We start from the raw sequence: 60,350 nt of genomic DNA, 5'->3' as shown, positions 1-60,350 counted from the left end.
TGTATCATGAGGAAAAGGAAGGTATATGAATAAAATTTTAATTGACCTTCGCTGAGCGTGTGGCCTCTCATTTCTCTTCTCCGTTTGATGTGCTAAGTTGCCATTGTTTGATTTTTATAAGAAGATTTACTCTAGGAATTGCGCCGGGGGGGATATGAAAGATGAAAATAGCTGTTAATAACAGACCAAAACATTATTATTTATGTACAACATCAAAGGCTGGTGTTGCCATTTAAATCTGGTCTGACCAACATGAGTCCCTCTTACTGTCAATGACGTTTCAGCATCTCCCAAGCCTCTGGCTTTACCATTTAAGGTCCAGACAGTCCCATGGAGTCTGTTTTCATCATAGTTGCATGCATACAAGCATATTACTATTTACCCAGCTTGGCCAATTTTCATACTTGTCTGGACATTTGCCTTTAAATGAAATGACTTGATCCCAATTAGACACGTTGGTAGATCCTTCCAGCCAAAGGCAAATGTAAGTAATGATTGTCCACCATACAAAGTATGTAGGAGGCAGTGATTGGGCCTCAGTGGATCTTGAGGAAGGCCAACACTTACCTAATTAATTATCAGTGTTCAAGTATTCATTGTCAGGGTCAATGTATCCTTAGGTCTACTATAATCAACAGCCACCAGGGTAGAAGAACAGCAGGTCCCATATGATTGGATGAAGGAATGACAATCCTGGTCAAGAATCCCATTATTTAGGGCTGTGAATGTCAGTCCAATCACCACCTGAATGTCCAAACTTTGAGAAGCCCCACACCATTCTTAAAGGTTGTGCTTTTGGTCAGAGCCTTCTTAGTTCATAAAATTAGTTTTAATATAGGAGAATAATATTGTATCATAGTTCCATAGTTCCAGCAAATACATCATCACCCCAAATATCACCCTAACTCGGTTTTTATGTGTATCTTGGAAAAACAATGGTCCTTCTACCCAGGTCTAATTTATTTAAGAGCTACCAGGGTAGAAGAACAGCAGCTTTCACCTGATTTGGTGAAGGAACAGGAATCCTGGCCAAGAACAACTTAGGGAAGGTGGATGTCAAACCACTTCTGGTGAAAGCCTCGTTAGCTCAGGAAATTAATTAAGATATAGTAAATAATAGCATATCAGCCATTCAGTCATAGTTCCAAGATTATGTAGTAGGGATTCGTTCAGGATTTGGCCTTTTTCAGCAGGTTTCGGATCCGGCTGAATCCTTGTGCCTGGCCGAACCAAATCTGAATCCTAATTTGCATATGTAAATTAGGGACGGGGAGGGAAATCACGTGACTTTTTGTCACAAAACAAGGAAGTTTAAAGAAATTTTCTGCGGTTTTCTTTCCCGCCCCTAATTTGCATATGCAAATTAGGATTCGGTTCAGTATTTGGTCGAATCTTTCACAAAGGATTTGGGGATTCGGCCAAATCCCAAAAAGTGGATTTGGTAAATTATGTAGGACAACAAACACATAACTATAGAGTTATATACAGTAGTAGCACTGCTTTCCTCTCATTTAAGGAGCTTATGGTAGATCTTGGGCCTTGTAGACTTTCTGTACAATTTAGATCATAACCAGAGAAAATTCTGACTGATCGAAGATGACACTTTCTGTCCTTTTTTCCGGGAAACTCTTGATAGAATCATGGGAATCCTAGTCTTTTTTTTGCCCACGCCAGCGCTGAAAGACTTTAATCATTGAGAACATCTGTAATGATCTAATGGCAATACAATGAGTTGACCTCGTTAGCGGAGTTGGGATTAAACAGCAGCAACACTTACGTAAGGTGGACGGCTTTAAATGCGTATTTGGTTTATGGCTTCCCAAATAGTAACGTGTGGATTATAAAATATATATATGCCCCATATGCAAAAGTATAAGATTAGTAGATTAATAGGAGGCATCTTTTAATTATGTGTCTGGTACAAAGTTACTCAGCCTGTGACTTCTGATAACTTTCTTGTTTAGAATAGACATCACCAAGAACAGTTCATAAATTATATTTTTTACAGAATATTCATGGCTCTTGTGTATTCTATTTATTTATATACAGGTGTGGGATCCATTATCCGGAAACCCATTATCCAGAAAGCTCCAAATTACTCTTCCATTTTATCCAAATAATGCACATTTTTAAAGATGATTTTCTTTTTTCTGTGTTATAATAAAACAGTACCTTGAACTTGATCCCAACAAAGATAGACTTAATCCTTCTTGGAATCAAAACCAGCCTATTGGGTTTATTTACAGGATTTTCAAGTGCACTTAAGGCATGAAGTCCATATATATATAGTGTCTAATTAATTGAGACTGTAATACAGAGACAGGGGAAGAAAGGAGAGCAGCAGTCTGTCTGCCTCATCTCCTCCCTCGCTGCACTGATCTTCCTTGTGTTGTCATCACCACGCTCCCAAGGTGTGTCATTACCCACAACAAAGCGATGTCTGTCCTCGTCCACAATCCTGTGAGTTTCAGGTAATTGTTGTGCCTGTGATTCCCCCTGGAGAGACTGTGCCGAATGCTCATCCACTCTTACAGCTGCCCTAAACACAGTCTTTAATCCTGCGGTGGCGCTGACTTCAAACGGGAACGCAGTCATATCCGAGTATAATGACGGTTCGTGTCCTCTCTGAAGGTCCTACATGTGTCGGTGTCCTACTCTTTTAATGTGAATTCTTATTTTTAATCCTACACATGTAGCAGAACAGACATTTCCGTGTAGCAGCATGTTCTAGAGCGGTGATCCCCAACCAGTAGCTCGTGAGCAACGTGTTCCGCTCCAACCCCTTGGATGTTGCTCTCAGGGTCCTCAAAGCAGGTGGTTATTTTTGAGTTCCAGGTTTGAAAGCAAGTTTTAATTGAATAAAACCCAAGTATAGTGCCAAGTAGAGCCTCCTCCTCCTGCCAGTCCACATAGGGGCTATCAAATAGCCAATCACAGCACTCCAAGGGACTTGTTCATGTTTGTGTTGCTCCCCAACTCTTTTTACAATTGAATGTGGCTCACAGGTAAAAAAAAGTTGGGTACCCCTGTGCTAGAGCATTCACTACAGCAATCCCCACGACTTGGTCAGATATTCGTATACCAGAATCAAAGCTCCCAGTGGAGAGTAAATTGTATCAAAGTTTTATACAGGTATGGGATCCGTTATCCAGAAGTGTCCCAGCGAAACGAAGCGCATTAGGCATGAGATGTTTACATAAATAAAACTTTCATAATTGTATCTACTATCAGTTATATCTATGTGTGACCTATCAGAGTGCCTTGCTCCAACATCTTGTGTCTCCATATACGGATTGTCGGCTCTTTTGGGCTGAGGGCCTGGGGCAGGAGCACCTGGGCCACCTGTTCAACTTGGTGAGTTATTTCAATGGTGAAGATTTTTATGCTTAAGAATATTTGGTCTGCAATCTGTTATCCAGAAGCTCATTATCCAGAAAGCTCTGAATTAAGGAAAGGCCATCTCCCATAGACTCCATTTTATCCAAATAATTCAGTTTTTACTAAAACGATTTCCTTTTTCTGTGTAGTAATCAAAAAGTCGTTTGTACTTGATCCCAACTAAGATATAATTAATCCTTATTGGAAGCAAAACCAGCCTATTGCGTGTATTGTAATGTTTACATGGATTTTCTAGTTGACTTCAGATATGAAGATCCAAATTATCCATATCAAATATCCATTATCCAGAAACCCCCAGGTCCTGAGCATTCTGGATAACAGGCACCATACTTGTACTGAACATATATAGTGATTGCAAGATCTGGTCCCAAGCAGGATACAGTTTCCCCTTAAGAAAGTGCATATAGTAAGTAGGTGCTTTCTGCTGTTTTTCTTCCGATTGGTGCAATATAAATGCTTCCAGAAACCATTCCGACCCAGTTCTCCCACCAACTCCCACAGTTCATGATTGTGCCTCACCTTTCAGCCCTGCCTGCCAATCATTATAGTTGTAAAGAAGACACGTCTCATTGAGATGGGGAAAAACAACCCAAGGCTCTGAGCAGACATCAAATTTGGGGCACCTCCATTTGTAATGAATAAATGCTCATGGGTACAGGTATTGGACCTGTTATACAGAATGCTTGGGACCTGGGGTTTTTCAGGTAAGGGATCTCTGTACCTTACCAGAAAATCATTTAAACCTTAAATAAACCCAATAGGATTGTTTGTCTTAGTTGGGATCAAGTACCAGCTACTGTTTTATTATCACAGAGGGAAAGGAAATCCGTTTTTATGTGAATTATTTGATAAAAATTGAGTCTACGGGAGGCGGCATTCCTGTAATATGGAGCTTTCTGGATAACGGAAATTGTCATTAAAAAAACCCCAGAATAGAATAGTAGGATTGATTGCATCTTGTAGGGTGGAGTTTTGCTGTATTCCGCTTTTTTTCTTGGGGACCATTTTTTTGGATCCTGACCTATGGGTTAAGGATCCTATGTATACAAGCTAATTTATGCAAAAGCCCCTAAAAATATTCCTCTCAAATTCTACAGTTCTAACCTGCTTGTTGTGCAGCCTAGAACCCTCCATGGAATCAGGGCCTGATTATTGACAATTGTAACCCCTACTGCCAACCTGCGACTTGTGATTGGCAGTTGCTTAGAGTTGGTTTGAGGGCCATCTGGAGGGTCACCTGGATGCTTAGAAATGCTTAATTGCTATAGGCTCATTAGGCTTGGTAGTTCTGGATGCTGGCAGTTGCCGCCAGGGTTCTGAATGGACAGATTAGCAGATGGTGTGGCATTTAGGAACCATTTCAGACCTTTCTTTTATAAAATTGGGTTAGCTACCAGTTTTAGGTGTTTTTGATAGACCAGTGGGTTTATACTACATGTCTATTACGGCCAATCACCGAGAAGGAGGACGTTATCATCCATCTGTAGACAGAGTCAGGCCGTATGAAAAGCACCTACGCAAGAGGCCCTAGCCCTTCAGTCAACTTGTTTTCATCCATAAAACCATTAAAACAAGTTGCCTATTATTATTATTATTATTATTATTATTATTAATCCTCGCTAAATTATACATTTCTTTATTAATATTAAGCTAGATTGTCTGGTGTGAAGATAATGTGCAGGGTAATGCTGTGTTTTCATGGTTATGGGCATTACTTCTCTTGTGCATTGATGTTCTTAGACATAGATGGACACTCTGTCCTGTCCTTTTGGATCCAGATTTGATAAGAACTAATATATACCCAAAAAATATCTTCTGCCCCACTTCCACCACCCACCCAACTCATTCATGAAGAGCGCCCACCATAATGGGTAGGGTTCATCTGCTAAACTCCTGCCCATTTGAATCACAGTTCAGTTCTCTTCTGAAGTAAAAGAAACTCTCCAAATCATAGGGTCTAAGGACATAGGTAGTCATTTGACTATGGCAGCCATATTGGCACGTCCAGTATAAACATATTGTATGTTAATGTTTAATGTGGGAACTGAGTATTCTGGGCTGTTCCCATAAACCGCGTTGGTAGAAGTATATGGGCATTGTATGAGAAGGCCAAGATTATATAATTCACTGTGGTCATGATATAATTACTAACTGTAGAGCGGGACATTATTCAGTTTGGGAGGAGATGAAGACTATACCTATCAGCACTGCCACACCACAACGCTCTCTTGTTTGAGTTACATCACATTCACATGGAGATTCATTTTCTTTAAAGGAGAAGGAACGTCTTTTTTGCACTTGGGGGTGCCAAATGTTAGGCACCCCCAAGTGATTGTATTTAATCACCTGAAATCCCTCCTATCAGCAGCAAACTGCACTGGCCCGATTCTCGGGGCAGACGCATGCGCAGTAGAAAAAAATAGCGACTTTTTAGTTAAAGTTTGGCTTTTCGTTCTACCACGCGAAGAAAGAGGATGACGGAAGAGGATCGATCCGTGGTGCTCACTGGAATAATTCCCGGGCCTTTCTGCTAATAGGAGCACCACCCCGGGGTTTCAGGCAAGTCAATACAATCACTTGGGGCTGCCTAACATTTGACACCCACAAGTGCAAGAACACTTTCCTTCTCCTTTAAGCTGTTTGGGTTATTATGAGTTTTAAATACAGGTAAATACATGATCCTGACCCTAACCCTCCCCATTTTTCTGGTGTGCGGTGTTATGGACCCAAAAATTGATCAGTTGTTAACAGTTCAGATCCAGCAGGAGCTAATTGTCTCAGACTAGACATCTTATAAACCTATAGTAAATATGTTCCATTAGATCAACCAATTCTAAATTTGCCAAGGAATTGCATATCAATGTTTTGTGCCTGTAATTAACTGGCAATAATTTTAGTTATTATTTTTCAATGGCTGTAAAATTTTGACCATATTTCTATGTCTGGTTCTTCCCAATAGGCTTTCACTCTGGCGTCATTCATTTGAAGCAATAACAGCAATTATCCACCTGTCCCGGGAGAGTCATATCATCAGAATGTACTTTCACTTGGGTATGGAACAAGCTGTGTCCCACATTTCTGGTTGTTTTCAGTGACATAACCTGATGATGGTAGAAGTTGTCACATCAAAATGACTCTATTCAATAAATATTTAGTATAAATGATTTGTTTTGAGGTGGATTTTTATATTTTTATATACATTCCCCTCTCTTTCCTTGTATATATTGTTCTAGGGAAACCCACCACATTCCTATAATTCTGTGTTATTTAGTTCCATTGGCTCAGATTTTGTAAAGATTAATTTACCTTGCCTTTTATCAGTAGACACACAACGTGGTTCTAGTGAGCAATTTTTTCAATCTATCTTGAGAGAATTGGTCAACGAAGCCATGTCTTGGGGCCCTAAGTTGAATTTGCTGTGGGGCCCAGTAAAATCTAGTTACGCCACGGTGAATAAGGCTCTAATAGTGTTTCATGGTGGAGTTTTCTAGATTGATGACCTAATGGGCCTGCCTAACCACCCACACACAGACACTAATGATTGTATTGGTAGTACAAACTCTTAGACCGTAGCCAACACAAGAAGGAGAAAAAATGAAGTATCACATCCACAGTCTGCACAATAAGAATCAAAGAATCAACACCACACCTTTAGCAAGTTCAATGAAGCTGACAGATGCTCCATCAAAACTATAGTTTGTACAAAAAGATGAACCATGCATTATCCCATCCAGAGCCAGCACAAGAACATACCATAGAAAGCCCAAGATGTTAAAGTGATGCGCCATCACATCCACAGCAAACCCAAAACTACGTGTAAAACCAGACAGCTAACCACCTAAACTGCCAACCTTCAGTAATGGTCAGGTCAGTGCTTAGTGACTGACCAGACTAGGGGAATAAACAATATCTCCTAATCTGCCCATGTTATAAGTGGCAGTAGAGGGTTCAATAGGGCTCCCAAGTGCCTGTAAGGCAAGATACTTTATATCAGTGTTGTCCAATGATCCTACAACCCCTTAGCTCTTGTTGAAGATCATCCACCAACCCAAAGCAGAAAGCTATCGGGTAGAGGGAGTTCAGCAGCGGGTGAAAGTCAAACAGCTCAAATTTTTAGAAACCGTGAAACCCCAATTTTAAACCCCAAAACAGCAGTGATCGATAGAGTATTTTAGGAAATACTCCCTGAGACTCTTGCATCATAACATTTCTCTTTAAGTTGTGAAACAAACATTAAGAAATCATACATTCAGAATAAAGTAGTACAGGATGAACGGGTTTATTGAATGCTAAGGGCCTCCTTGTGTTGGAGTTGTCCTTGTATCCGGTGCATGGAGAATGTATTGCTGCATGTCTTTTCAGGTGTGGGATACTGGCCATATCTGGGGTGAGGTCCCTGAATTCCCTCTAGTGTGCCTGAGAGTAAGCCCATGTTTTGGAATTTCGCTGTGCAAGGTCTATTGCTTCCCCTCTGGGTGTGGGCCCAGTGTAATGTTGTGCAGGATTTGGGCGTTGCTGGCTGGTTCATCCGGTTCTGGATGAAATCCTCCCTTCCTTACACATAAGATCCCACTGGATACAGGGTAGTGCCTGCAGGGACCTGCTTATAATTACCCTGGACTGTCATCTGTACACAATGTGGAGAGCAAGGTCTTTAATCTATTATTGGCACTAATTGGTAAATAATAACTCTGCCACCACAACTGCGTTATTACAATAACTTCTTTCTTACTACATGGGACCATCCCATTGACAGCCCTCGCCGCAGTGATGTTTCAGGCGTGATTTGTAAAATCATTTCCATTCCATGTATCATCTAGAGCAGTGATCCCCAACGAGTAGCTCGTGAGTAACATGTTGCTCCCCAACCCCTTGGATGTTGCTCCCAGTGGCCTCAAAGCAGGTGCTTATTTTTGAATTCCAGGCTTGGAGGCAAGTTTTGGTTGTATAAAAACCAGGTGCATGGTCAAACAGAGCCTCAATGTAGATTGACAATCCACATAGGGGCTACCAAATGGCCAATTACAGCCCTTATTTGGCACCCCAAGAACATTTTTCATGCTTGTGTTGCTCCCCAACTCCTTTTACTTCTGAATGTTGCTCATCGGTTCGAAAGGTTGGGAATCCATGATCTGGACCTAAATATCAGCTATCAATGATATTTATTACTGCTTACTTATCCGTCCCTATGTTTGGAGACATTCACACTAGTTATTTAAGCAGATTTGTTTGTACTTTATTTGTTAGTGGAACTTGACTTCTTCCCTGATCCTACACATTTCCTGAGTGAGTAGAAGGCACTGAATCCCATGGGTGATCCCCCACATTACCCAAACGAGAAGGTCTTTTCTTCGCCTATGGACCTCAACTCCAAATTTTAACTTCATTGCTGATTTTAGGCAGTCCCTCAATGAATGAATGGCTCTGAGCCCCATCTGAATGTTCCTTCAGCTCATGAACAATCCTACATCTTCTGTAGGTGCTGAGCTGGGGAGGTGGTGGGTTGCTTGTGACCAGTAGTGGTGGCAGTCATGGTGGCAGTGGGATAAGATTCTTGCGAGTGAGCACCGGTTAGACAGTTGAGCCTTGGGCTCCATTAGAACTTGGCCTAGCCCTGCACGCTGGTCTATATTTTGGTAACATGTTAAAGCACTGGTTAATTGTCCTTAACACAATAAGATGCAAAGTATAGTCTACATGGATGCAAAGGAGCCCTGGATGTGACATGCCCTAAAACCAGCTGTTAATTCCAGGGCCCTTTGCATATTGCACCAAAATACACAACGAAGGTACAGCTAATAATAAAACACTAACACCATTTTCATGAGCATTGGCAAACCACTTCTTATGCAATTTACTCACATGATGACTTGGGCATGGTTTTCCAATGCAAAAGCTTGTTTGCTTCTCTATTGCTAGATCAGAGGTTTTAGAGAACGATATACTGCATTTTGGGTAAAAAAAAAACATGTTGTTTTGTGAGCGTTTTTGTGCACTGTAAAGATATATACTTATTTTTGGGTTAAATACAGAATGCCCCTTCAATGAATGTATCTATATACAGTATTTGATTGTATTCTTGGGCGTGTATTGTTTGTGACTCATTTAATGTGTGTGCCTTTTCTCCCAATAAATTGCATTTTATAGTTTATCTGCCCGCCCAGTGGTAATGGGCTTAGCCTGAGTCATTGTTATTGGGTAAATAACTCAGTGGACAGAAAGCATCAACTTTTCAAGATGTCACCTCTGAAACTTACCAGGGATATTCTTCTATACTGTATATTCTTCTATAGAGAGGCTAATCTATGAATAAATGGATAGAAGATTAATTGCCCAAGGACCAACTGACTTCACATTCACAACTTCTATGTTTTCACCAACCTGAATTTGGGGGGAACGCTAACATCATGGAGAGGATGGGCCTTGAGCAATGTTTGAACCACCAACTGAATACGAGCCACTAAAGATGTCTTTTACTATATGAAAACCACTCAAGCCATGAATTTTGGCCCAGTCTACACATCACTACCCCTTAGTGCAACTCCTCTTACCAATCTAGTTGCACGTCTCTGCACTCTTTCCAGTTCATTAATATCCTTCTTAAGGACAGAGCCTGCATCTACACTGCATACTCAAGAGGGCAAATTCACTAAGTTTCGTAGTTGCGCCAGGCGCAACTTCGCCGCAGTTCGCCAGGCGTAGTTTCGCCAGCGCTCCGCAAATTCACTAAAATCCGAAGTTGCGCACAGGGGTAGCGTAAGGTTGCGAAGTTGCGCTAGCATTGATTCGTGAAGCGAAGTTACGCTAGCGATGGTTAATTTGCATACGGCGCCAAATTCAAATTTCAATGGAGGAATATGTAGAATCACTACACAAGCCTGGGAAACCTTCAAAACATCAAATAATTTTTTTTTTTTGCCCTACACATGTGCCCACTGTATAGTTAAGTTGCCCTGAGTTAGGAAATGTAGGGGGGAAGGAGGGGAGCCCCAAACATTTTTTCGATCTTTTTCAGCCTATCACCCATAATATAGAAAAACGACAGCGTTTTTTGGGACTTTTTTTGAAGCAATTCCTATCTACTCTATTGCGCTTCGCCTGGTCTGAGGTGGCAAAGGAAGTCTAGCGTAAAAGGTAGCGTTCAGTACACTGCGCGCGTTAGTGAATTTGCGTAGTTACGTCCGTAGCGAAAATTCGCCAGGCGTAAGGGTGCGAAATAACACTAGCGAATTTGCGCCAGCGTTCGTTAGTGAATTTGCGAAGTAACGAAAATGCCCAACGCTAGCGAATTGACGCTAGCGTTAGGCGCTTCGGCGCTTAGTGAATTTGCCCCAAGGAGAGGCCATACCAGAGACCTATACAAAGATGTCATGGGCAATGCGGGTTTAAAGGTTTGAACTGTTTTTTAGTGCTCCATGAATAAAATGTAGCGCACCGGAGCCCAAAAGTTACACTGTGACCTACTAATTGAGCTGTTAACCTGTAGCTGAAGACAAAGACAAGAGGTCCTCTGCTCTCACCCATTATTAATATACAATATATTAAGACCTTTTTATGCATTAAGCTACAAAAAATACCTCCCCCTTAAAACAAAACAGGGATTACTTGTCCTTAAATTGCAGTATATTCAACGTCTTGAAAATTGAAGGATATGGTTTCCCTTTACTAATCCCCATGTTAATAAGCTAGTTATATTATTTAAAAGGTACTTCTAATAACCTAGGGACAGAACATTTTCATTGACTTCTCACTTAGTGATCTGAATGAAGGTTGCAGTCATTTACAGAGGAATGTAACTGCAATTTACTATGAGTTGACAGATCAGGAAGTAAACGCAATAAAAATAGTTTTGCTAGTCTCGTAATGCCCACAAACCCTGATATCTTCAATAGAAAACGGTATTATTTGCACACCTATCATCTACTTTAAGATGAATGAATGAACTTTATCAAAACAGGGTCTATTTTAAAAGTGAACCAAGGTCTTTCCGTGGTGAAGCTTTTCTGGTTCATGAGTTAGGAAAGACTCCCCTTAGAAACTGACCATCCAGGCATTTGCTGTTGCTCGGCATGTTGATGCTGTTGCCGTGTATTTAGGGGTTGCTTTTACGGGGAGCAGGAAGAGCGCACAGATTATACTGGGAGAGAGGACAGGTTGTGGGAAATAATATAAGCAAGGAGGAAGAGTAACGTTGCCTTACGTAAATCTGAGGGAGAATGTAAACCTTGTAAGGAAGAGCCGGCTGGGTTATTAGAACCACATACAGTTATTATTCAGCAGCCACAAATTATCTGCAACTCCATTGGAAGTTTGACCTTAGTATTGCTAGTTAGCAAAAACCTGGATTGCCCATGATAAGCTAACCAGTTAGTAAGGATCATCATGTAACCTTAGAGCTTCACAATTAGGAGTTATGAGACAAGTAGACATTTCTCTGTTATCAGCCCCTTCTCCTCCATATTGCGTCTTCACCTATACAGGACACAGAGAAGATAATGAAATAGATATCACAAGCTTTACGGCAGCATTTACTGGTGAACTGTTTGAAAAGATTCTGGTTGGGAACTAGGGTTTACTAGATCTGGTTAGAACTTTGCAACTTGCTCAGAATTTACTTGCTGGAGACATACAAGAGTTTTAGTGCCGTGTGTGTGTAGTCTTAGAAGCTTCAGGGCCATCTGTTTTGGGAATTGGAACAAAACATGTTAGATGGACACCATTGTATTTATAAAGTACGACCAACCTAAGGCTCCTTAGCCGATATGGTTTCCAGTACCCACCAACACAATTTAGGACAGATGGTTATACCAAGGATATTAGGAGCACAACTACAGGGGGTTCCACTGTACCAGGCCCCGGGAATCCAGGCTGGACCCCATTGAAGCAAGAATTCATCATGTTTGACAGTGAATAAAGAACACAGGGCCAATCCTATGTTTCTGCAATGAGAAGAATATTTTTATATTTATATTGTAAGCGATTGTCCTTGTAATGGACCTGTTGTTGGTTCCCAGGGGTGTATTTACTCATCTGCTATTCTAAGCATATATTAAACATGCCAACCCAACCTTATAGTATGTCTAATCCAAATATATTTGCCCCACCGCTTCTATCTCCCAAAATCACACCCATTTTGCAACCACCCACAGTCTTCCTTTCTGGTTGCGCCCTGCATCCAGACCCTCCCAAGATAAATAAAACAGCCTAAAATAAATGTATTGCTTAGTTGCTGATTAATTACCTATTTCTCTCTTTAAACAACAAGCTGAAAGTCAGCCAGATTCAGGCCCTTCTACAGCCTGTAAGGTCTCTCTGGAACTCTGGAGGGTATTATTGTATATGAGTGCAATAATAAGAAAATGGCCTTTTATAACATGAAGTCCACCTTTTAACTTTAGCTTTGCATCTTCAACGGGTATCTACTGCCCTATTGGAGGTGCTCACCCCTTAGATATTTTTAAGTAAAATCATGTATTTGCTGTCATTATTGTAACATTAAACTCTCACTGCTAATCAGTTGCTATAAGGACTGAGGAGTCCTAAAGGTGGCCATAGACACAAAGATCCGCTCGTTTGCCGATCTTTCCACTAACCACTAACGGGCATGGCTATATCAGGGGTAATCTGAACGTTCGGCCCTATGGGCGAAGGATCGGATTACGATGAGAGCACAATGGGCTCGGGCGGGATCGGTCGAAACAAAATCAAACCTGTCCGTTCGACCAAACGACCAATCTCCGCTGGACGAAAAATGTCGGGACTCTCCACACACAGTCCAAAATCGTACTAATCCTCGATTCCTACCATAGGATCTTTACTTCTATGGCCACCTTTACATGGAGTCTCTGCAAGAGATCTGTAGCAATTCAAAAACTTGCAGGTGCAAGTCTGAAGAAAAATGGCGGTTTGAACACATTTTTTTTCTTTTTGCACTCCAATAAAATGCAAAGCACTCCTCTCCGGTCTACCATTTGAATCCATACGTCATCCTTATGTTCCTTTGTCTACTTTTTAATATATGAACCCCCAGAAAAGAGCTACTGACACCCAATATTCTGATCACATGATGGTGCCATATAACACAAGGGTTTCCTGCTGGTTCAGCACACAATCTTCTACTACTGACAGGTAGACAAAAACATGATTTGTAAACAGTTCCTTAAAAATATTATTATATTAATGATATGTTGGTAAATACATCTCCAGACAGTTAATGATCCATGTTAATGTCTGTTTCATTGCCAGTTGATTTGTGAGGCAGAAATAGCACAGTTTGTACCTTGCTCTTCTTCTCTCAAATTAACTGCATCAGGGTTAGCAAAGGGGTATCAGCTTGACAATGTAAGGATCCCGGGAGTTGCAGCTCGTAGCAGCCAGTCCATATAAAATATTTACGGCAGAAATCAATGTATAGTATTGGGCTAAGCCAAGCAGTCTTGGGGAAATATGTTTAATATATTCTGAATTAGGTTTGCTTCTAAGGGAATTGAATTGGTTACGTCTTCTTCCAGTCTCACAACGTAGCAGTTCTATCACACTTTATGGCTGCCACCTTACACCTGGGGAACATTTTTTCATTTTTTAAAGCGGGATTGTCTTCAAAAGTTCTAACTATTTGAAGATTTTTGTGTTAACATTTCTTTCTCAACCATTTGAGGCTCATGTCACATTTATTTTAGGGTGGGCTCATGTCTAGGGCATTATATGATCTCCTTTATCTTTATTTTGCTTCCTTGGACATGTGTAATAATAAGTGGCCACTTCCAACATTTGCACCAACATCTCAAATAAAGACGTATATATGACCTATATGTACCCGCCTTATTCAAATTGACCCAAAGTTTTGCTAAGCAGAAATGAACGCTAGCGAAACTTCTCTATGAAATTCTCACACTGCCGAAATAGCACTAGCGAAAATTCGTCAGCGTTCGGCTGCTGAGACGCAACTTCGCATTTTAGTGAATTGGCACAGTGGTAAGGAATTTGCGTCTGATGAAGTGTGGCGAATTTGCCACAATGTATCATTATGTATGAGGCCACATAGGTCCATATAACCCTAACCCTAAAACCCATTGTTCACAACTCTGCAGGAGCCTTTAACGAAAAAAAGTTAGTGATTGAGATAATTTACATACATACGGTAAGAAATGCATACATATGGAATAGAAATCTCTCTATAACACATAGTGGGGACACTGACCATCTGTTTGCTATAATTTTAATGCAATATCTGTGTATTCGGGCCATGACCCATATGGCCACCTCTATGGGGCAAATTTACTAAAGGGGGCGAAGTGAATGTCGGAACTTCACCGAGTTACTAACATTCTCTGGAGTAACTTCGCTAGCGAAAGGAGATAGACTAGCGGTACTTCGCTCCCTAACGCCAACCAAATTTTCGCTCTGGCGTATGGACGTAACTACACAAATTCACTAAGATGCGGATTTTACTGAACGTTACCTCTTGCGCCAGACTTGCTTTCACCACCTCAGACCAGGCGAAGTGCAATAAAGTAGATAAGAGTTCCTCAAAAAATAGTTGAAAATTTTTCTAAGTCCCAAAAAACCTCTGGCGTCTTTTCGTTTTTTCAGGGTGATAGGCTGCAAAAGAGCATAAATTTTTTTTTGGGTAACAGGCTTCCCCCCTAGATTTCCTAACATATGGCACATAAACTATACACTGGGCTCATGTGTAGGGCAATATAACAACTTTATTATTTTATAAAGGTTTCCCTGGGCTTGTGTAATGTAATGTATTTGCTGCAACATATACGTCCATTCCACTTTAACTTCCCGCCGTCTGCAAATTAGGCAACGCTAGAGCAACTTCGCTTTGCTTACCGCAGTAACGCTAGTGTAACTTTGCCAGCGTTCAGGCGCCCTGGACGCAACTTCGGATTTTAGTGAATTATCGTTGTCCTGGCGAATCTACGCCTGGAGAAGTGTTGCGCTGTGAGCAAAGCCGTCACTGGCGAATTTTCGGAGGTTAGTAAATTTGCCCCATGGTGGGGACACTGAGCATCTGTTTGCTATAATTTTAATGCAGTATCTGTCTATTTGGGCCATGCCCCCTATGGCCACCTCTATGTCTGTGTCTCCATTAACTCTATCAATAAACACCCTAATAAATAGATTTTTTTTAAAAAAGGAAATGAGGAAATTGTATCATAAACACTTCAAATAGAGGCAAAACAAGCAATTAGAACTTCTTTCAACACACCTCGGCATACACAGAGCAATTACTGCATTATGTTTCAAGACAGGTTTTCAAATGGATACACTGTCTTTCCGGTGGCTTCTAGCTCATATGAGTTCCTGACAAAATACGAGTTTATTAGCGTTCAAGGGATAAATATCTACTTTTTTTTGTTCTTGTATTTTTATAACCCCATATACCTTTTAACACTCTCTTAAATGTTGTTGCGTGCGCTTCTGATTAAAACTTTGCCTACAATTAGGCAGTGATCTTATTAATAATATCTTTATTGTTAAAAAAAAGGAAGTTGCTGTATGTGGGATGCGTGTAGGAGAACAAAGGGATCATTTATCATTTAACAAATCGAGAAACGTTGGCTTTATGGACAACTTGTAGATTGTAAATTGGAGGATAAAGTGCTAAAATTCATTCGCTTAAATGGGAAATTGCCTGAAATCATCCATTTCCCCAGGTATGGGACCTATTAGTCCTCAGGACCTGGGGTTTTCCATATAAGGGTCTGTAATTTGGATCTTCATCCCTTAAGTCTACTTAAAAATCATTTATATATTAAATAAACCCACTAGGATAGTTTTGCCTCCAACCAGGATTATTTATTTCTTAGTTGGGATCAAGTCCAATGTACTTTTTGTTATTACAGAGAAAAAATAAATAATTTTTAAAAATTTGGGAGATGGCCTTCTCATAATTTGGAGCTTTCTAGATAACAGGTTCCCCATCGCTGTACATAGACTTGTTCAATTTCTTTGACTTGTGAGGTTCATTCATTGTTTTTTAGGTTTTATGACATTGGACATGAACACTGAACGCAGGACTAAAATTACAGATAAAAGAAGGAGTGTCGGAAACCCCAGACGGTTTTATATACAGTATGTGCAGCAGCTGGACAAGGAGAGGTTGGAGATCTCGGAGAATAAAACGAGGCCCCTCCCTAGAAGGAAACCATGTGTCATTCTTGAAGCATGACCACCGGATAATTCTAGGCCTGAGGCAGTTCATGCAAGTGCCGGCACATCTCATTCTCTTTTCCAGTTCTTTGGAAGCTCTTCATTTGTAGACATCCAGGAGTCTGGCTAGAAGGTTGCTTATTTGAATACGTTCTGATATAACCCTGACCTCTTGGCTTTTGTCAGGAACTGGCAGAATACTTCAGAAATCAACATTTCCCAGGGTTTCTGTGAGGTTTTGCAACAAGCTGTTCTTGTGTGTGAGTTAAAGTTCATATAGAAGGGAATTGCCCTTGTATGATAGTTTGTTATGTTATTCACCAACAAAAGTGCAAAAGTTGACAAAGTTTAATAGTACTAATGCACCTGTTAGCACCTATAGGGGTTGTACTTCTGAATATGGGGTGTCCAAGGAGATTTCCATGCACAGGCAGCAAAGTATTCATGGAGAAGATCCATTCTAGAGCCCAAATACCTGCACCTAGGGCTGAAATAAAGGGCAGAATGCAAAGTACAAAAAAATAACTTTGAGACCTTGTCATTTAGATTAAACCTAGTGCCTGAAGAAGGATATCATGGACCTGTATCATTTCTGGGAATTCGTGTAGAGAAAGTATGACATTTCTAGGTTTAAGGGCGTTCCTCAAAAAAAGAAAATCCATACTGCAGGTCTTGGTTTTGAGCAAAATGATCCCATATCCCACCTCGTGAAAACTCATTAGAAGTCTATAGGGAAATTTGGAATTTAATCAGGAGATGGACTCTTTCTCATTAGATTAAATCAAGCCTACTATGACTGGTCTTGTCTTGTGCTGGTCTTTGTCTAAAGGTGGCCATACACAGGCAGATTAAAGCTGCCAATATCAGTCCTTTAGACCAATTCGGCATCTTATCTGCCCGCGTGTGGGGGCTCCCAACGTGTCCTCCTGATCGATATCAGGTCAAAAATCAGGCAGATATCGATCAGGCAAGATTTTTTTCTGTGATGCAGGACAGCATCGTCTGGTTGATGTGGTCCTGCGACCCATTGGCGCCCATTCGCCCCAGGGCCGAACGTTCAGATTCACCCGATATCGCCCAGCCGTTAGTGGGCATAGCGACCTCGCCAAACGAGCGGATCTAATAGTGTATGGCCACCTTTACAGGTTCTTTTGCCTCCGATCTGAAGGGAGGCAGAATTTTAGCTTTGTACACTGCATTGCTACCTACAGAAGAATACTATGCCGCCATCTTTGCTTTATACAATATATGGTCCATTGTAACCATTTTTCATAGTCTGGATGTTGGCTTTGGGAATGGCTGTGGTATAGGAATGTCCACCTACCCATCATTTTTTTACCAGTGTCTGATTATCAATCCTTGTAAATAGGTTAACTACAAAGCAGACCCCAGCTCCGTATGAACCTCCTTGGGGGCACAAGCTGAGAAAACAAGGGGAAGCCTTTTAAATATGCCTGCACCCCCATGTATTGTACCGTATCTTCCTCTTTTTAATCTCTGCACATCTAATCTTTGCTATACGGTGCTTTATAAATGAAAGGATTGCGTCCATTGGACACAGAATTTGGTATAAAGTATGTTGGGGGGTATTCAGTGCTCTGGTGGTTACTTTGCAGGACGACTTTGTATCCGGTCAGCTTATAGAAGGCACATTGTAGGGCTGGATGAATCCTGCAACCTAGTAGTTTGTGCAAACAGACCATGTAATTAGCTGAGTGATCCTGATTTCTGCTCAGTGTGTGGTCTGATGTATCTTGCGCACATGGGCTCGCAGGGTGGGGTAACGCTCTATCTACGGCCCATCTCTCTCACACTAACGATTGTGTTTTAACCTCTTCAGCTGAAGGCACATTTATATGTTGTAGTACAGAGAGTGGATCTATTCTCCAAAATGCTTGAGACCCAGGATTTTCCAGACAAGGGATTTTAGGTTATGGATCATTGTACCTTAAGACTAAGGTACTAGAACGTTGCACCTTTGATAATATACAGTAAACCCCATCAGTATTAATACTCACATCAGGCTCTGCTTATATAGAATCCAGGCTTATAACTTTAATTACCCCTTCATTAGGCAGCAGAAGAGAATCAGAGGGTTTGGGGAAGGGATTTCTCATATTTAATGGCAGAGACACACGCTCAGATTCGGGAAGATTAATCGTCTAGCGACAAATCTTCTCTTCTTCGGAGTGAATAATCTCCACGAACTGCCTCCCGCCGGCTAGAATGTAAAGGTGGCCATACACGGGCAGATAAAGCTGCCGATATCAGTCGTTTGGACCAATTTGACAGCTTATCTGCCCGTGGGGCTTCCGACGGGTCTTCCCGATCGATATCTGGCCACAATATCGATCGGGAAGGTTTGATTTTTAACCGACCGACCCGTCGGAGCCCCATGGCGTATACGTTCGAATTACCCCCGATATAGCCATGCTGTTAGTGGCATATCGGGGAAAGATCCGCTCGTTTGCTGATGTCGCCAAACGAGCGAATCTTTGAGTCTATGGCCAACTTAAATCGATGGCGGGATAGCAATCAGTGCGCTTCGCTTTCCAAAGTCGCCTGAAGTTGCCTCATGAGGAAAGGCTTGGGCCGTATTTATCAGTTATTATCATAGAGCGCCCACCGTGTATTCATTTGTAGGGCAGAGACACCCGTGGAGATTTGGGGAGATTTAGTCGCCCGGCGACAAATCGCCTCTTCTTCAGGCGACTTATGTCCCAAACAGCCTTCCTGCCGGCTAGAATCGAAATCACTGGCGGGATGACACTCGGAGTATTACGTTTTCCGAAGTTGCCAAACGAGGAAACTTCTGGCGACTGGAAAATGAAGCGTTCTGAGTACCATCCTGCGGGGGATTTAGATTCTAGCGGGCGGGAAGGCAGTTTGGGGAGATTAGTCACCCGAAGAAGGGGCGATTTGTCACAGTATGACTAATCTCCCCAAAACTCCACGTGTCACTGCCCTTAAGGTTAGGGACAAATTATGGGCCCTGATCCGGCGACTTATTTTTTTAGAGGTCAGAGATAACAGGCACATGCAGGTTTGTCTATCCATTCGTCCCATATACAAAATAATAATTCAAATAATGATAAACTGCAGCATAAGTCAGACATCACATGTACTGTGTTAGTGGTGGGGGTTAAAAATATATTACAGCTTCACTGCCATGATTTGGGTGCTCTCTGGCTTCCTGCACCCGGTACCCTGCTGTCTGCAACGTACTTTATAATCTAGGCACTTCCTTCGGAAATCTGCATCTCACAGGTAATCCCGAAAATCTCCCTTTCCTTTCTTGTGTGTTTCAGATGTCTGCTGTCCGACACACCCTTTCCTTTCATGAGTTTAACATCACAGGATGAGGTTCTGCCAACTGCTGCTGATATCTCCGCATCAAAGGGTTAATAGCACTAGTAAGGTGAGGTGGTGGGGAGGAGCTGAACTGGGAAAAAGGCAGATGTGCAACCAGGAAAAGTTAGGTGTGATCTGCCTGTGAGTGAGGAGAGAAAAGTTTAAGGAGTTGTACGCACAGCAGGGCTCCAAATATCTGATCTGAAGGGATATCTGCCTGGGCTTTAGGATGGTGACCACTTCATGTTCTTAGATGGTTGATCTAAAATGGTCCTCAGGCTGCAGATGTAAAGGTCTCTCTGCTGTCCCTTGGTGAACCACCTCTTAAGGTCTACAAGATATCGGAATCATAAACTCAAGTATCTCATCTCTGAAGAAAACCAGTGAAGTGGCTCATAGACTCAGGAAACTGTTCTACAAGATACTGAACTAAGTCAACCATGCTGAATCACCATCATCCGGGTTGATCCTTGGATATCCAGAGGCTGTTGATCTCTAGATCACCGAATCCCTCAAGCCTTCTGATCATCATATAAACACTACGTGCAATAGATGCCCTCAGTCTGGTCAACTATATAAGTAAAGTGCAGAATCTAATTCTAATTGGTCTTGTGGGAAAATATTTGTGGGGGACATTAGACTTTTGATTTAAAAGAATTAAATGCACCAACGGTAAAATCAAGGCTTCTCTGAACAGGTTCTGCTTTATAACAGACGACCAGGGGAAGGTGATGGGTCACAAAGGTGGAACCCAATAAGCAGAACCAAGGTCTACAAATAAATCAAGAATCAAGTGATGTCCCCATATTGTCTGTCACAGGAATTACAGGAAAGCAGATAATCTCACTGCATCTCGGGCAGCTTTGTACGTCTTAAGTGGACAATAAAAAGGTAGGTTAATCTTATGCTTTTAATAATGGTAAATAGGTTGTATCGCTTTGTATATGTAAATATATCTATCATTCATATCTTATATCTTAAATTGTCTATCAATCTCTTTCTCTTCTTTATCCACCTACCAACATTCTGTCTACCGATCTATCAACAAATAAGCAATGTCACTCGCAAGTCCACCTCCCGGGAAAACCTGTAAATTGGAATCTGTCATCTGCACAAATGTGCAAAGTCATTTGCATTTATGTTGAGTAGATATTGATTGTAGACATTGATTTTGAAGAAGAGCCACGTTGAACATTCTCCTGTAGAGTGAGCTTTATTACAGTGCCTCAAATTGCTTGGCTATCATGAGTTGGAGCAGTTGTAGGTTCCACCACCTTAGACTGTCCTATTAATTCATCTGCTGTGTTCCCTTCTCAACGTTCATTGGAAACACATGGGTCTAAATATAGTAAATGTCCTACAATCCTTCACCCTGCCTGTCCTTTCTAACCCTCAGATACACAATTAGATATAAGAAGCCACAGGCATCTTACTAAAGGGGGTAAATGTACACCTCTTCCACTACCTGCTCTTATTTTAACGGGTAGATCGTGAAGAGTGGTCTTTTTCACCATTCATGGTTTTGCTGCAAATTTCTGAGTTTTGCTGCTTGCGAAAAGTTTTGTGGGACGGCGGCCAAAATTCATCACACGGTCAGTTTTAAGCGCGACAAAAAATGCGGTAGACAAAAATGTCTATAGAATCGAATAATATTTTGCTACAAAAAAAAATTGCCACAACAAAAATGACACCCATAGACTTTGATATGTTTCTCACATTTTTCTTGATTTTCTTGTAACCGGACAGATTCGCTTATCACTACTGGGAGTTAGGGGCCCATTCACTAAGTTCGAGTGAAGGAATAGAGGAAAAATAGTTCGAATTTCGAATGTTTTTTTTGGCTACTTCGACCATCGAATTGGCTACTTCGACCATCGAATTGGCTACTTCGACCTTCGAATCGAACGATTTGAACTAAAAATTGTTCGAATATTCGACCATTCGATAATCGAAGTACTGTCTCTTTAAAAATTTCTTCGACCCCCTAGTTCGCCACCTAAAACCTACCGAGGCCAATGTTAGCCTAAGGATAATCCTTCGATCGATGGATTAAAATGGATTTAATAGTTCGATCGAACGATTATTCCTTCGATCGTTCGATCGAGCGAATTGCGCAAAATCCTTCCACTTCGATATTCAAATTTGAAGGATTTTAATTCGGCAGTCGAATATCGAGGGTTAATTAACCCTTGATACATCTGCCCCTCTATGTTTTCCTTTTTCAACTAAGAGCTTTAACTGTTGAGATATATATATATACACTTACAGTAATTTGTGTCTGTGTATGACGTGTAAGAAATATGTTTTGAGTGATCTAATTCCAATAAAATCTAGGAAAGGTTAAAAAATATATATATATATAGCTATATAATTAACAACTGTCAATGAACTTCTTTTGGTTCCTTCTTTTGAAATAGGACATAGAAGAGAAAAGATAGAAGAGAATCATCCTATTCTATAGCTAGACATGTAAAATTGGTGATACCTTTATATAAAGGAGACGTTATTTCTGGGTTCTGCTTGAATCACGGTATAAGTCAGTAGTTTACACATCTATAGATGACATAGTCCCAGTGATGAAACATTCATTTAGAATGGGCACTAGGATGGAATGCTTAGCTTGGTTCCCTTTTGTTGGCAGTTTTTCCATTTCAGTCCAATCTTTGGCCACGGCCCCTTTTATGGTCTAATCCAGGGATCCCCAACCTTTTAAAGCCGTGAGCAACATTCAGAAGTAAAAGGAGTTGGGGAGCAACACTAGCATGAAAAATGTTCTTGGAGTGCCAAATAAGTGCTGTGATTGGCCATTTGGTGGCCCCTATGTGGATTGTAACCTACATTGAGGTTCTGTTTGGCAGAACGCCTGGTTTTTATACAACCAAAACTTGCCTCCAAGCCTGGAATTCAAAAATAATCACCTGCTTTGAGACCACTGGGAGCAACATCCAAGGGGTTGGAGAGCAACATGTTGCTCACGAGCTACTGGTTGGGGATCACTGCTTAGCTCATGGAATGAGGAAAGATATAGGGAAGTATCAATGTATCAGCCATGGTTTTAAGAATATGTAGGACAGCAAATACATGTTCACTGCAAATCTCACCATAACTGACCTTTAAACTGGAATTACAGATGTATTTAGGAGAAGTGGGCCAGCCCCAGTGCCCTATGGAAGTGGTTCCCAAACTGTAGGGTTGCCCTCCCTGTGGAGCAGAGCAGGGGGTAGAGGACCCAGACTAAAGACCAGTTAGAGTAAGATTTGAGGAGAATGACTCATGCAGTCCCATCTATGAAGTTAATTAGGTGAGATTTTGGGTAAACACTTGTTGAGATATTTAAGAATCTATGGCTAAAAGCCGACAGCTGCACTTTTATAAGCAGCTCTGATCCCCAGGCTAGAGGGCTGGTGGCACTTCTGAATACTGATCAGAAAATGCCAATGACTTTCTCATGACACCCTGGCTACCACTCTGCTTAGTGGACTTGTGACTTTAAATTGCCATCCAGCAAGAGATCAAATTACCTTTCCAAGAAAAAAGGAAAAATATAGATAAAGCGCTCCTACATCATATTTTTTACTGAGACATGATTCGATTTTCAAATTTTTTCTCCCCCCATTTGCAGATTAATTCTGGCCCATAGATATTCTCCTGTTTGGGAACAATAACCCTGACCCATTATGAGCATAAACCCCTAAGCCTTTGTACGTACAGGTGTGGGATCCATTATCCGGAGACCCGTTATCCAGAAAGCTCAGAATTACGGAAAGGCCGTCTCCCATAGACTCCATTATAATTAAATAATCCAAATGATTTCCTTTTTCTGTGTAATAATAAAACAGTCGCTTGTACTTGATCCCAACTAAGATATAATTAATCCTTATTGGAGGCAAAACCAGCCTATTGGGTTTATTTCAGGTTTATATTTTCTAGTAGACTTAAGGTATGAAGATCCATATTAAGGAAAGATCCGAGCATTCTGGATAACAGGTCCTATACTTGTATATGAAACACACAAATAGTGTGGTGCAAATGATTAAAGTATACAATGACATCATATAAAAGTTTTTTTTTTTAGAATATCCCCAACAAATATTCCCGATTCGGGAAACATTTTTTACAATTTGGGTTTTCACTCGATTTTATTGATTATGTCCCCGATCCGACTAAATTGCACTTTTTAAACAATAAATAAGGTCACATCATGGATTCCAGGTTGGTCTGACTTTTTTTTTTTTTTAAAAAAGATGAAAATATTGGATTTCAATTAATAATCCCCTAAATGTTCCTAGTCTGTACTTTTAAGGTATATATATATATATAAAATGACACACACAAGTGCACTCAGGTGTGAGATTCATTATACAGAATATTTAGAATTCGGGGTTTTCAATAAAATGAAACACCATGCCTTAAGACTATGAAATGGCATTTAAACATGAAAGAAATCCCATTAAACTGTTTTGCCATCAACACGGATTTATGCGATGCTAATTACAAGGTACAAGCTGCTATCTTAATATCACAAACAAAAATTATTCGGCGGCCCTTTCATCGCAATTTTTTGGAATGTAACTGCTAAAGTGTATATACTGTACGTCAGTAAAGTGTACCTTTGTAAAGAATGTTTACTGATGTCACCAGTGCATAATGATGTCACTGACATTATACAGGTATGGGATCTGTTGTGCGGAATACTTGAGACCTGGGGTTTTTCTGGATAATGGATCTTCCCATAAATTGGATCTTCATACCTTAAATCTACTAGAAAATCATATAAACATTTAATAAACAAATAGGCTGGTTTTGCTTCCAATAAGGATTAATAGTTGGGACAATATTGGTCATAATCTGTACTTAGTGGTGTGACTTGTCTCAAATGGCTCTTCAAACTTTTCTATTATAGGAAACACCAAAGCCCTATGGAGATAATATGAAGTCACCCCAGATAATCATGACCTGCCCCTTGTACCCTGTATAGGCCAGAAGTCAAGAAACCATTAACTTTTTCCAATTCTCATGGGCACTGGGGCTAGAGGAATATTTTCTGGCCAAGTAACCCTCTGAGATGCTGGAACCTTAGCCGTGGTTAGATATGTCAGTAACTCTTCCAGTGATGCCTTAACACTTGTTACAGAGAGAACAGTTAATTTACACAAACCTCCATAGTTATGTATTAAAATGTAAGAAATCTCTAGCACAGTACAAGTTAATTTCACTGTCCTTCAGACTATGTGGCCCTAATACCCTTGGAGGTCTCTCTCATCCTCCACTTCACATTAGAGCCGAGACTGTAATTACTGTAATTTGCATCCTTCAGACCTTTATTACAATTGCTGGCTCCTGGGATATTTAGGATGAAAGATAAACTATATTTACATTTCCTCTGAATATCTGAAAACATCTAATCAGGGCGGGTGATGTGGGATCCTAGTGCCATAATTCAAGTGCAAGCTCTGAGGTGGGAGTCACAGGACATTCAAGGAAACATGGAGACACAAAAACTTAAGCAGAGAACGATGACTTTTTAACTGTGTTATTATCCTTTAACCTGACAGCTCTATCATTTACACTTCTACAGATAACCACCGTCTGGGTCTCCATCTCTGCAATGCTGACTGCTGTATGTAGCTCTTTGGTGAACCAGCCTTCTGAGACTACTGGCTCTCCATCATCACCTGAGATCTCTGTGAGACCGTACCTTCAACTTTCAGAATCAGATTCAGGACTTTCCTTACAGCAAGAAAGTATTCAAGAGTTTTCCTTTCCTGCTAGCGAGAAATACGCCTCCCTGACCTCGGTGAGACCCTCCAGCCAGACATATTCAGTTCGGGAATCTGAGGAAAGCAACTTATTTCCCAAATTTCTGCACCCACCTCTTGAGATGTCCCACCCATATGAAACTTGGATCCGACCCCCAGGTCCAGGCGGATCTGGAGAAGAGGGTGGGGTACCTTCATGGTGGGATCTTCATGCTAGTTCTAGCTGGGTGGATCTGCAGCCTGGAGCAGGGGGCTTTTCTGCTTCCTCCCCACATCAGCCTCCACTTGGAGGTTATAGCTCAGAGATGTGTGTGCCACCACCACACATGCTTCCTACTTCTTCCCACCTTATGGGAACTTTGGAACCTGCTCTGGAATCCCATTCCTCTGACCAAGGTTCAGAAGGTTCACCTCGACCCAAAGGTGTTCGAAGAGCAATGCCACGGAGTGCGGCCCAAACAGCCTGTCGATGTCCTAACTGCCAAGAGGCAGAGCGTGTGGGTGGTGGTGGAGAGGGTGGAAAGCACAAAATTCTTCACAACTGTCACATTCCAGGATGTGGCAAAGCATATGCCAAGACCTCCCATCTTAAGGCTCATCTGCGCTGGCATAGTGGAGACAGACCATTCGTGTGCAATTGGCTGTTCTGTGGCAAGAGGTTCACTCGGAGCGATGAGTTACAAAGGCATCTTCAGACCCACACCGGAGCAAAAAAGTACCCTTGTACCTCCTGTAGTCGTGTCTTCATGCGCAGCGATCATTTAACCAAGCACATGAAGACACATGAGGGTGAAAGCAGGGGAGCAACAGAGACAATGAGTAAGGCCAAGAGTGAGCCAGATGAGAGTGGAGCAAGTAATACAAACTGAGACTTAACAAATAGGAGGCCCGGTCCTGGATGAGTATATCCTACCTCCGGACTAGAATAAGAGAGGAATTCTGTAACATATTTAATTTATTTTGTAGATGGAATAGATCAAGTGTTCCCCCACCCTGACATGACATCTCTGATGTTGGAATAGAAAGGGTAACGGTGCCTTAGCAGACGGTGTCAACACTATCTCTATCTCAGAGAGTGTATTTAAATTAATTGGTGTATTGAAACCTGAAAAAGAGCGTAGGGTATAGATATAATTTCAGAAGGCAAACTTGGGTATCTACGTTTCATCTCAATGACTCCTGGGCATTATCATCTATGGGAGAAGGTCATGAAGGAAGTGTTCTAAGTGACCAATAAGGAGAAGATCACTGGGTATGTTGTAGATGAGTAGTAGGACCAGCCAATTGCATCATTGATAGATTAGGAAGAATGTTATACAGGACATAGCTAGATACTGAGTATGAAGATTTAAGGCACAACCTTAGAAGAACTGGTGATTTAGAACAGGGATCCCCAACTTTTTGAACCCATTCAGAAGTATAAGGAGTTAGGGAGCAACATAAGCGTGAAAAATGTTCTTGGGGTGCAAAATAAGTGTTGTGATTGGCCATTTGGTAACCCCTATGTATATTGTCAACCTACATTGAGGCTCTGTTTGGTAGTACACCTGTTTTTTATACATTTTTTATACAACCAAAACTTGCCTCCAAGCCTGGAATTCAAAAATAAGCAACTGCTTTGAGGCCACTGGGAGCAACATCCAAGGGGTTGGTGAGCTACTGGTTGGGGTTCACTGATATAGCGGGTGCTGGGCTCAAGTGTAGAAGATCAGTTAGATTCCACCTGGTGGAGAACCAACAAGGTTTAGCAGTGTCACGGCATTGTTGGGCCACTACAGGACTCAAAGCACATGGTAAGGAATGAAAGAGAAGATGGTAATGTATAATTCAGCTTAATATCAGCATTAGAGGAGGGTTCCTGGTCAGACATCCATTCCTTACAGACGTGAGATACTCTGCAACAAGGGTAGAGGGAACCACATTCAGTCATAGAGGGAGAGGATGTAGCTTTAGAGATGAAATTGGGTTATTTAGAGTCAAATACAATAATAATAAATCAAAGAAGCTGCTTTGAGTGTAGTATCAGTATTAAGAAAGGGTAGCCATGTAGAGTAAATAAAGGAAGAGATAGTAGAAGAGAGTGCAGCTTTATTTTACTCTGGAAGAGTGCAGTGAGTCCATGGGAGCAGAGATAAGCACTATTGGGGGAACAGCCAGGAAATTAGGGGACCGGCCCCTCATTAAGGTTTGGAGAAAGCTGGAAACTGATTGAGACAGCGAGAAGGGTTATTGCACTAAAAGACTTTCTCTGTTCATGGATAGAGAAAACGAGACTCTCCCAGAGCCACACAAAGTAGAAAATGCAGGAAAAAACACGTTTTATGTCTTTTCTGAGCATTTTATTAGTCCCAGTGCCGACAGTCATATCATTCCCACGGCTTATGCCAGTGATCTGGGGAAAGGCTGTTAAACCCTTATAAGCCACTCTCTGTGCTTTAACTGCCACCTTGCATGTCTTTTACCCTCCCCCTCCCCTGACTGTCAGCAAAGAAAGGGAAGCAGGCAAAATGCGTTGGGTAAAGGATGCCAATTTAACCCTTTGCTCTCCCTCATTAATCAATGGGTGGGGGGACGGCCTCTCCTACACACACAAGCTCATAGTGTATCGTGGGGGAAATGCACCTATAAAACAGGGTGTGGAGGGATACGGGCGAAGAAATGCTTCCACGCCCCAGCAAAGCACCCGCACGCACTGGCTGCACCCAGGGGACCTGCAGGGAACTGAATTAACCCTCACCTGCCCATGGGGTACATTTCTAACCATTACTTTTTATTCTGCAGGTGAGACTGCAATTCTGCATGCACACACAAAAACAGAATTCTGGGTATCTACCAGTAAGGGTTAAATCGTGCACTTTCCTATTGTCTCTAATTGGGATCAATGTCTTCCTTGTAACTGGGCTTATTTATCTGCAACACGGCCGGGAATTGTACTTTATTTCTATTTTACCTGAATAGAAGCCACTAATCCATATAATGAGATATCTGATGGGAAACGGCTGGAGGTTTTAAGTCATGAAGCTGTTACCAAAGTGAAATCATGACGAGAAAGGCAATTGTAATTACAGGTATGGGATCCATTATCTGGAAACCCGTTATCCAGAAGGCTCCAAATTATGGAATGGCCGTTTCTCGTAGACTCAATTTTATCCAAATAATCTTTGTAATAACGAAACAGTCGCTTGTACTTGATCCCAACTAAGATATAATTAGTCCTTATTGGAGGCAAAACCAGCCTATTGGCTTTATTTCATGTTTATATGATTTTCTAGTAGACAAGTTATGAAGATCCAAATTACGGAAAGATCCGTTATATGGAAAACCCCAGGTCCCGAGCATTCTGGATAAGAGGTCCCATACCTGTGTATATCAGCTGGGATCAAGTGCAAGGTGCTGTTTTATTACTACAGAGAAAAAGGAAATATTAATATGATGCCATATTTAATGAAATATGAAATATTTAATAAAAAATTGAGTCTATGGGACATGGCCTTTCTGTAATTCAGAATTTTCTGGATAAGCTTTCCAGATAATGGATCCAATTCCTGTATCTTGTACGTATTCCAGTATTAAACCTTATTGGAAGCAAAACCAGCCTATTGGTTTTATTTCATGTTTACATGATTTTCTAGTAGATTTAGGGCAGAGACACAAGCTGCTATTTTGGGAGAATAGTCGCCCACCGACAAATCGATTCACCTTGGGGCGACTAATCTCCCCGAACTGCCTTGGATCGCTTCGGCTTTCCGAAGTCGCCTGAAGTTTCCTCGTGAGTGCCATCCCGCCGGCGATTTTCATTCTAGCCGACGGGAAGGCAGTTCGGGGAGATTAGTCGCCCGAAACTAAGCTATTTGTCGCTGGTCGACTAATCTCCCGAAATAGCAGCGTGTCTCTGCCCTTTTTATATGAAGATCCAAATTACGGAAGATTTGTTATCCAGAAAGCCCGAGGTCCCTAGCATTCTGGATAACAGGTCCCATACCTGTAATAATAAAACAGTCGCTTGTACTTGATCCCAACTAAGATATAATTAATCCTTATTGGAGGCAGAACCAGCCTATTGGCTTTATTTAATGTTTATATGATTTTCTAGTAGAATTAAGGTATGAAGATCCAAATTATGGAAAGATCCCTTATCTGGAAATCCCCTGATCTCAAGCATTCTGGATAATAGGTCCCATACCTGTAATAATAAAACAGTCGCTTGTACTTGATCCCAACTAAGATATAATTAATCTTTATTGGAGGCAGAACCAGCCTATTGGGTTTATTTAATGTTTATATGATTTTCTAGTAGACTTAAGGTATGAAGATCCTAATTATGGAAAGATCCATTATCTAGGAAACCCCAAGTGCAGAGCATTCTGGATAACAGGTCCCATACCTGTATTGCTTATGCCGTTGATGCATGTCTTTTTATACACACATGGATCAATTACGGGAAATAAAATGAATCTGCCGCCAATTGTTTTTAGTAGTTTATAGTACAGGTATAGGATCTATTATCCAGAATGCTTGCAAGTCTACTAGAAAATCGTATAAACATGAAATAAAGCCAATAGGCTGGTTTTGCCTCCAATAAGGATTAATTATATCGTAGTGGGGATCAAGTACAAGCGACTGTTTTAATATTACACAGAAAAAGGAAATCATTTGTACAAATCTGAATTGACTAAAATTGTGTCTATGGGAAACGATGGCCTCAGAGTTTTAGGGATCCATTACCTGAATTTGTAACCCCCCTGAAGCAGTTGTACCTGGTGGTATAGGGAAAATAAGCATTTGTGGTCCTTAGAATAAAAATGCCTGCAATGATATATAGATAATAATATTATATATTTCCATTCATGTGTAGAGAGGGAATGTGATGTGTTCATACATAATGAAACCCTCGTAGGGTCCTGTTTGTTTAAAGGACAAGTCATTCCTCCAGAGGAGTGAGAGTTTAACCTGACACAGCTGCATTTTATCCTGACTTTTATTAACGATCTCCTGATTTCTATTAAACCTTAGTGTTCCTGGTTATTCCAGCCTGAGGGATAGTCCATTTCTCTAGTTACTTAGCGGCTGCTTTATCCTGGGAGGGCAGGGGATCCATTCCTTGTTCACTAGTTGGCTTTGGAGTGTTCTTAGCCGATGCCCTTCATACCTATACGTGCAGTTTAATGGCAGCCCTTTCCTTGTTTTTTATGATAAACAGTGAATTTCATGTTGCTGCAAAAAATAAATTAATGTGCATGAGTTCTGATGAGTCTGAGTGTTTTGTTGTTGAACAGACGCCAGAATGAAGGTGCCGGTGGAGGGGGGTAACAGGAGTCTTGTCTGCTCTTCTCAAGGCGTCAACATGGTGATCTCTGGGTGTTTAAACCATGAATCAGCGACTATTGAGGGATTTGTGGTCTCTCTGCAATGTTCCTTGTTGTGAGCGGAGAATATTGCAGGACAGTGAACACTAGAGGGAGCTCTGACACTTTTTATTACAAGGATAGCACCCGTAGCCCTCTCCTGTGGCCCTCTCCTGTGGCCATCTTCTGTAGCCATCTCCTGTGGCCCTTTCCTGTGGCCATCTTCTGTAGCCATCTCCTGTGGCCCTTTCCTGTGGCCATCTTCTGTAGCCATCTCCTGTGGCCCTCTCCTGTGGCCATCTCCTGTGGCCCCTCTCCTGTGGCCATCTCCTGTAGCCCTTTCCTGTGGCCATCTTCTGTAGCCATCTCCTGTAGCCCTTTTCTGTGGCCATCTTCTGTAGCCATCTCCTGTGGCCCTTTCCTGCTTCAATATATTCAATTCAACTTGGGCATCACTGGAAAATATTAATAGTCTTATCATAGTATTAAAGGGCATATATGTCTTAAAGAGATACTGACAGCAGAAATTAAACCATTTTTACATCTATCATAGTATTGACTTTGTTTGCTACTTATAATTTTGCCATAAAGTATTTGCTCAAAGCTTTTAGATTACTCATCAGACTCCCTGTGCTCGTCTATGAGGGCTGAGATGGACCAGGGTCAGACTGGCCCGACGGGACACCAGGAAAAAACCCGGTGGGCTGACCCTTATGGGCCCCCTGCCGGCCCAAACCCCTTCTCCCGATATTCGGTTTCTACAAAAAAAAAAAAAAAACATTTCATGCATGTCCGTTCGTGAGTGTCTGCACCTTCATATATGCGCGACCAGTGGCACGTCACAGTAGGGAGTCAGGTTTAGGAACATAGGAACATCAACTAAAAATTATTTACAAAAACAAACCTCTCAGCAAAAAAAGATCAACATGATCTATAGGTAACTTTTAATGTAAATTCATATTTTAACAAGTATTTTTTAGCGTCAGTATCACTTTAAGAAAGACTCACCTACTGAAGGTTGGCCTGCTCAATGAGTTTATTTTCCCTTCATTTATAAGAGGGCGCATGACATGATGTTACACCCTAATCACCCCAAAACAAGAAACTCTCCTACTTATTGTCCTGCTAGAGGGTTGGTTGGAGACAAGTCATGGCAACAAACAAAATACTAGAAGGGGTTTTTTTTATCAAAATCCAAATTTTTCTGATAATTATATTTTAAAAAGTCCAAGCAAACTATGATTTGGCCTTATTTATTATTAAAAAGCATGATTTCATCAAGGAAAACTCTGTAAAATCAAGCGAAAATCCTGGATCGCTCAATTATTTGGGGTTTTCTACCGAAAAGTCAGAGTTTTTCCCGAAAAGCCCTAAATAGTCGGATTTTTGGGCTAATTCCAGCACAGACCACAGAAACTTCCAAACTAGCCAAGAGACACTGGAAAATGGGATAATGTTTAAAGGAGAAGGAAAGCCCCAGGGCGCAAAACCCCACCCCCCTCCCGTGTATTGCCCCCCCTCCCTCCTCCCCCCTGGCCTACCCCTCCCGCTGGGCAAATGCCCCTAACTTGTTACTCACCCCTCTGCGCAGGTCCTGTCCACGGAGTTCACAGTCGCCATCTTCTCCCACGCGCGTCTTCTTCTTGCTCTGACCGGCGTCTTCTGGCGCATGCGCAGTAGGAACAGGTACCGGTACAGCTCTATTGCGCATGCGCCGAATGTCACGAAGTTTTCCGATTTCACTTCGTGACATTCGGCGCATGCGCAATAGAGCTGTACCGGTACCTGTTCCTACTGCGCATGCGCCAGAAGACGCCGGTCAGAGCAGGAAGAAGACGCACGTGGGAGAAGATGGCGACTGTGAACTCCGTGGACAGGACCTGCGCAGAGGGTGAGTAACAAGTTAGGGGCATTTGCCCAGCGGGAGGGGTAGGCCAGGGGGGAGGAGGGAGGGGGGCAATACACGGGAGGGGGGAGGGGTTTTGCGCCCTGGGGCTTTCCTTCTCCTTTAAGTGTGACGGGAGACTGGGGTACAGATCTGGTAACGGTCGACCTCTACACAAGTCAGTCCCATTGCATGCTGGGTATTGTAGTCTTACATTCAACTTGGCAAATTGTTAAACAAAAACTACATTACCCAACATGCATTGGGAGACGCAGGCTTGGCACATTAAGGCAAGAAAAAACTTTGGCTGGTTTCCAAGGTACAAACCAGCCAAAGGCCCAAAAGGTAGCCCAAATCCCTACCTTGGCTAGTTTGTACAGGTATGGGATCTGTTATTGAGAAACCCGTTATCCAGAAAGCTCCTAATTATGGCAAAGCCATCTACTATGGACTCTGTTTTATCTAACTATCTCCTTTTTCTGTGTAATAATAAAACAGTAGCTTGTACTTGATCCCAACTGAGATATAATTAATCCTTATTGGAAGCAAAACCAGCCTATTGGCTTTATTTCATGTCTATATGATTTTCTAGTAGACTTAAGGGATAAAGATTCAAGTTACAGAAAGATCCGTTATGTAGAAAATCCCAGGTCCCGAGCATTCTGGATAAATGTCCCATACCTGTACCTTGTACTTGATCCCAACTAAGATATATTTAATCCCTATTGGAGGCAAAACCAGCCTATTGGCTTTATTTCATGTTTATATGATTTTCTAGTAGATTTAAAGTATGAAAACCCCTTATCTGGAAAACCCCAGGTCCTAAGCATTCTGGATAACAGGTCCCATACCTGTACTTTCAAAACCTGCCTGGGCTTTAAATCAGTAGCCCAATTGGGCTGGAAAAGCTCCAACCTGGCAACCCAGCAGTGTGAAGTGGGCGGGTGCTTGGCTGAGACAGAAGCCGCACCTCCCCTTGGTCACATGCCTGTGACATCACCAGCTTGCAGGCAGGAATAGAAGGAAGGCGTCACATGACTGTTTATTTCTTGTCGAGTGGATGTGGATAATATTGAGGCGACTCTGTTCGTGTGTGATTCGCTGAAGTTCTGCTACAGTGAGTGCTGCAACTGCCCCTCCCCTCAGCACAATCAGCAGTGTCAGAGCTTTAACTCTCCTGTATTATCCACAAGAACCCCCACATCCTTCTCCACAAAACATTTGCCCATTAAGGGCATAACATAGTGAGTTGAAAAAAGACACACGTCCATCAAGTTCAACCTTAAAAGAGAATTCAACCCTAAACTTAAAAAAACCGTACCCTACATAGACCCCCATCCCTTCTCCCCCCAGCCTTAGTGTTACCCCAGGCAAATGCCCCTAACGTTTTACTTTCCCCTCAGTGCAGATTCAGGCATCGGAGTTCACGAGCGCCATCTTCAGACACTTCGGTAGTCTTAGTAATGAATTTGACAATTTTAGTTCGTTTCGGCGCATGTGCAGTTCTCATGAAACAGAAAATTGCTACAAATGCGCATGCGCCGTCTCTGGTCTCATTTCAAAAATTTCCGAAGTGATGAAGATGGCGCCCGTGAACTCCGATGCCTGAATCTGCACCGAAGGGTAAGTAAAACGTTTTCCCGAGGAAACAGTTAGGCTGGGGGGAGGACAGAGGGGGTCTATGTAGGGTAGGGTTTTTTTAAGTTTAGGGTTGAATTCTACTTTAAGTCTATATATAACCTGCCTAACTGCCAGTTGATCCAGAGGAAGGCAAAAACCCCAGTTGAAGCCTCTCCAATTTGCCTCAGAGGGAAAAATTCCTTCCCGACTCCAAAATGGCAATGGGACCAGTCCCTGGATCAACTTGTACTATGAGCTCTCTCCCATATCCCTGTATTCCCTCACTTGCTAAACACCATCCAACCCCTTCTTAAAGCTATAAGCGGCTGCATATTTTTAAATCCCACGCGCATAACCTTTCCTGAACCTATTGCAATGCAATTTGACAGATACCCTTTTTATGTCGGCAGCACTATGTCCAGTTCTTTGCCCCCCAGCTCCTGCGACTGTTTCGTCTCCCTCCCTCCGGCCTCTCTTTCTTCCTTTGTTCTGTTTGGTAAGAACTCGGACCGACCCCGCGATGAGGTCCAGGAGATTGTGTATTATCCAGCAGCATCTCATCCTCTAGGATCCAAGGTGAAGGTGAGCTCTTCATATACTGTATAGGATCTAGGTATTTATACATTTCTATATGACATTGTTGTGCCATGGATTTGATTTCATGGCTGCATCTTATTCCCAATTAGTGCACGTTCATCGAGGTGGAGCAGGTCAGGGAGACGCTGGCAGTTGTGCTGAGCCGTCCCGCCTGGCTCTGGGGTGCTGAGATGGGGGCGAATGAGATGGGTGTCTGTATAGGGAATGAAGCCGTGTGGACCAAGGAGCCAGTGACAGAGGGCGAGGCTTTATTGGGCATGGACCTAGTCAGGTGAGACTTCAATCATCTTATTCCATGTCTTTTTTATTATTATTAATATTATTATTAATACGACATTGGGGCTTATTTCTAAACACTGGGCAAATCTGCACCTGGGCAGTAACCCATAGCAACCAATCAAAGATTTGCTTTCATTATTCAAAAAGCCAGTCCCTGATTGGTTGCCATGGGTTACTGCCCAGGTGCAAATTTGCCCAGTGTTTATAAATGAGCCACAGTGTGCTTTCATTCCATTGTCAGCCCTTGCTTTGTCTGTTTTTGCAGATAACACTGAATCCCTCGATATTAAAGGGCCAGCCGCCTGCTCTTTTAGTATTTCTAATAAATATATAGTTTCTGTCCATACTAATTTCTTAGTTCACTTGTATCCCTTCTACTCTCCATCCCTTCCTTTCCTATTCAATGGCATTTTGTCCATGTCCATAGACTAGCCCTAGAGCGGGGCCCTTCAGCTCAGAAAGCTGTGCAAGTTATCACTGAACTGTTGGGAGAGTATGGGCAGGGGGGCAGCTGCAGGGAAGAGCCTGAACCTTTCATATATCACAACACATTCTTGCTGTGCGATCGCTCAGAGGCTTATGTGCTTGAGACTGCAGGGCCCTATTGGGCAGCAGAGAGGATTGTTGGTGAGTAAACATGGCGGTCTCAAAGTCCCCTTTCATACCCGACTCATCAAAATGCCCAATGTTTTGTGTTTTACCCCTTGACATTTTCATGTCTCATCTCACAGAGGGTGCCCGGAACCTGTCTAACCAGCTGAGTATATCTGTGTGCCCCTGGAGTGAGCACCCCCAGCTCCGCTCGCATGCCTTGCAGCAGGGGTGGTGGGACGGCCAAGGAGAATTTAACTTCTCTGTAGTGTACTCTTTGGAGAAGCAGCCGGAACGCATGGCAGCAGCAAAACTGAGATACAGAGCTGGGCAGGAACTGCTTCGTATGCAGGAAGGTGAAGAATTGGTTCAGGGGTTTGGATTAAAATCTATTAGGGAGGAAATAGTGTCTGTAGAACTTGTTAAAAGTTGTATCTAAAGTTGTATCTAATGTAGTTAGTAAGCCAAAACTGTAATGTATAAAGGCTGCAGTGACTGGATGTGTAACAGAACAGAACACTACTTTTCAGCTCTCTAACTCTGAGTTAGTCAATGACTATAAGGGGGGCCACATGGGACATAACTGTTCAGTGAGTTTGCAATTGACCCTCAGCATTCAGCTCAGATTCAAAAGCAACAGTTATGACCCATGTGCCCCCCCCCATTCAAGTCTCTGATTGGTTACCGCCTGGTAACCAATCAGTGGAAACTGAGAGAGCTGAAAAGCAGGGAGTAGTGTTCTGGCTATTATGTTACACATCCAGTCACTCCAGCCTTTTTACATTACGTTTTTGACAAACTAACTATATTTATTTTGCACGGGCTATCTATTTACCCAGTTTTTATTTTTATACTGAACAATTACTTTAAGCTAGTAATGTGAAAAACGAATGTATGAGGTGACGCTCCCTCAACGGATACCCAGTAATGTCACACCATGACTTCCTATATCTGACTCCTCAGGACACATGACAGTCAAGTCTATGCTGAGTATTTTGCGTGACAAGGAAAGTGGTATCTGTATGGACTCTGGGGGCTTCCGTACCACATCCAGCATGGTATCTGTGCTGCCACGTTCCCCCCATGAACCATGTATTCACTTGCTGTCGGCCACACCAGATCCATCCAGGTAACAAGATTTACAATAAATATGTCCCTGGTTCCTGATCTGGTTCCTGATTGGCTCCTTTATTACTCTTCTCTTAGATCAGTGTACAAGCCCTTTATGTTTAGCCCACGTGTGACACAAGTGCCCTGGGTGTTGTCGCCTACTTTTGGAGAGCAGGACCCCGTCAAGCAGATTCCTAGGTTCCAGACCCAAGTCGATCGCAGACATGAACTCTACAGACAGCACCAGAGAGCTCTAGAGGCTTGTAAAGGCAATAAGGTACAAATAGAAATTCACTGGCATAGGTAAAGTGTAACATGTAAAGGGCATTATAGGGGTGGTTCACCTTTAATCTAACTTTTAGTATGTTATAGAATGACCAACTCTAAACAACTTTTCAATTGGTCGTCATTATTTAGTTTTTATAGTTTTCTAATTGCTTGTCTTTTTCTTTTGATTCTTTCCAGCTTTCAAATGGGGGGTCACTGACCCCATCTAAAAGTAAATGCTCTGTAAGGCTACAAATGTATTGTTATTGCCACTTTCTATTACTCATCTTCTATTCATAGTCCAGTCTCTTGTTTAAATCAGTGCATGGTTGCTAGGGTAATTTGGATCAGATCAACCAGATGGCTGAAACTGCAAACTGGAGAGCTGCTGAATAAACTCAAAAACTCAAAACAAATAATAAAAAATGAAAACCAATTGCAAAGTGTCTCTCTCTGGGTCATACTAAAACTTAACACTAAAGTAAACAACCCCTCCATTAGACTACAGCAGGGTTACATATATATATATATAAAAATATTTTCCTTCTATAGTCCAGGATCGTGTAGGACACCCTATAAACAGGGTCTCTGTCTGTTCTGGACTTTTATAGCAGGAGAAACCTCACACCTATGGAGCCCTAGATAAGAGCTAACTATGTTACTTTTAGACTATAATCTAAGCAAGACTCAATAAGCTAAAAGGATACACAAGACCATATCTGAATTCAAGCTGTAAACTCTAATGAAGGGGATCTATAATATCCCTTATAAAGGTTAGCTGCTTCCTACCTCATCTCACTGCTTTCCTCATTCTTTGATGAGCTACTTAAACTTTTGCCTTAAGCAGGAAGCCGAAGAGACGCTCAGACAAAAGCAGTTAAAGCTGGAGGAGGAAAATCTCCATTGGGTTGATACATTTCTGGACACGAGCAAGTCGGCTGACCCTGTGGGTGGGTCTGATATATTCCGGATCTGTGTGGAGAAGGAGCTGGCGTTATACAAAGAGACGGGAGAAAAGTAATGCCCCCCTGTGGAAGAATAATATCAGCCGTGCAATAATACGAGTCTCCTTGGCTGCAATAAATAGACAATAATTAAATATATTTATCAACAAAGTTAAAAAAAGATTCACTAATAAACATATTGGTGTCACTTCTTTTGTCCTGCACCATGATTGTCTCTTATTAGCAGATGAGGGTGAGGGAACAACTACACTGCTCATTTTTCCTGGGCTAATTGTAGGCCGTTTTGGTGAAGGGGCAGATGCTGGTAATTTTGGAGTTTTTGTGCTCTTGAGAACTAATGTGGACTTTCTTTCATCAGACCTTGAGCCTTGCCCTGTGCCACATGAAGTCTGTAGGGTGGAGGATTTATTAACCGGGACTTGGTCACCAATTTTAGACGTTTCATGATTTAGGTCGACATTGTGTCCTGTTTTAGCTGAAGCCGATGAACAGTTCTTTGTTGACCCGTGATTAGGGTTGCCACCTTTTCTGGAAAAAAATACCGGCCTTCCTATATATTTATCTTTATTCCCTATTAATAACATTGGGATCACTGACCTTCCTATAGATTTATCTTTATTCCCTATTAATAACATTGGGATCACTGACCTTCCTATATATTTATCTTTATTCCCTATTAATAACATTGGAATCACTGACCTTCCTATATATTTATCTTTATTCCCTATTAATAACATTGGGATCACTGACCTTCCTATATATATATCTTTATTCCCTATTAATAACATTGGGATCACTGACCTTCCTATAGATTTATCTTTATTCCCTATTAATAACATTGGGATCACTGACCTTCCTATATATTTATCTTTATTCCCTATTAATAACATTGGGATCACTGACCTTCCTATATATTTATCTTTATTCCCTATTAATAACATTGGAATCACTGACCTTCCTATATATTTATCTTTATTCCCTATTAATAACATTGGGATCACTGACCTTCCTATATATTTATCTTTATTCCCTATTAATAACATTGGGATCACTGACCTTCCTATATATTTATCTTTATTCCCTTATTAATAACATTGGGATCACTGACCTTCCTATATATTTATCTTTATTCCCTATTAATAACATTGGGATCACTGACCTTCCTATATATTTATCTTTATTCCCTATTAAATAACATTGGATCACTGACCTTCCTATATATTTATCTTTATTCCCTATTAATAACATTGGATCACTGACCTTCCTATATATTTATCTTTATTCCCTATTAATAACATTGGGATCACTGACCTTCCTATATATTTATCTTTATTCCCTATTAATAACATTGGGATCACTGACCTTCCTATATATTTATCTTTATTCCCTATTAATAACATTGGGATCACTGACCTTCCTATATATTTATCTTATTCCCTATTAATAACATTGGAATCACTGACCTTCCTATATATTTATCTTTATTCCCTATTAATAACATTGGGATCACTGACCTTCCTATATATTTATCTTTATTCCCTATTAATAACATTGGGATCACTGACCTTCCTATATATTTATCTTTATTCCCTATTAATAACATTGGGATCACTGGCCTTCCTATATATTTATCTTTATTCCCTATTAATAACATTGGGATCACTGACCTTCCTATATATTTATCTTTATTCCCTATTAATAACATTGGAATTAACCATCATTTTTACTGGCCAGGTCTGTAAAACACCGACTCGGTGACATCCCTTCCAGTGATTCCAAGCTCCTTCCTCACATGTAGTTGCAGGTTTAGTATTATTCCTGCCTGTGAAACATGAGGAAGGACCTTGGGTTTGTTCAGTACACAAGCTTTGCTCACATAAAGTCTTGGGATGTGTTCAGAGAAGAGAAGGGAATGTTAATCAGTTCCAGTAAGAGATCTCTATGTTGTCTCAGTGCTGTGATGGCTCCAGTATGAGTTGCCGCACAGAGGAGAGACTGCCTGGAAAACAAAATGAAGTCAGATATTAAACCTTATTATAGGAACATTGGGAGGCCGTTTGGCTAATTTATCAGATGAGTTTAATGCACATATCACTGACCCCAAGGCTACACATTTATTGTTATTCCTAATTTTTTTAGTCAGGTCTCTCCTAATATTCAAATCAGTGCATGGTTGCTAGGGGAATTTGGGCCTTAGCAACCAGATGTCTTGAATTATAGAGCTGCTGAATAAAAAGCTAAATAAGTCAAAAACCACAAATAATAAAAAATGAAAAGCAATAGCAAATTGTCTCAGAATATCCCTCTGTACATCATACTAACAGTTAATGTAAAGGGGAGACTGCAAGAGGGAGGAGAAGCCATTTGTGTAGAGAATTCCGCGGGTGCCGCCATTGTCCCACTATATCGTGTCAGGAGGCGGCGCACACGTCTCGCTTGGTTCAGCGTGTTTTGGTTGCTAGGATACCATCATCTCCCACAATCCACCATTGCCATTCATTCGACACTTCCGGCAAGATGGCGGCCGCCCTGGTGCGAGGAGCTGTGAGGGAACTCGGTGAGTTATCGGACTATAGAGACGTAGCCGACCAGTGATTTCTCCTAATCCTGACGCGCTGAGGGTGAATAAGTGACATTTGCCGTTGGTGGGCGGGGCTGGATGTGACTGGCGAGTGCGCAGGCGCCGAGTGCTGACCCTGTTACTGAGGGATCTCGGCGCGACCTTCTCTCTCTGTCACGTTGATGCCTCTCACACCAAAACGGCCTGTCACTAATATTTACACATTTCGGCCTCCCGCATTGAGCTGCTTTTGTTTCCAAACGTGACGAGCCGTTTGCTCCGGACTTTGGGCAGTAACGCGAGGCCGCGACATTGAGACCTTGTTACGGGTTTTATAAAAGGGATTCATATCACTTATTTGTCTCTTAAACTTTATCGTCAGAGATGGGAGGAGCCAGGGCCACACCCCTGTATTTTGGGAGTAAAACATTTCTCATAGACATTTATTGTACCTTCTTACCAGTGACATTGGGGACAGGGGTGTGGTGTCCTGGGCCAGAGAACCTTTATATCCCTCCACCCCAGTCATGGAGACCCCCTCTCCCCACACACACTATTGTAACCCCCTCCCTAACCCTTCCTCCATGTATTTCCTCTTCTTCCCTGCATCATGTACTTCCTTTTCCTTTCCATGCACTTCCTCTTCCTCCCTGCATCATGTACTTCCTCCCTGCACTTCCTCTTCCTCCCTGCACCATGTACTTGCTCTTCCTCCCTGCACTTCCTCTTCCTCCCTGCACCTCCTCTTCCTCCGTGCACCATGTACTTGCTGTTCCTCCTTGCACCATAAACTTCCTCTTCCTCCCTGCACCATATACTTCCTCCCTGCACCATGTACTTCCTCTTCCTTCCTGCACCTCCTTTTCCTCCCTGCACCATGTACTTGCTGTTCCTCCTTGCACCATAAACTTCCTCTTCCTCCCTGCACCATATACTTCCTCCCTGCACCATGTACTTCCTCTTCCTCCCTGCACCTCCTCTTCCTCCCTGCACCATATACTTCCTCCCTGCACCATGTACTTGCTCTTCCTCCCTGCACTTCCTCTTCCTCCCTGCACCATGTGTTTGCTGTTCCTCCTTGCACCATAAACTTCCTCTTCCTCCCTGCACCATATACTTCCTCCCTGCACCATATACTTCCTCCCTGCACCATGTACTTCCTCTTTCTCCCTGCCCCATGTACTTGCTGTTCCTCCCTGCACCATGTACTTCCTCTTCCTTCCTGCACATTGTACTTCCTCCTTGCACCATATACTTCCTCTTCCTCCCTGCACCATGTACTTCCTCTTCCTTCCTGCACATTGTACTTCCTCTTCCTCCTTGCACCATATACTTCCTCTTCCTCCCTGCACATTGTACTTCCTCTTCCTCCTTGCACCATATACTTCCTCTTCCTTCCTGCATATTGTACTTCCTCTTCCTTCCTGCACATTGTACTTCCTCTTCCTCCTTGCACCATATACTTCATCTTCCTCCCTGCACAATATACTTCCTCTTCCTCCCTGCACCATGTACTTCCTCCCTGCACATTGTACTTCCTCCTTGCACCATATACTTCCTCTTCCTCCCTGCACCATGTACTTCCTCTTCCTCCCTGCACATTGTACTTCCTCCCTGCACATTGTACTTCCTCCTTGCACCATATACTTCCTCCCTGCACCATGTACTTCCTCTTCCTCCCTGCACCATGTACTTCCTCTCCCTTTCCACCACCTCAAATGAATCTCCCCACAAGGCAAGCTGGGGTGGCAGGTGCCCACCAGAGTTTCTCCTGGTTTCCACTGTCTCAGTCTAATGCGGCCTTTCCTTAATTCGGGGTTTTCTGGATTACAGATCCCCTACCTGCATTAGCAACTTCTGTTCAGCTAATCAGCCCCATTTCCTAATTTGCTTTTAATATTCCAGCAGGAAGATGAGGATAATATGTAATTGGGAGCTGCACATTGTTGTGCTCAGTCAGGGAATACATTTATTTACTGAACGTTGGGGCTGCATCACTATTAATATATTTGTTATCTCACAACGACATTATATATATATATATATATATATATATATATAATACACAAAAGCCATGAATATCCTGTAAATTATATGCTTATAAACGGTGAGTAGTGATGTCATCAGTTATAAACGGTGAGTAGTGATGTCATTTCTGTCACATGACTCACTAAAATTTGTGTATTATAATAAATAAAGTACCCCCAGTTGTAAAATATGAGGATATTAGAAGTTACCTCGGAGTTCCATGACCTGTATAAAAACACTCGGCCTTCGGCCTCGTGTTTTTATATGGTCATGAAACTCCTCGGTAACTAATAATATCCTTATATTTTACAAGAGGGGGTACTTTATTCACTATATATATATATATATATAATACACAAAAGCCATGAATATCCTGTAAATTATATCCTTATAAACGGTGAGTAGTGATGTCATCAGTTATAAACGGTGAGTAGTGATGTCATTTCTGTCACATGACTCACTGAAATTTGTGTATTATAATAAATAAAGTACCCCCTGTTGTAAAATATGAGGATATTAGAAGTTACCTCGGAGTTCCATGACCTGTTTAAATACACTCGGCCTTCGGCCTCGTACTTTTATATGGTCATGAAACTCCTCGTTAACTTATAATATCCTTATATTTTACAAGAGGGGGTACTTTATTCACTATATATATATATATATACAGTATATACAGTATATATCTCCTGATTATTCCTCTCCCCCGTCTCCTATAGTGGTGCCAGTGTTACACAATATTATTACACACGTGTATCCCGGGGGTTATTACCCCACTGATGACAAAAAGATTAAGTGGAGTGTGACTTTCTCTGTCTCGGACAATAGGTCACAATTATGTACATGAGTGCAGTGTTTGCTTGTGTAGTTACACTCAGTGGGGCAGCAGGTGGCGCTCTTCTGTCTGTTGCCTCAACAAATTCATTAAGTTACAGTCAGTCATTTATTTTGTAGTTTTGCTAAGCGGTAACTAAATGTTTGTCTATAACAATATAAGGAACAATAGGAGCTGGTGGGACTCCCCTTTATGTGCAGCAGGTTCCTCCAAATGAGCTTAGGGGGGAGTAGAACCAATCACAGCCATTGCCCCTCTCACTGCTTCACTTCTCTTTATTGTCCCTAAGTCTCTTCATTGTGGACTCAGATTCATAACTTGCTTATATTACAATTGAAGGGACCCCATATACATATGGATTTTATCATTTTAGTTTCTGTGATGTATGTGTATATATATATATATATATATATGTGTGTATGACACAGTGCTGTAGTTTCCCTGTATGTCTCTCTCTCTCTCTTTTCATAACTTATGTCACTGCTCAGATGACTCATCATTTCTCAGTTTTGTCTTCTCTTTGTGTAGTTCACAATCTGATTCTCTCAGTCTATTAATTCTATGTGCCGTGTCCAGGTTGGCTCCCATCCCTGCAGTGTGTCAGACATGGCTCCAAAGCCGTTACCCGTCACAGAAAGGCAATGCACTTCCAGAGGCAGAAGATGTTGGCCCTGACGGAGTATATTGCACCTAAACCCACTGTCTCTCTGAAATGCTTGCCCCCTCAGCCCAAAGCCAGCGACATGGTTAAGGTGAGACCCCTGTCATTAAACAACAGTTACATGTTACTCTTGATTAAGGTGTGTGTGGGGGGTTGGCATATGCTGCTTTCAACGTAACCTTTACCTTCCAACCAACACCCTGGTCCTTTACCTTCCAACCAACACCCTCGTCCTTTACCTTCCAACCAACACCCTGGTCCTTTACCTTCCAACCAACACCCTGGTCCTTTACCTTCCAACCAACACCCTCGTCCTTTACCTTCCAACCAACACCCTCGTCCTTTACCTTCCAACCAACACCCTCGTCCTTTACCTTCCAACCAACACCCTCGTCCTTTACCTTCCAACCAACACCCTCGTTCTTTACCTTCCAACCAACACCCTCGTCCTTTACCTTCCAACCAACACCCTCGTCCTTTACCTTCCAACCAACACCCTCGTCCTTTACCTTCCAACCAACACCCTCGTCCTTTACCTTCCAACCAACACCCTCGTCCTTTACCTTCCAACCAACACCCTCGTCCTTTACCTTCCAACCAACACCCTCGTCCTTTACCTTCCAACCAACACCGTCGTCCTTTACCTTCCAACCAACACCCTCGTCCCTTACCTTCCAACCAACACCCTCGTCCTTTACCTTTCCAACCAAACACCCTCGTCCTTTACCTTCCAACCAACACCCTCGTCCTTTACCTTCCAACCAACACCCTCGTCCTTTACCTTCCACCAACACCCTCGTCCTTTACCTTCCAACCAACACCCTCGTCCTTTACCTTCCAACCAACACCCTCGTCCTTTACCTTCCAACCAACACCCTCGTCCTTTACCTTCCAACCAACACCCTCGTCCTTTACCTTCCAACCAACACCTCGTCCTTTACCTTCCAACCAACACCGTCGTCCTTTACCTTCCAACCAACACCCTGGTCCTTTACCTTCCAACCAACACCTGGTCCTTTACCTTCCAACCAACACCCTGGTCCTTTACCTCCAACCAACACCCTGGTCCTTTACCTTCCAACCAACACCCTGGTCCTTTACCTTCCAACCAACACCCTCGTCCTTTACCTTCCAACCAACACCCTCGTCCTTTACCTTCCAACCAACACCCTCGTCCTTTACCTTCCAACCAACACCCTCGTCCTTTACCTTCCAACCAACACCCTCGTCCTTTACCTTCCAACCAACACCCTCGTCCTTTACCTTCCAACCAACACCCTCGTCCTTTACCTTCCAACCAACACCCTCGTCCTTTACCTTCCAACCAACACCCTCGTCCTTTACCTTCCAACCAACACCCTCGGTCCTTTACCTTCCAACCAACACCCTCGTCCTTTACCTTCCAACCAACACCCTCGTCCTTTACCTTCCAACCAACACCCTCGTCCTTTACCTTCCAACCAACACCCTCGTCCTTTACCTTCCAACCAACACCCTCGTCCTTTACCTTCCAACCAACACCCTCGTCCTTTACCTTCCAACCAACACCCTCGTCCTTTACCTTCCAACCAACATCTCCAACTTTAACCTCCAACCCCTGCCTCCAGCCAGTATTTAGATCACAAAACGCATAAGGTTCCTCTTGTGCATTTATTAGTAGTCTGTAAATAATGGAAATCTCTCTAAGACCCTTGTGTGTGTGTTTCAGGAGAACCCACTGGAGCAGCTTCTGTGCAGCCAGTTGCGCACTGTTCTACAGGACTGCAAAATGGTGGCTGTGTTTCAGCGCAATGCGGCAGGGGATGAAGACTTGTTACATTTGAGGCACAGACTCTTGAAACATGACATTCATATGAAGCATTTCCCCGTACAGGTACTAAATATGGGAGGTGCAAGTAGGGTGTACAGAGGATTTCAGAGAGAGGGAGGTGGAGATAAGGAATAAAGGAACTGGATCTCACTGGTTCTGACTCCCTCACTTTACAGGTTGTGAGAAAAACCTTATCCGATTCCCATCTAAGTTCTATGTTGCCTCTCTTTATGGGCCAGACCTTCCTTGTAGTGAGCCATAAAGTGAAGGTGAAGGAAATGCTGCAGTGTGTTCGGAGCCTGCCCCAGGTCCAGCTTTTGGGTAATTACCAAAATCCAACTGATCTATATCTTTCCTGTTTAGAAAAGAAACCGTCTCTCATTTCTCTGCTTTCTCACCCACCCCAGGCGCCTGCGTTGAGAGTAGACTTCTCAGCCGACAGGGAGCGATCAACTACTCCCGACTGCCAAGTTTAGAGGTTCTGCAGGGGCAGGTGCTTGGAGGACTGTCACTGATTGCTTCTCGCACCTCTTCATTACTCACTCAGCACTCAGTCAAGCTCAGCGCTTTGTTGGATCAGCACATAAAGGAGAAGAGCACAGACAAGAAGGAGGAACCTTGAGAAGCCGGAATACTTTGGTGTGAAAACACTTCACATGCCAATAAAATGAACTTTACATAAAGCAGCACTTGATTCGATGAAAGTTTTATTAATGCGTTTTCCTAAGGCACATATAATGATTCTATTTACAGGAACAGGTTTGGAGCCCTGTGGAGCAGAAGAGGTACCTCTGCCTGGTCTACTGAAGTCGCAGTGCTACTAGCGGCTTTCTCCTTGATTCTTTGGCCGTCTCTTTCCGCAGGAGTTTCTGTTTCATACCATGCAGTGGTTTAAGGCGTAAAATATCAGTGGCCCCACAGCACTCCACTTCAACTGGCATCAGTGCTATTCGTGCAAGTTCTTGATGCCTTTGTGAAGTTCAACGCTGTCAGCATTTGTCTCTGAAACACCCTCTTGTGTCACTGGCTGTAGTAACTGCAATAAGTCAGATCTATGTCCCTTTCAGTCATTTGTGGAGAACCGTCTGAGCTGTAAGGTGATAATCTCCTTCGTTTGTTCTCTTCATATCCAGTATATGCAGTGGGCTCTCCCCAAGGACAAGCTTCATCCTCCTCCTTTTGCACCTCTAACAATGGGCGCAGCCAGCCTAGAGCTGCAGGACCGGGTTTGGGGTGATACTGAACAGGTCCAGCCCATGCTGATGAAAGTGTGTGCTCAGGATAATAACTCAAGGGCGACGGTTGTGGGTAACACTTCATGGCATATGTCGCTGCCATCTTGGCTGCAGGGTCATAGGGGGCGTATTCAAGCTGTGGAGCAATGTTCTGTGATGAAAGGTACCATGATGGGGGCTCTTTTTGTTCCATGGAATACAGGCGTCCAGAAGGCAAAGGTTCTTGCAGGTAGTTTGAATAACGGACTGGTGGTGATGGAGTCACACGCTCGCCATTAGGCGTAAGACACATCCTGTAGAAAGAAGAGAAGCGACAATGTCCCCCTGCGCCTCAAAAATATTAGTTGGTTGAGTTGCCTAAATGATAAAGCTAGCGATGCTTCTAAAGTAACTCCCAGACTCTCCCCTATTAAAGGAAAACTATACCCCAAACAATGTAGGTCTCTATAAAAAGTTATTGCATAAAACAGCTCATATGTAAAATCCTGCTTCAGGTAAATAAACCATTTTCATAATAATATACTTTTCTAGTAGTATGTGCCATTGGGTAATCATAAATAGAAAATTGCCATTTTAAAAAATAAGGGCCGCCCCCTGGGATCCTACGATTCACTGTGCTCACAAACAAACCAAACAAACCATACATGTTAGGTCACATTAGCCAATTAACAGACAGGGTTGTGTCTTTTGCTTCAACACTTCTTCCTGTTACAGTTACAGCTGCAGTATTTCTGGTCAGGTGATCTCTTCCCGTTACAGTTAGAGCTGCAGTATTTCTGGTCAGGTGATCTCTGAGGCAGCACAGAGACCATCACGAAATGGTGGTTTAAGGCAAGAGATGTAAAAAGTCCGTATTTACTTAAATATATATTGGCACGACAAGATTCTTTAATATGCCACTTAATATGATATGAACTATCTGTTGCTGAAGTGTTCATTTTGGGGGTATAGTTTTCCTTTAATATACCCCCAGATTATTGTCTTCGTGTCTGGCCCCTGCTGTCCATAGATACTCACAGGTCACAGTAATCTCGAAATCCTTTGGCGAATGGGTTATGATCTATTTTCAGCTGCGTGATCTGTATGGAAGATACACCAATCACACGCAGTCTATATAATATCGATGACATTCTAAATACAGTGTTTTTCTCTCCATACTCACGTCTGCATTTTGATAGGCTGTCACAGCAATAAACTGGGTCTCCGGGAAGATAAACGAGTGACTTTGGCTTTCTGGACCCCCGGGATCCTCTACACACGTCACATGAATCCGTGGCTGGTACTTGTGCAAGGACTGAACTACCACCATCTGGGGGGGGGGGCAAAGTCAATAAAGGACCCTCCACGGTGCCACAACACATCTCATTATTAAAGAGCCTACGGTGCTGGGCCAATTTTGCACAGCACTGACTTGGTTCCAATCATTTAAACTCTACATAAACCCACTAATACGGGGGAATATGGATTCATGCAGCTTACTTCCCATCAAGTACAAGGTACCGTTTTATTACTATAGGAAATTGTTTTTAAAAATTAGAGATGAAACACTTCCCTGCAGTATAAATAAGCAAACCCAGCCCTGCGATACATTATACAAATGATACAGCCAGTAGGTTCCTGCCTCACATCAATGGACGCACTTGGCTACCTGTGACACTTTATTGGACGCCCCCTTGTTGTTGGTGAGCTTGAGTTTACTGAAGGTCACCTCCTGTCGCATCCAGTGGGCCCCGGTGTTGGGGGAGTCGGGGTGCTGGTAGCTCCGGTTACCTGGTTACACAGGAGAGAGTCTGGTTTTTGCAACAAGTAGTGTGTTATACTGATCTGCCTTAAAGGAGAACTAAACCCTAACTAAAGAAGTAGGTAGAAATGTTGTACATGATGTTTTGTGCTTCTGTACCAGCCCAAGGCAACCACAGCCCTTTAGCAGTAAAGATCTGTTTCTCCAAAGATGCCCCAGTAGCTCCCCATCTTCTTTTCTGCTGATTCACTGATTCACATGCTCTGTGCTGCTGTCACTTACTGAGCTTAGGGAGCCACTCACAATATACAGTACACATAGAATAGAAATGTCACAATATAAGGCTGATTAGTAATTAATACACATAATTACTACATGGCAGCACAGAAACCAGTGCAATTAGCATCAGAATTGAATAATCAGCAAACCTGTAGCATCATCTTATATTACAGCCAGGGAAGCTCATTTTCTGCTGGATAATTAGTGACGAGCCCTAAGCTTAGCTTCTCAACAGCCAATCAGAGCCCACTGAGCATGTGAGTGTCACAGACACTTTCCAAGATGGTGACCCCCTGTGACAAGTTTGAAGTCCTGGATCATTGCTGCTATTGACAAGCTCAAACTTTAGCCTCGTGCAATAAGTTCACTATAGAAAATAGGACATTTTTAGCCACTTTCATTTTTAGGCTTTAGTTCTCCTTTAATGGCATATATTACGATTACAGGTCGCAGGCTATAGGAAGCGCTTGCATTTCCACTTCTTTTAGGTGGCGCCTTTGATTTGATGACATCACTAGACCCATATGTAGAACATATAGAACATATTAATGGTAAGCTCTGTGGCCATGCTGCATTTCGCTTTAACAATCCCCCCCCCCTCTGTCATTACCCAGTTTTTACCTGGTATGTTGCCCTCCGCTTTGCCACACGGGATCCATTTTCCCCCCTGGTATCGCCAGTGATTCTGATTGGCCAGCACCACATCAACGTGCAGATTGTATTGAGCCACGGGATTCAGGCCCTCCACTCGGAAAGAGAGAAATGGAAACATACGTCTGCAATACAGAAGATATATCTCTATACGTATACTTCGTGTTCAGATTAATAGCAGTGCGACTTCACTAACATGATCAATCACTGGTTTTGGTAGAAATTCTATTTCTACATGGGAAATAATTTACTAGTAGGTGTAGTAGTGTCATAGAAACCCAACTGATTCTGTGTCATTGAATCATTCATTGTTCCACATAATAATAGCTAGGGATGCACCAAATCCACTATTTTGGACCCCCTAATCCTTCGCAAAAGATTTGGCTGAGAACCGAATCCAAAACGAATATGCAAATTAGGGGTGACAAAGGGAACAATGTTTTACTTCCTTGTTTTGTGACAAAAAGTCATGTGATTTCCATCCCAGCCTCTAATTTGCATATGCAAATTCGGATTCAGTTCAGCCGGGCAGCTGGTTAAACTGCATTTCTCTCTGAAACTCTCACTCAAATGGCTCCTTCAACACATTGTTCAGAAAATGAGAGGCTGCTCAGCTAAAATGATCTCAAGTGCTTTCAAAACCTGGAAGAAAAGGGAAGACATGGAAGAAAAGGGAAAAGGCCCATTGGAATGGACAGAAGAATATCCAAAATGGCAAAGACTGGTCCAATGATCAGCTCCAGGAAGATGAAAGAAGGAGTAAAGTTACCTGTGATACTGTTACAATTAGAAGGCGCCTATGTGAAGCCAAGTTATCGGCCCCTCCATTGTTGAAAAAAAGACATGGACTGAAGAGCTTACAATTTGCCAAAAAACACGTTGACTGGCCTAAAGAGAAATGGCGCAACATTTTGTGGCCTGATGAAACAAGGAGGAGCCACAGATGCCCCCCAAACACTGAATTGAAGCCCCAGTACAGAGTGAAGCACAAGCATCATGATATGGGGGTGTTTCTCATACTCTGGTGTTGGGCCTATTTATCCCTTTATACCAGGGATCATGGATCAGTCTCAATCCAAATACTTGTCATGTTGCCTTATGCCCAAGAGCAAATGCCCTTGAAACGGGGGTTCAACAAGACAATGAGCCCAAACACACCAGTAACTGAGCAACATCTTGGTTCCACCCCAACAAGATTGATTTTATGGTCCCCCCAATCCAATAGAAAACTGATTGACTGATGGGGTGTGAGGCAAAAGCAAGAAATGCATTTGGAATTGTGGAAGAGGTTGTTGGAAGTTGGTGGAGTCCATACAACACAGATGTGCAGCACAAACACTGTTACACAACTCAATATTAGTTCCCTCATTCAAAGCAACACAAACATCTTTCACTTGATCCAGTCACTGAGTTGGGAAAGAACAATAATATCGACTTCACTTTCTCTAAAGGAATAACACACGTTTCAGCCATTGTTCTTCGCGTTTTGATTTGGAATAGAATGTTCAGTGTCCCCTGGATGGAAATAAAACCTATTCTAAGGATTTGGAGCTTTATTCACTTTTTTTAAAACACACAGCAATTATTCTGAACAGATAAAAATATCCACAGTCTATAAAGATATTGAAACAGCTTTGCAAGGAAACTTCGGGCGACTTTGGAAAACAAAGCGCTCCGAGTGCCATCCCGCCGGCGATTTATATTCTACCTGGCGGGAAGGCAAAGGAGGCAGTTCGGGGAGATCAGTCGCCCGAAGAAGAGGAGATTAGTCGCCCGAATCGCATCGTGTGTCTCTGGCCTAACAGTTTTCTGTTGAGCTACAACTCCCAGCACCTGTAGTACAACAACAGAACGAGGGACATCCCTGATTTAACATTCCCTGTTCTCTAATTCCCGGCCCTGCCATTGGGTGACACCGTTATCGAAAGTTTCATTGCGACTGTGATATAAAGTGAGTGTGAAACATGTGCCTTTTTATTTGATATAACATTAAAACCTTATTGTGCTGTTGATATTTTCCTATAGGTTAGATGCTTGCGAAAACTTCTCATTATACATTAGATATACGGCAGTTTGCTAGAGCTGACATTTAATCTCGGATGTCTTTGTATCTCTATTGCTGTGTCCTATTCATTCTATAACTTCCTTTTATTCTAGTTTTTATTTGTCTGATCTCTCCTGATTTCGGGTTTCTAGACAAGCGAAAAAAACCGTCGCCCCTCTCTGAATACAATCGTTTTTATAAAGCAAAGGGAACAGAATTTCTAAAATTAGAAATGAAGGCTGAAAGGTTAGAAAGCCATAGGAAATGAATATATTGAGGGTTGACGTTCATCTGATTAGAATTAGAAAGAAAAGAGAAACCTTGGGCCACTTTAAGCACATTATGCGGGTTATTTACTAAAATCTGAATTTATCTCATATTTTATTTAAAAAAAAACACAACCAAACTCCCAATTTTAGCTTATTTATTAATAAAAAAAAACTCAATTAAATCAGATCGCGAAAACCCGAATTGCTGGAATTTTTCAGGCTTGACCGAAAACCCTGAAAAAAGTCTGATTTTCTGGCGAAAACCCCCCGATCAATTTAATTTCAGAGAGATACCTCTCCCATTGACTTATACAGGACCTCAACAGGTCTGAGACGACAGACTTTCGGATTCGGGCAGCATCAGGGTATAATAAATCTATAAAAATTTGAGTTTTCTAGTAAAAAAAACAACTCAAATTTTCTAAGATTTTTGCATTCGGACTTTAATAAATAACCCCCTATATGTCACACTTTATTTCTTTGTAACAGTCGATGGGGCATATTTATCCAAGGGATTAAATAGATCTCACCATTGATTTTTATGTCCCTAATAATTCCTATACAAGGGAACAGAAGCTGCTGAATTACCCTCTGTTTTCACCCTGTGCCCCTAAATGTCATGTGCCATTATTATTTGAGCAAATACTAAATATAAGAGGTGAGTGACATAAATATAATCAATAAACAGAAATGATAATATTAGTACAGTTATTACGGAATTACGGCCTCTATATATATACACAGCCCCTGTAATTATATACAATGAAATAGGGGAACAGGATAAAGGTATCAGTTTTAATTTAATAGATAAATATCATATATTGTATCATAGTTGTGCGTGTTGTGATGTATCCGTGAGTCTAATTTGCAACTGTGTGTGTTTGTTCTGACATGTTTGTAGTGGTGTGTCATTGTGAAAATGTGCATTATTGTATTGATGTGTCGCACTACATACAAAGTTGTGTATATTTGTGTGTATACATGCGGGACATTACAAGAGGACAACAGCTGGAGTGTGTGGGGTTGTGTATAAGTGTATGAGGGCAGCAGGGTGTCAGCTGTGTGTGTAATTGTGTATGAGTGTAGTTGTGTGTTGCACGTATCACTTACCTTCCCTGCTTGGTGATGATCATTTCGGTCTGGTGTTTGTGAAACTTGTCCCATAGTGAGTAGTTAGTGAGGGTGATGTGGATTTTGCCTGAGCGCTGACACTCGGGGGTGCTACTGGGGTTAGTGGGGGGCAGTACAGGCTGTAGGGACAATGGGTAAGAGAGGTCCCCATGCCTTTTGGGGTAATTATTGGCTTCTGCCGCTTCTGGTGAGTATTCCTGGTTGTAGGAACAACTGCTGGTGGGCAAGAGATGAATCCTGGGGGGTAATGGGAAAGTGGGGTTCAGGTTGTCCTCTCCTGAGTTGGGACAGTACTTGTGAGGTTCTGTAGGCAGGCTCCCCCCCTCTGCTGTGCTGTGCAACTCTTCTCTGCTCTGCATCGTCCCATTGTGTATGTCCGCTGTGTTGTACTTACTCACGGGACGATGCAAATCTGCTCTGTTTTGTGTTTCTGTTCCTCCATGCAGCTCCCCTGCACTCTGCACATCCTTTATGCTCTGCATTGCCATTTTGCTCTGCATCTTGAGGATGCTCTGCAACCTTAATACATTCCGCAGCTCCCCTGCATTCTCCACTGGGGGCCCTGTTGGCAGGCGAGGTCCTCGTTGCATTCTTAAACCACCCCACCCCACTGCGCCCATGAAACAAGTCCAAAGCTATTGCTCTGCTGGAAGTCCCTGTGCTACACCAGGTGGGTGTCACTTGGGGTCACGTGTGTTGGGGGGGTGGAATCAAGCCCTCCTCCTCCTCTCTGCACCTGTCACTTTCTCCCCATCACTGTGGCACTTGTCACTCTTGTGCCCACCTTTCAATCAGCTGTGCCCTCTCCCTGTCACACTGTACTCGCTCTATGCTCTGCACCTTCATACCCTGTCTGTGCTCTGCCCCTTACTCTTATCCTACTCCAGTGACCAAAACTTTCTTCTTTGGTATCCGTCAGCTTTGCCTTCTGCCCCTACTACATTATACGTGACCCTAGAACTCTGCTCCTGCCATGGCTGTGCCCCTTGTCTATGGCTGTGCCCAGGCCTCTCTCTGTATTTCTGTCTCGTTTCTGTATGAGCTCTCTATTTCTGTGTCTCACTCACTCTGCCTCCCAGTCCCACTGTCACTTACAGTCACTCACTTAGAGAACTTTGTCTCCTCTGATTGGATCTTTTCACCCCCTCAGTGCTGCCCACAGTGACAAGTGAGAGAATCTTGAAGGTAGAAACCACGGTGACTTGCCGTGACTCACACTTACATGCGCTCTTGTCTTTCTGCTCCTTTAATGAATTTAGGAAGAAGAGAACAAGAAACGGGGTACAGACAGATTTGCTATAGACTGGAGCTAATTAGACAGAGAATCATTATCCCATATAAATAAGCAGCCACACTCCCAGCATTAGTTCCTTTAGATGCTTTCAGGGGTTCAAGGCCATCGATAGAGCTGCCATACACACAGTATATACATCAGCTACTGCATTTATCTGCCCTCCACTGCTATGAACCCCCTCCAGGTGACCCCCATGCACATGTTCAGAGTTAGTCCCCTTTTCAAGGATTTTAATGTAGACTGAGGTTAAAGGACAACTTAAGCCATGTGCTATCTACATGATTAAGCCACCCAAGGACAGAACTGGGGTGCACATAGGGTTGCCACCTGGCCAGTATTTCACCGGCCTAGCCAGTAAAATACCAGCCAAGGCCGTGGTCGGTATTACAAATTTACCATCAATGTGTTTGCCAGTAAATTTTTAATCTCCATTTTCCGCCCCTGGCCCACCTCAAATCGGCCTCCCTCATCTCCCCTACTGACCTAATCCAAGCACTGCAGTCCCTTCCTGGCCAAACCGTTATTGAAACGTAATGACTCCGCCTCTGAAACGTCACAACTCTGCCCCCAAAATGTCACAACCCGCCCCTCTCTGGCCCACCCCAACCCTCTATGTCACTGGCCGGTAGGACCAGAACTAAAATGTGGCAACCCAAGGTGCACATCCAATGCTACACCACCTCTAGGGAATTTCTGCTCAGCCATGTTTAGCCCTGAATCCCCACCCTGTTCATTAGCAGCAGTAGAACAACCATCAATGGGTTACAGGTGGAGCAGAATCTCTGATTCAGGCTTTCAAAGTGAGGGGGGGTCATCACACCATTTTGGATTCTTTTAGGAGTGTCAGTGACTCTGCACATGCTCAGTGTGCTCTGGGGCATTATGAAGCTAAGCTTAGGGGTTACCGCAAATCATGAAACAAAAAATGAGGTTCACATGTCATAGAAGCTGATGCTACAGAATTATAATATATTGTGACCTTTATATTCTGTATTTTGTGAGTCATTCCCTAAGCTCATGGGATTTACAGCATCCCAGACAAAGAAGATGGGGGCTGCTAGGGGCATCTTTGGAGGCACAGATCTTCATCACCAAAGGGCCGTGGGTGCCTTGGGCTGGTACTGAACCCCAAAACATAACGTTCAGCATTTCTACCCCTCTTCTTCGTTAAGCTTTAGTTTTCCTTTAAAACCAGTTTAAATCTCTATTTAAAAATGCAAACCAGTTCAATGGAAGAAGCAAACCCGACATTTTGATTTTTGGCTAATGTGGCAAGTGCATAATTCCCTTTCTGTGTGGATGAAAAGTGGGTTGTTCCTCGGGTTATGAGAGCGCTCGCAGTGCCGGCTGCTATGTGGGTCCTACGGCATGTGCAGGAAATAACTACTCGGGTTACTGGCGGCTTCCAGAATCTGTGGTAACATGAGGAGCAGCAGACGGAGGTATACAAGGTCAGTATATTCATCTATAAATATCTCCCCCTCCTTAAAAAGAACCTACAAGAAATAGAGATACATAAAAGTGTGTCTTTATGGATATTGATGTATTTGCACATCAGAGAGAGAGACGTGCAGTTTCATTAGTCATGAAGTCTTAAAGCTTCACCTGTTGGTATGGATGAGTTAACATGGATGGGTTGACATGGATGGGCTGATCTGGACGGGTTGATCCGGGTTGATCTGGATGGGTTGACATGGATGAGTTGATCTGGATGGGCTAATCTGTCTTCTGTTCTTCAGGTTAGAAAATGAAAACAGAGTTATTATTGGTTGCTTTGGATACCTGCAGAGGTGCGAGGTTCACCTGTTGACATGGATGGGTTGATCTGGACGGAATAATCTGTTAATATTCTTTGGGTTAGAAAATGAAAGCAGATTTCCTATTGGTTGCTTCGGATACCTGCAGAGGTGCAAGGTTCACCTGTTGATCTGGATGGGTTGACATGGATGGGTTGATCTGGACCGGCTAATCTGTCAATATTCTTCAGGTATAAAATGAAAGCAGAGTTCCTATTGGTTGCTTTGGATACCTGCAGAGGTGCATGGTTCACCTGTTGAAATGGATTGGTTGACATGGATGGGTTAATCTGAATGGGTTGATCTGGACGGGCTTATCTGTCAATATTCTTCAGGTTAGAAAATGAAAGCAGAGTTCTTATTGGTTGCTTTGGATACCTGCAGAGGTGCAAGGTTCACCTGTTGATCTGGATAGGTTCACATGGATGGGTTAATCTGGATGGGTTGATCTGGACGGGCTAATCTGTCAATATTCTTTGGGTTAGAAAATGAAAGCAGAGTTCCTATTGGTTGCTTTGGGTACCTGCAGAGGTGCAATTTTACACGTTAATTAATTGGCCCCTTCATGCCTCAAGTGTCAATGCACTAGATACCAATGTATGGAAATCACAGACTCAAAAGACATTTCAGAGCAATTTGCCATCACTGATTTCCATTAACTTAAAGTTTCCATTTACGTTAACTTAAAGTAATATTACCCCTCAGCTGTCATAACGATTCCACCCAGGCCAGCAAGTATCTGACCATTCTTCTAGACTAGTGATGAGCAACATTTTTCCCCAGGTCTTGCCATTAAAAAGACTCCCATCGACTCCAATGGGTGAAAGTATTTGTCGCCCATAGATTTCAATGCATTTTGGCAAATTTTTCGCTGTTTCACAAATTTTCGGCAAAGCAAAACTGCTCAGATTCACCCATCGCTATTGCAGACATTTCCATATCTTGTTATTTTTATTATTGCAGCTTTTAAAGTTCTGTCTTGTATAAAAAAGGGCATTAACTCAAGGGATGAAAACATAATTGTGTCTCTTTATAGGTCCCTGGTGAGGCCTCATCTGGAGTATGGGGGCAGTTTTGGACTCCAGTCCTTAAGAGGGATATAAATGAACTGGAGAGAGTGCAGAGACTAAGTGCAACTAAACTGGTTAGAGGGAGGGAAGAGTTAAATTATGAGGGGAGACTGACAAGGTTGGGGTTGTTTTCTCTGGAAAAAAGGCGCTTGTGAGGGGACATGATTAGACTTTACAAGTACATTAGAGGACATTATAGACAAATAGCAGGGGACCTTTTTACCCATAAAGTGGATCACCGTACCAGAGGCCTCCCCTTTAGACTAGAAGAGAAGAAGTTTCATTTGAAGCAACGTAGGGGGTTCATCACAGTGAGGACAGTGTTACGTTTAGGTTACAGATAAGGACCTGTGAGCTTGTGTGGATACCACTAATATTGTACTAAACAATAAGATTACCAATACGTGTCGGCCCAATGATCCCAACCAACAACTATGTACCAGTGTAGACTTTCCATCCATTTGAACCGTTGATGGATTGGCTGGAAAGCATAGGCCTAGGTGTAGCCTTTATTTAGACCACAAGAAACACATGAGTGGGAAAGGTTTTCTGGGTGTATAACCTGCAGTGGGATTTTGGAGGCTCCTTAATGTAACTTGCATCATAATTAGGGTTTTCTGATTTTCTTGAGGATACAGAATCTCAGCTATTTTAGTGAATATGAAGACAATTCATCTGGCAAGAGCTGTTCCTCTGGTTCATTCGGTGTACCAACAATGTAGGGTCATAGTGGTTTGCTGCGGAAAAATGAAGTTGCCTAAATGAGATGTTAATCTTGTCTCTGTTGAGGTTGCTAAGCAATGGCAGGAAGTGCTGTGTGTAAAAATGCGGGGATTTCGAGCGAGAGGGATTGCTGCAACATGACCCGTTCTTAGAACCTCCAGTGTGAGAGCGAGAGAGTATGCAGGACCATTTCTGCTAGTGAAGGGCCATGGGCACGTTATCATGTTGCACGAGGATGGGAAGGATTGGAAAGCCAAGGTTGTCGGTCCGTGTTTGGAGAGCTTAAAATAAGGCACAAAAACAGTTTTTTGTAAAATTATCTATGTAACACAAATATGGTGTTAAAAAGTGCACAGTAGTGAAAAGCCAAACTTTAACGAAAAAGCTGGCTATTTCACTCTACTACACCCACAAGTATAAAAGACTTTCAGGACTGCGAAGGTTCGAAATGCGTCAGACAGAACTTGTTTTTAAATTGCTCCGAATAAAAGTCAAGGTACCCCTGCTGCCGCACCACAGGTACATACCAAGTATCAATTAAGAATTGGGGCCCTAACGCTGGCATCTGTAGCTGCCCCTTTGTAGGTGCATACTCATTCCAATGTGTTTCCCACACACCGTTCATCTTTGACAGTTGCACATGGAGCTGAGTCCACTCACTAGGGCTTCCCACCCCCTGAAAAATGAAATGGTAGAGACATTGTCAATGTGAGATGAGCCTGAGTCATGGAAGGAGCTGCATGTATCAGACCACAGGCCACGCAACGTGCAGCTCCAACCTTACACAGCCACCTATGGAAATCCCTACAAGGAACTGCTCTGTAAGTACAATAAGGCTAAGTAAGGATCTAAAGAAGATCTCTCTTATGATCAGTTCCCATAAGCTGCTTTGCATGTTGTGTATTTCACCAGTTTGGGGAAAGGGATTGCTTTCCCATCATGTATTCTTTTTGAGGCCTGCCAGCATCGTTACCTAAAGTCCTTAGGCTCCCAAGCAAATCACTATTTCTCACCACCCCCTGGCATACTCTTCCTCCTCCGGTGAGATTTTTACAAGCAGGCTTGGCACTGAGTTTAGAGAAATGCCTTACTAGGGAGCATCCAACACACTGGCACCCACAGTGTTTTCACCTTTAATTCTCCATTTATTTTTCCAGCTTGTGCACTTGCACTTATTAATTGTGTTCCGGAGATGAGTAGTTTACATTCACTGGGGCTCATTTATCAATACTGGGCAAATTTGCCCATCGGCAGTAATCCATGGCAACCAATCAGATTGCTGCATTCATTGTTCTACTTGCAGCTGGTTTCAAAAAGCTAATCACGGATTGGTTGCTATAGGTAACTGCCCATGAGCAAATTTGCCCAGTGTTGATAAATGAGCCCCACTGTGTGCACAGTTGAGTTCTTCAGTCAAATTGCTCCACAGTTCACTGATTGCTCCCCTGTTCCTCCAGTGCTGGTTCTCTCCATGTCAACCTTGTCTGTTTTGCATTTCTGCTCACTAGTCTTTCTGGCAACTTCCAAGCTCTTTGCCATCTGCTTCTCAGCTGTTCTTGATTGCCTCCCTGCCATTTCAATCAAGCTACACATCTTCAATTGGCTCAGCTCCTATTCTTGTGTCTGCTCCCTTCCCCGGTGTTGCAACGGCTGCCATTTCTCAACTCCTCTGTCTGCAAAACCCTACATAATATGCTGCTTTATTACCTGTCCTGCCCTTTCACCTGATCATGTTTCCCCCTTGATACTGCTGCTACTGGACTGACTGCATGGCTTGACCTGCCCTGGCCAACAACTGCTCTCCAAGGTTTTGCCAAGAAAGGGCAACCCTAGGAATAGTTATGTAACTAATAAACCCACCTATGAAAATATTTTGTTGAATGGGTGCTTG

The 60,350-nt window shown here is 42.5% G+C and overlaps 4 protein-coding genes across 6 annotated transcripts; 3 read left to right on the top strand and 1 right to left on the bottom strand.

The window, feature by feature from the left end:
• The first annotated feature begins 19,843 nt into the window (after positions 1 to 19,843).
• Positions 19,844 to 27,128, top strand: sp6.S (Sp6 transcription factor S homeolog). Its single transcript, XM_018238021.2, has 2 exons — positions 19,844 to 20,805; positions 25,493 to 27,128. The coding sequence occupies exon 2, from the start codon at positions 25,523 to 25,525 to the stop codon at positions 26,540 to 26,542; it is 1,020 nt and encodes a 339-aa protein (XP_018093510.1). The 5' UTR covers positions 19,844 to 20,805; positions 25,493 to 25,522; the 3' UTR covers positions 26,543 to 27,128.
• A 6,759-nt stretch (positions 27,129 to 33,887) lies between these two features.
• scrn2.S (secernin 2 S homeolog) lies at positions 33,888 to 38,519 on the top strand. 3 transcript variants are annotated; one of them, XM_041577831.1, is made up of 8 exons: positions 33,888 to 34,020; positions 34,913 to 35,105; positions 35,210 to 35,391; positions 35,827 to 36,026; positions 36,131 to 36,346; positions 36,954 to 37,119; positions 37,197 to 37,377; positions 38,215 to 38,519. In XM_041577831.1, exons 2-8 carry the CDS (start codon positions 34,938 to 34,940, stop codon positions 38,386 to 38,388), a joined length of 1,287 nt encoding a protein of 428 aa, XP_041433765.1. In that variant the 5' UTR covers positions 33,888 to 34,020; positions 34,913 to 34,937; the 3' UTR covers positions 38,389 to 38,519.
• A 2,221-nt stretch (positions 38,520 to 40,740) lies between these two features.
• On the top strand, positions 40,741 to 46,912 carry mrpl10.S (mitochondrial ribosomal protein L10 S homeolog). Its single transcript, XM_018238020.2, has 5 exons — positions 40,741 to 40,889; positions 44,332 to 44,507; positions 46,125 to 46,289; positions 46,403 to 46,547; positions 46,634 to 46,912. Exons 1-5 carry the CDS (start codon positions 40,850 to 40,852, stop codon positions 46,846 to 46,848), a joined length of 741 nt encoding a protein of 246 aa, XP_018093509.1. The 5' UTR covers positions 40,741 to 40,849; the 3' UTR covers positions 46,849 to 46,912.
• Positions 46,913 to 46,921: 9 nt separating this feature from the next.
• On the bottom strand, positions 46,922 to 54,462 carry LOC108702175 (T-box transcription factor TBX21). Its single transcript, XM_018237684.2, has 6 exons — positions 53,556 to 54,462; positions 50,103 to 50,257; positions 49,110 to 49,231; positions 48,624 to 48,770; positions 48,479 to 48,540; positions 46,922 to 47,754 (listed from the first exon to the last, which is right to left on the bottom strand). Exons 1-6 carry the CDS (start codon positions 54,194 to 54,196, stop codon positions 47,247 to 47,249), a joined length of 1,635 nt encoding a protein of 544 aa, XP_018093173.2. The 5' UTR covers positions 54,197 to 54,462; the 3' UTR covers positions 46,922 to 47,246.
• Between the last annotated feature and the right edge of the window lie 5,888 nt (positions 54,463 to 60,350).

This window comes from Xenopus laevis, chromosome 9_10S (assembly GCF_017654675.1).
Source record: "Xenopus laevis strain J_2021 chromosome 9_10S, Xenopus_laevis_v10.1, whole genome shotgun sequence".
NCBI lineage: Eukaryota > Metazoa > Chordata > Amphibia > Anura > Pipidae > Xenopus > Xenopus laevis.
This window is presented reverse-complemented; position numbering and strand designations above follow the sequence as displayed.

Bases quoted from the DNA above. Each gene is read 5' to 3' on its own strand.
- sp6.S (XM_018238021.2), top strand. From the start codon at position 25,523: ATGCTGACTGCTGTATGTAGCTCTTTGGTGAACCAGCCTTCTGAGACT.
- scrn2.S (XM_041577831.1), top strand. From the start codon at position 34,938: ATGTCCAGTTCTTTGCCCCCCAGCTCCTGCGACTGTTTCGTCTCCCTC. The intron at 35,392-35,826 runs GTGAGACTTCAA...CCATGTCCATAG, and splicing joins TTGGGCATGGACCTAGTCAG to ACTAGCCCTAGAGCGGGGCC. The intron at 37,378-38,214 runs GTACAAATAGAA...TGCCTTAAGCAG, and splicing joins AGGCTTGTAAAGGCAATAAG to GAAGCCGAAGAGACGCTCAG.
- mrpl10.S (XM_018238020.2), top strand. From the start codon at position 40,850: ATGGCGGCCGCCCTGGTGCGAGGAGCTGTGAGGGAACTCG. The intron at 44,508-46,124 runs GTGAGACCCCTG...TGTGTGTTTCAG, and splicing joins AAGCCAGCGACATGGTTAAG to GAGAACCCACTGGAGCAGCT. The intron at 46,290-46,402 runs GTACTAAATATG...CTCACTTTACAG, and splicing joins TGAAGCATTTCCCCGTACAG to GTTGTGAGAAAAACCTTATC.
- LOC108702175 (XM_018237684.2), bottom strand. From the start codon at position 54,196: ATGGGCGCAGTGGGGTGGGGTGGTTTAAGAATGCAACGAGGACCTCGC. The intron at 48,771-49,109 runs GTAGCCAAGTGC...CCCCCCCCCCAG, and splicing joins CGTCCAATAAAGTGTCACAG to ATGGTGGTAGTTCAGTCCTT. The intron at 48,541-48,623 runs GTGAGTATGGAG...TCTTCCATACAG, and splicing joins CAGCCTATCAAAATGCAGAC to ATCACGCAGCTGAAAATAGA.